We start from the raw sequence: 72,089 nt of genomic DNA on the forward strand, positions 1-72,089 counted from the left end.
TGGAAAGATAGACCCATGTCAGAGCAGTTTTGGAAGGACTGTTTTCCCATGGGAGGGAATTCACATTGCAGCAGGTGTAGTAAGACTGATGCTTGTATGAGTGGGCCCACACTGGAGAAGTTCACGGAGGACTGTCTCCTGTGGGAGGGACCCCACGGTCTCACAGGGGAAGGACTCCTTTCCCAGAACAGCAGAAGAAAATCTTGGAAATGAACTGATCCTGAAAAAACCCCCATGCCCTGTGTCCCTGCACTGTTGGTGGGAAGGAGAGGATGGGGGGAAAAAGGTGTTTTAAGGGCTTATTTTACGTCTCATATTCCTCCTCTGATTCTGTTAGTAATAAATTCACTTTGCAACCTTAAGTTGAGCCTGTTTTGCCCTTGAAGTGTTTTCTCATGGTCCTTATCTCATGAACTCTTCGTTAAATTTTTTTCTCTCTACCCAGCTGTGGCAGGGGAGGGTGAGCAAGTGACTCTCGTAGATCCCTGGCATTTGGCCAGTGTCAAACCACAACAGAAGGGATTGTCCTGCTCTGCTCTGTACTGGTGCAGCCTCACCTTGAATATTGTGTGCAGTTTTGGGCACTAGAATATAAGAAAGACATTAAGCTATTAGAGAGCATCCAGAGGAGGGAAATAAAGATGGTGAAGGGCCTTGAGGGGTAACCCTTAGGAGGAACAGTTGAGGTTGCTTGGTCTGTTCAGCCTGGAGAAGAAGAGGCTGAGGAGAGACCTGATCACACTCTACAACTTCCTCATGAGGGAAAGAGGAGGGGCAGACACTGATCTCTTCTCTTTGGTTGTCCCAGATTGAGAAGCAAGATGTATTCATTTGCCATCTGTATGGCAGTTTGTTGCCGTGCGAGACCGGCCCGAGCGGGCGCCGGCGGAGCGCGGGGGGAGGAGGGGCAGAGGCGAACGCCGCTTTCCCCTCAAGCTCTGCAAGTTCAGCTTCACCCCGGGGACAGACAGATCACAACATGGGGCTCGGATGCATACATGTGTTTATTGTGGATGCGTGCAGCTGAGACGCTGGGGGCACTCGCGGGGTCGCAGATATAACCCCCAAACTTGGGGAGGGGGGAGAAAATGGAACCGCGGCCAATAAGGATAGGACAGGGGCAGGGAAAACCCCCTGGGAAGGCAGGAGACCCCAGGGACGGGGGCGGGGATGGGAACGGCGGGGAGGGGTGTGGCAGCTGACCACGTGGCAAGGGGGAGGGGTAGGGTCCTGGACAAAAGGGAACGTGCGGGGAGGGGGAGGGGTAGGCATGCGGGGCGAAAAGAAAAATTGCAATTTCCCACAGCAGTTGTCTTCTGTTAAGTGAGCAGTTTTCCTTATCTTTTTCACAACCAGTCCTCTTTCAGGGGAGACATCTGCTGATAATGGGCTATTGAATGTCACTGCATGACTGATAAAATGACAGCCTCCCATTGTGAGATGCTCCACCCAGAGGGAGGAGGCAAGGATTTCTACCTGGATATAATCTTGAGTTTCTGGAACACCAGCACAGCTTTTCTTGCACTGGATTTCCCAGAGGAAACTGTACCCCTTTTTTACAGGATCACTGCTCCAATAGAACCACACTGGACACTCCAAGAGGACTGCAGCCATAATTCCCAATTGGACTGCGGCCAACACCCTAACTAACAGGGTGTCAGGCTGTATTCTGACTCTGTCAGTGTTCTTTTGGTTCACTGCATTGTTTTTTTTTTTTTAATTTTTATTTTCTTCCCTAATAAAGAACTGTTATTCCCGCTCTCATATTTTTGCCTGAGAGCCCCCCTTAATCTCAAATTTATAACAATTCAGAGGGAAGGGGTCTACATTTTTCCATTTCAGGGGAGGCTTCTGCTTTCCTTAGCAGACACCTGTATTTCCAAACCAAGACAGTGGTGCTCAGTGACAGAACCTAGGGGAATGACCTGAAGTTGTGTCAGAAGACTTTTAGGCTGGATAAAGATTCTTCACCCAGAGGATGGTTGGGCACTGGAACAGGCACCCCAGGGAGGTGGTCACAACACCAAACCTGACAGTGTTCAAGAAGTATTTGAACAATACTCTCAGGCACATGGTCTGACTCTTGGGGATGATCCTGTGCATAGCCAGTCATTAGACTAAATAATCCTTGTGGGTCCCTTCCAACTCAGCATATTCTGTGATTCTGTTCAATGCCCCCCTTTTGCTACATCCTATTTCTGTCCTCAAGGGCATCCTTGTGTGAGCAATGTCACTGACATAACTGAATGAAATAGGATTGGCCACTGCAGCAATTATTTTCCCTTCTGTCCCCTCCTTTCCTGTTCTCATATTTCCTGGAATCCCATGAGCACACCAACTTGTTATTCCCTTTTCACTCTGGGCTCACTGCATGTAGCAGGACGTGTCTACCTTCAACTTCAAGGTCAGTTTAACTAACTCCATTGCTTATCTTATTTAAGGTAACTCAAATGGTGGTATTTCAAATACAAGGCTTAGTAAAAATTAATTAAAAGCACCACAGGATGTGGTGTAAGTTTGTTACAATTTATTGATTTGAATATCTACTTAGTGCAGAAAAACATGTCAGCCCACTGTGAAGATGTTTCAAATGTCAACCCTTAAATAACAATTTAAATAAGGGGAAACATAAGTTCCTTTGCAGAGATTCAGAGAAAACATATTTATTTTGGGAAGTTATTGGAGAGTTTATAACTGTCAGCACTGTTTGGATTAGGTTTTCGTATTGTAAGTGGTTGACTAATCCAAAAAGGCAAGCACTACCAACACCTTTCACTGGATTCAGCAAGAGAACTTGGGGCTCTAAATCTCACCAGGTCAAATTTAATGTATTTGATCTTTTTCTGGTAGAAATCAAAAAGAGTGTTGTGACTAAAGAGTAGTTGTGTGACCTATTAAGAGTTACAGTCTTTTCCTTCTCTCCTCCTTTCATAGCAAGTAATTTTGAATTTTTTAGTTTATTCTTTTTAAAAAGATGCTTTGATTTTTATACTGGTTCACTTACCTCTGGAATTACGAGGAGAAAAGAAAACTGAATTTTAGTTTATTTTTCCTAGAGGCATTCCATGCTATGATTAAGACATACTTATCATGATGTCTGCTTTAACATTATTTATGCACTATGGAGATTTTTATATTAAACAGAAATCAGTCAGAAAGAATCATGTCTTGCTCAGGCTGAGATATGAAAAACTGATAAAAACCCTACCAATATTGTTTTCTGAGATTTAATGTTTTGATTTAGATCTTATCCTTTGACCTTGTAAAGTGATATAGCAGACCAAGAGCAATGCAAACTGTTTTTTAGGCATCTAAAAATGACATACCAGGCATTTAGTCACTTATGACATTTCTTGTAGATGTTTCCAAGATGCCCACAACTGCTGTAGAAGGGCAGAGAAAAATTTGCACTCAGTTCTGTGGATTCTAGATCAAGCTAAGGATGACTCAAAGGAATTATTTCTCAAATATAAAAAAACAGTATCTTTTGTAACTCATTTCTCCACCACATGGAAAGTTCTGCTCAGTACAGTATCAACATTAGGCAGCTAAATAGTTTTAAATTTCTAGATATGTTATGTGTCTGTGTGAACTTCAGTCATGACTCTGCTATTTCTCTAAAATGTCACTCAGGATCACATGGTGTGGTATTTAATATACCCATTACATTATTCAAATATTTAAACTAGTTCTATTTCTAGAAATGTCACCAGTCAGTCTGTAACCCTTGTACCTTCTTTCCATCCTTGGCTAAAATAACATGTGCAGTCTAGTATAAAATAAATAATAATCAACATTTATGTTCAACTACATGAATATCCACCTAAGAAAACAGAGCTGATGTGGGAACCCCAGCCTTGTTTTGGGGCCACATGTGGTGGTGAAATTCCTCCTCCAACCCGTGCTTCCAAAGAAAAACTCCGCAGGCTTAGCTGTTCGGTCTCAAGGCAGTTTATTGCTAGTTATCTAACAGATTATGTTCTTGGACTGCAGCTATTTGATCAGTGGCCTGGGTAGAGGCACACACACACACCCTGACATCCTCTCTATCTGCTGTCTTCTTCGTCTCTCCCTCCGCCCAGGGTTGCTGCTATCTTTTATAAGATATATTACGTATAACATGTTTACAATTATTCCCCAATACCTACTACCTACGTTGCCAAGTGTTTTTCTACTCTAAACCAATCTGTGAGTGCCAACATCACCAAGAACATGGAGTTAAGGAAGAAGGAAGAAGGATGGGTTCAGCCCACTTTCCTCCATCTTAGAACTTCTGACCCCCATGTACAAAGTAAAAACCCCCCTGTACATGCACTAAAACCCCCCTGTACAATACTAAAAAAATTTCCCCTCTACTTCGTAACTACTTATACTATACTATCTAACCTTTTGTGATTGCTTGTTCCACCTCCAAAGTTGGTAATTCATTCCATGGCTCAAACTCAAAATCACAGTTGTTTTTCAGCTGTCTGCCAGGGTCTAGAATGCTTCTGACCAAGGCCTGGAACCTCTAAAAATGTCTGAGAGACATTTTGAGTTCCCACAAGCTGACAACTTTCTCTTTAAAATAAATTCAAGAAGTTAAAGGGTTAATTGCAAAAAAAAAAAAAAAAAGTTTATCTTAAAAGTAGTAGTTCTGCAAGTTCCTTAAAGGGTAAAGTAGTTGTTTGTGCATTTATGATGATTCAATCTCTGAAATGGATAGAATGGTTTCACCTCTGTGCAGATCACAGGATCACTGTGTGCAATATGACACTGCTGAAATAGTTTGAACAAGGCTGTAGGCATGAATCAAATGCCCTGAAGCTCAGTTGGTTAAAGCATGGTGCTAATAACACCAAGGCCATGGGTTTGATCCCTGTATGGGCTATTCCCTTAAGAGTCAAACTTGATGATCCTTGTTGGTCCCTTCCAACTTAGAATATTCTGAATAGCAAGGGGAGTTTTGGTTCAATAGAATTTTTATAAGTTATTAATCTAAAAAAGGCATCTTATTTGTGCTGGTAAGGGACATGATCTAAAAAAAATCTATTTATTTTGAAGTCTATATTGACTTTAACAAAGTCTGTAATCTAGATGTATTGTGAAGAGGGAATAGTGGTTTAATGCCCTAAAAGATGCATATTTTTTTTTTCCCATCCTGTGAGTCAGCAGCTCCACCTTAAATGATATTTGGAATCCTTTGGTCTGTTTATGAGCTTGCCCCACAGTTTCTGCAGTGACATTTACTCAATCTTGGGGCTGGCTTTTGTCTCCACATTCTATGTATGGTAGGTTTTAGATATATAAATAGAATTTTAAAATATAATACACTCCTGACAAAATATTAATGTTCTAAAGGCTGGTTACAGGTAGCTGAGCAAATCCTGGGGAGAGAAAAAAGGCTATGACCTCCAAGATCATGACCTTTCAGATTGCTTTTTCTAATTCACTCAAAGTCATTGATTACTGAATATTACTCTAGAAAAGGCAATTCCAGTTTGGCTCTGAATTTGCTTACCCTTTAAAGTGCTGATGTGGTGGGAGATCAGTAATAATTTTGTTCAGCTATGAGGAAAACTTGTTTTTTGCAGACACAATGCTATATTGTTGTATGTCTTAGTGACTTGAAGTCAACATAGCATTTAATCCCCTCATAATTAATCACTTCACACATTAAATGAACAGTCTCTATAAACTTTATCCACAAGATAGCTTTTAAGGAATTCATCAAAATTGTTCACCATAGGAATAAACTTGTTGCATGGAAAATACATAGAAGCTGTTACTGAACCAATTGTTCTGTATTTCTTCACTTCTGTAGAACAATATTTCTGCTTTCTTCAAGTTATAATGCAAGTACAAATGTCCTTTGAAATAAAACTTTAAAGGACTTATTACCAGTGACAAATTCCACTCTCAGAACTATTGAGCTATACTTGAGCCAAAGGAATGCATAGTCCTGGAGGGATACAAAAGATAGATTAACTAGTTATCACGAGGCAAATCCAATAGTCAAGTTGTGAGCAGAATGACATAATAAAGTCAAAATCTATAAGGCTAGTTGTCCAAAGATTTTATAAAACTATAAGTTAGATTCAAATCCCAGGAGTCATCAAAATGTCTTACATCACACTTGGCTAACATAAGAATAATCCCTCCATCTGACCCACAGGAAAGACACCTGACATTGGATACTAGCTGATACATATATATCTTATCTTCCACATTCAGCAATTAATGGATACCCAATTGTGGGTACTGCTGAAGCTTGTATCTGCCATCTACAATGGAAAGAAAAACAGAAATATTATAGGCTCTGGGTGACAACATAGCACAATTGTGTGGTGTATGGGACAATCACCCCAGGCAGTGGTAAGGAAAAACAGAATATCAAACTACTTGATTAAGATCATCACATTATGACCAGTATTCATTGCAAGCCACTTGTATTGGATAGTTGGCGAGTCAAACCTAACAGTGATGCTATGTGCAGTAAACACAGGTGTACCCTCCCAGTTGCAGCACAGACTGGTATAGCAGTGCACAAAGTACATTTTTTGTATCTCTGTGACTTGCTATGGTATTTGAGAAGCTCCTGCTTCTTTCTAGCTGGCATTCTCTTTCTGCTATTCTTCTCATCAGCCTGCAATAACATCAATGATGTCTTAATCTTTGGATCTGAGTTAGCAATCCAATTTATATTTCCACACTGTGAAACAGCAGTTCTTATTTGTTTACTCTGGATATAAACTATATACAGTGCTTTAGATTCAAGTGTTACACTGAAACAGTTCATTTTAGATAATTTCCCTGAATATTTCTAATACAGTGTGCAAAATAGGTTAGGCGCTGAAATCCCTGACATCATCCAATTAATAAATAAAAGCTGTGTGTAATGCTTTAGAAAAACACTCATTACTATGGGAGTATCATCTGAGTGACATATGGTTGTGGTCTCTTGCTACAAATCCTAAATGTGTCCCTTAAATATATAAAATAAAATTACTAAACTTTATACTTAGTTAAGATGCAGTTCAGTTCAGATGGATTCCAAGCATCCCAAAATGTCGAGACATCAATCTTTTCCAGTCTCTGACAGCTGGTCAAACTATAGAGCAAGAAAGAAATGCACAGGCAGTGGAAGCAGGGACAGGTATTCTCGCAAGAGTACAGGAGCTTTTTGCAGTTGTATAGGGATGGGGTCAGGATGGTCAGGGCGCAGCTGAAATTGTCAAGGGACACAAAGAATAATAAGGGCTTCTACAGGTATATCAGCCAGAAAAGGAAGGCCAAAGAAAGTGTACCCCCTCTGACAAACATGATTTTCAAACTGGTCACAATGGACAAGGAAAAGGCTGAGGTACTCAATAAATTTTGCCTCAGCCTTCAATGGTAATGTCTCTTCCCATACCTCTCAAGTGAATGCAGCTCGAGGCAGAGACTGGGGGAATGAAGTCCCTCCGACTGTAAAAGAAGATCAAGTTTGAGACCACCTGAGAAACTTGAACACACACAAGTCCATGGCCCCCAACAAGATGCTTCCCAGAGTTCTGAGGGAACTGGCAGATGTAGTTGCAAAGACACTCTCCATGATATTTTAAAAGTCCTGGCAGTCAGGCGAAGTCCCAGGTGGCTGGTAAAAGGGAAACATTTCACCCATCTTTAAAAAGGTTAAAAAAGAGGACTGGGAACTACAGACCTGTCAGCCTCACCTCTGTGCCTGGGAAGATATTGCAGCAGATCTTCCTGGAAGTTAGGCTGAAGACATATGGAAGTCAGGGAAGTGATTAGAGACAGGCAACATGACTTCACTGAGGGCAAATCATGACTGACTCATCTAGTATCCTTATATGATGGAGTGACTGCACCAACAGACAAGGGAAGAGCTACAGATATCAAATATCTGGACATCTCTAAGGCCTTTGACACAGTCTCCTATCACATTCTTGCCTATGAATTGGAGATTAATTTGAGGGATAGATAGATGGATTGGAGTTTAACCCCGATAGGCACCTAAGCTTCCTAGTTGTCTAGGTTTGGAAAGACAGGTGTCTGCTAAGGAAGGCAGAAGCCTCCCCTGAAATGGAAAAAAAATGTAGACCCCTTCCCTCTGAATTGTTATAAATTTGAAATTAAGGGGGGCTCTCAGGCAAAAATATGGGAGCAGGAATAACAGTTCTTTATTAGGGAAGAAAATAAAAATAAAAAATAAAAAATGCAGTGAACCAAAAGAACACTGACAGAGTCAGAATACAGCCTGACACGCTGTTAGTCAGGGTGTTGGCTGCAGTCCAATTGGGAATTATGGCTGCAGTCCTCTTGGAGTGTCCAGTGTGGTTCTATTGGAGCAGTGATCCAGTAGAAAAGTGTGTAGTCTTCCTCTGAAGAGGCAGTGGAAGAGGCAGCTGTTCCTCTGTGAAATCCAGTGCAGAAAAAGCCGTGTTGGTGTTCCAGAAACTGAAGATTATATCCAGGTAGAAATCCTTGCCTCCTCCCTCTGGGTGGAGCATCTCACAATGGGAGGCTGTCATTTTATCAGTCATGCAGTGACATTCAATAGCCCATTATCAGCAGATGTCTCCCCTGAGAGAGGACTGGTTGTGAAAAAGATAAGGAAAACTGCTCACTTAACAGAAGACAACTGCCATACAGATGGCAAATGGAATACATCTTGCCTTTCAATCTGGGACACTAATGCACCTCCTCAAGTTATGTCACTGAGGAAAAAAGGGTAAAGGTGTAATTGCTGACTGTGGAAAATGAGGTTCACTCTCCTGGTAAAATTTAAAAGTTTAATAAAGCACAATAGGCTACAAAGACACTAAAGCAAAGTTTTTAATGGCTGGGTGTTTGGCATTCTGCCAAGAGCACACCTGCTATTTTGGAAGCATCCTTTATATACCATTTCTATTGCATCAGCCTGTTGAATATTCATAAACAATTATGCATATTTAAACTTTTCCCCAAACTAGTTTACATGTTCTAAGAACTGCTTATCATGGCTTCTCCTCGGTCCGCCTTTTTAGAGCATGCGTATTTCTTGGCTGTGGTTTTATTCCATTCTTATCATCACCTTCAGTTTTGGACTTTGGTCCATACTTTCTACCAACGGTAAGTGTTGATGGTTGGCATATTAGTAGCAGGAGTCCTCTGATACACGGTAATAACTCCACAACCAAGGGTTGTAAAGTAGGTATGTATTTATTCAGCGCTGGACACGGGGGCAAAATCTTCCCAAATCCTGTGTATCACAGCTTCTTCAATTCCCATATTTATTCACAAAAGTCATGCATATTCTATAGCGCCTATACATATTCAGCATCTAACTCCTCCTATTCTCCGCATGGTATGGAAATTAGTTGCGGCTGCATAGTTCGTTCTTTTATTGAGTCAGTGGTCTCAAAAATTAGGCTGGGGTCCAGTGGGACGAAGCTACCATAGTCTTCCTCACTAATGAACTTTCAAACTCAGATGTCTTCGCATCCACAGTTGCCCTTTTGCTTCGCATCTTTAGCAAGCTCAGCAATTTCCATCAGAGGCCCTCCTTCTTTTTGCCATCTCAGCATAAGTTTAATAGGTAGCAGGTTTTCTTCAGAAGATCCTGAGTCGACTTAACATGCACCATATGTTCACATATCATATTTCCTAAATCATTCTAAATTCCCTATTAACCCTTAAATCCCTTGTTTCACCTCATCATATGTTAATTGGATGCTATCCCAACCAAGCAGGCAGTTCAATTGCCACAAGCATAACTATATCATAAATAAAAACTATATCTTTATAGCAAATTTACTTTAACATTATACATATAGCATCCACTTTCATTTTTGTGAAAAGCCAATATTATAATATGTATCTATAATGACTGTCTTCATGAGATGGTGCTTGGAGTACTGAGACAACAGTAATGTAGGGCCCAAATATCAGATGAGCATAATGTCCTAGGTAAACCAAAATGTTATTGTATTCCATATCTATCTGCGCCCCAGAACTGATACTGTTTAAGGCCTGGTGGCTTGGCCAGAACTGGAATTGCGGGGCAGCCGGACAGTGCCAATCCCTTTAAAAGGTCAGGGTGAAACGCGGCTGAAAAATCAAAACCCCACAATTCCTATAAAGATTTGTAGGGACCATATGTTTATTACAGTGCTGGACATATTTGAGGGATCATTCCCCTTCAAAGGAATGCGTGCCCTTGAGGACTCCCTATCCTTTTTAATTACCCTTTACTAATTTACATATGCATAGAATTTCACAATAGGTTCATGCATATTCATTCTGCTGATTTCGCATTACAGTTACAGCTAGTTACACTCTACCCAGTTTTTGTCAGAAAGTACAGAAAAAACTCCTGGGTCATTCTGCCCTGTTTCAATGTCCAAGGAGTCTTTCTTATCTCAATCTCTTTAGCTTGGAAATTCCCATTCTTTCTCCTTAGCTGGGGCAGTTTTACTAGTATTGCAAAGTTACCGGACTAAACAGCATATTTTACTTATCCTAGCAAGCTCAAAGCGGCACATTTCACCTAAATCCAAATGGATTTCTACCTTGTTAAATTTTCACTCTGTCTCAAGGGCACCCAAGCCAACTTCCTCCTTTGCCTGGTGGCTTTTGAAGGCAGATGGTCTGCTTCAGGGGGGGTTGTTTCAGGCGGGTTTCTGGGCTTGCAACAGTAGCAACTCAGAAAAACTGCATTTTGCAATGAGAAACTGTTTCAGAGAGAATTTTGCAAACCCTATTGGCAGTGCAAAGCTTGAGCCAGTCCCTGGGGCCATGTCACCCTGTATCGGTCCCAACAGACCAGTTCTTCTCCCCTCAACACAGCCGTAGAGTGTATGACAACAGCACCAACACCGGCACATCCAGCAGGTGGCAGGAGGAAGCAGTGAGAGGTGGAGCTGACCCCACAGGTGCCAGCAATTCTTCATCTGCCACTAGAACTTCTCTGCAAAGTCCTACCTTCCTGGGAGGGTGTGGGATGAGTAGGCTCCTTTGCACGGTGGGGGTGTAGTGTGGCAGAGATCTCTGATGCTTGCTCTTGGGGAGAGAGGTTTATTCAAAGATTCAGGAGTGCCCGAGCCTTGTGCTCTCAGGCGTAGCACGTGGCTGGGCTTAGGAGGACGGGGGAGGGGAGAGAGAAACGGAGGGTTTAGGAGAGGGGAAGCCCCAGGGAGGGAGGGAGTCCTAGAGGGGAGGAGGGAGGAAGCCCAAGAGAGGGAGGAAGTCCAAGAGCCGCATGGCCCCTCGGAGCCCCCTTTTCAGGGGCTCCCAGGTGGGCTGGGACAAGGCATGGGCCAATGGGGTTACAGACTCTGTTTTAGGGGCAGGTACAGAGGTGCGGGATGAACCACAATCTTTTGCGGGGTGGGATGGAATAGTCCATTTCACTCCAGGATTCATCCAAGGGTAGAAGTGACATTCGGCTAGCTAAGATAACAATCATATCTATCTATCCTCTGCAACAGGAGGGTGTTGGTTTTTTTGTCCACCATCTTTTTCCCTTTGTCTCCTGGACGGTGCAGTGGACTGCAGCACACCATCTTGAGGGAGACAGCTGATGCCATTTTCCCGTTGCTGTTTTGCTTACTAGTAAACTGTTATATTTTCACTCATATATACTTGTATTCTGTTTTTCTGTATTAATAGAAAGAGATTGGTTTCAACTTGAAACAAAGGGGAGGTAACTCATTTTAGTGTCCAACTCTTTAAATTGTCTTAAATCAAGGCACATAGCTAACATTATAGCTTAACACTGCAAGCCAGAACCTGGGCAGAATGGGGGAAGACTACAGAGCCCTGGGAGTGCAAGCAAAAAGTATTGTTGCCTAAGTTACCTTTTCCTCCCTTTTATGATTACAGCCAGAAATAGATGTATAATTCAAATCAACATGTAGCTTTGTGGCTGGTGCTGTTGTGAAAAACAGAGTTCACTCTTTAGAATTTTTAAAAGTTTAATAAAGTATAAAAGAAGGACAAATAAGTAATCCAGAACTAGGGTGCTTTTGGCGAATGGCCAAAGAGCACAGAGGTAGCTTAAAATCATGTTTTCTATGTACGGTTACATTGCTGGTGTAAAAAATGCCATTGACTTCTGTTAAAATTTTTGAAATTTAATAGTAATGAAAATAGTAATGAAAATTAGGACAATAAGAGACAATAAAACGCAAAGAATTACGAATGTCCGGGTGCTTGGCACTCCACCAAAAAGCACATTTTGGTAACAAAGGATTACCCCTTAAAAGCAATAGCCTATTGCATATTCATATATCTCATACATGATTCAAACATTCCTTTCAAACTAGGGGGTTTCTGCTTAATTTTAGCTTCCCTCCTCATCTTGTAAATCAACCTTCTTGGTTCCTCCAAGTCTGAGCTTTCCTGATGAGGCAATTATTCTTCTCTTGAGATCTTGGTGTCTACTGATGTTATCTCTATCCAGAGAGGATAATGCAAAGAATTTCTTGATTATCTTTTCCATTCCTTGCGCTAGTTATAAAAAGTATCTTACATCACATAGTTTCTATTTTAATATTATGCTTTAGCCTAAAAACTATATTTACCACACTACTTAAAAGACATTAATACAGCACTACTTGAAAGAGATTAATACAGCATAACTTTTCAACATAACACATATAGTATTCATTTTAATATTTGTGAAAAGCCAATATAATATGTATCTATAACACTGGGGTTACATGTATATTCATTAGCTTGTACATTATTCAAACATTCTTGACAGCTTTTGATGTTGCAGGGACTTCTTTTAGTTTTGGCTTTACATTTTGACTTATCTGCATGACATCCTTGTCCTGGGTTGTAAGATAAGCTTGTATTCTATTTGCCATCTGTTGAAGGCAAACCTGTTGGGCAGGTTTGTTATCTTTTCCAAGAACCGGTTTTGCTCCTAAGAGGTAATGGTTTGTTAGTGGGCCATTGACTGATTCAATGCAGGGCTGGTAACGTAACACCATCCTATTGTGAGATGTTCCACCCAGAGGGGGAAGCCAAGCACTCTTTTATTGGATATAAGGGGGTATCTTTTGGGGGACAGAGCAACTCTTTACTTTGGGGGATTGCCAGAGAAGCAGCTCTTCTTCAGCGGCACTCGCAGCGAAGCAGCCGGAGCGCGCTGAGGCGACGGCGGCGAAGCTCGGAGGCAACCCCGGCGCACAGGAAGACCGGCCCCACTGCCACCAGATCTTCAGAGGAAAACTATACCCTTCTAAAGATCACCACTGCAGCTGCAATTCATCAACCACTGCAAGGGGACCAATCGTCCCAGCAGGACTGCTACTGGCACCCCGAATCCTCAGGTTCTGGACTTTTTCACTGGTTTTGTTTGTACCGATTGCATTTGCCTTTTTAAATTGTTGTCTAGTTTTCTCCTAGTAAAGAATTGTTACTCCCATTCCCATATCTTTGCCTTAGAGCCTTTTGATTTAAAACTCCTAGTAATTCGGAGGGAGGGGGTTTACCTTCTCCATTGCACAGGAGGCTTTAGCCCTGCTTCGCAGATTCCTGTCTTGTCGAACCTAGACAATCCTGTAGATCAAGTCAATATATTTTATTCCTTCTCTGATAAGAGGAGTTAACGAGCTCTTTAAGTATTCTCTGGTGCTCTGGTTTGTGTCACCGTTATCACTTGGAGAGGTCAATCAGCGGATTGCTTTATACTGTTCTCTTAGTTACACAAAAGTCTATTAACATCTTATGTTTTGCTAAGGTCTACAGTATAATACATTTATCATGCTACTAGTTCTATAAACTATAAATAGATATTATATTCATTACACTACTATTTCTATGAGCTATACAGTTCATACTTAAAGTGATAGATTATGCTATATTAACAAGCAGCTAAAAGGAGTTATAAATTGTACCATATCTAAATACTTACGATCAATAACAACATGCAAAAGCTAGTACATAAATGCAAAAGCCAATATTATATGATCATTTTTAACACCATTGTGAAGGTTTTTACTTTTATGATGGGATATTCTTCGATGACTATAGCCTATTAGGGAGGAATGGGATCCACCTGTCCAGCTGCCTCTCAAGATGAGAACCAGAAGGTCAACCACCTCAAATGTATGTATACCAATGCATGTAGCCTGGGGAAAAAACAGGAGGAGCTGGAGCTCTGCATCCAGTTAGAAAGTTATGATATCATAGGAATAACTGAAACATGGTGGGACAACTCACATGACTGGAGGCTCACAATGGATGGCTATAGGCTGTTTCATAAAACAGGCAGGGAGGAAGAGGAGGAGTTGTGCTCTATATAAGGGAGAACCTTGAATGTATAAAAGTCAACTACAACAACTGTGGAAGCATTGTTGAATGCCTCTGAGTCAAGATCAGAAGAGCTGTCTCTGAAGGGGGATCTTACAGTAGACATCTACTACTGACATTACAGTAGACATCTACTACTGACCTCCAAACCAAGATTCAAAGACCAACAAAGCAATATTTTGGTCACTTAAGCAAGCTTTGGCCCAACAGAACCTCGTTTTTATGGATGACTTCAGCTATCCTGACATTTGTTGAAAGAACAATACAGCAACTCACATGCCATCCATCAAATTCCTGGAATGCATAAAGAACTGCTTCCTCATACAAATGTTAGATGTACCAACCAGGAATGAGGTGATAGCCTTGGCTGCAGTGATCACAATATTATAGAGTTTGGGATCCAGCTGAGCATGCTGAAAGTTAGTACTAAGACAAAGGTTTTAGATTTTAGAAGAGCAATCTTCAGCTCACTTGGAGCTCATTTGGGAGGGATTCTGTGGGAAGCTTCCGTGGAGGATAAAGGAGCCAGCAAGTGCTCAGAGTTTTTCAGGAACACTCTCCTGGAAGCACAAAGACACTTAATCCCCTTTAAAGGTAAGGGAATTAGGTGGAGCAAGAGACTCTCTTAGCTTAACTGTAAGCTTCTGAGTCTGCTGAAAACCAAAAGTGAAGGATTCCAGAGATGGAAAAGCAGGCATATACACATTGAGAATTACAAGATCATTGCCAGGGTGAGTAGAGATGTAGTTAGAATTGAAATCAGTCAGATATGTAAAAAAACACAAGAAAGGGTTCTTCAGGTACGTAACCAACAAGCAGAAACATGGAAAATATTGGTCCACTGTTAAACAGGAGATGTAAATTAATCACCAACAATGCTGAAAAGGCAGAGGTTCTCAACACTTTCTTAATCTCTGTCTTTACCAGCACTGTGTGGCCCCAGGACCTGGTAACAAAAGTCCAGGCTGATGCAAACACAGACTCACCATCAGTGAAGGAAGAGTTGCTGTGTGAACTATTACAGGAGCTTGGCCCCTGCAAATCAATGAGCTCTGAAAATATCCACCCAAGGGTGTTAAAGATTTCTGATGTCATTGTGAGGCCACTCTTCATGATGTTTGAGAACTCATGGAGATCAGGAGATGTGCCAAAAAACTGGAAGAAGGCTAATGTCGCCCTCATCTACAAGAAGGGCTTAAAGGAGGGTCCAGGAAATTATAGGCCCATCAGTCTTACTTCAGTCCCTGGGACAAATCCTCCTGGGGGCTATCACAAGTCAGATAAAGCATGTGATAGGGAAAACTAGCCCAGATTCACCAAGGGCAAATCGTGTTTGACAAACTTGATCATCTTCTATGACAAAGTAACCTGCTTGGTTGATATGGGATGAGCAATCGATGCCACCTACCTGGACTTCTCCGAGGCTTTTGATACAGTTTCACACAGACTCTTTTTAGAGAAATTGATTCATTATGGTCTATACAAGTTATCTGTATGGTTGGTGGGGGACTGGCTGACAGGCCACACCCGAAGGTTGTGGTAAATAGTTCCTTTTCAAATTGGCAACCTGTTACAAGTAGGGTCCCACAGGAATCGATATTGGGCCCAATGCTGTTTAATAACTTCATAAGTGATTTGGATAATGATGAGATCAAGTGTTTGCCAATGATACCAAACTGAGTGGGGAAGTAGGCACCTCGTAAGGGATAGCCACCCTGTAGAAAGACCTGGATAGGCTGAAAGAGTGGACTGACAAGAACCTTATGAAGTTCAACAAGGACAAGTGTAAGGTCTTGCACATGGGAAAACATAATCCAGGAGTGCAGCACAGGCTGGGATCTACCTGGCTGGAGAGCAGCTCTATGGAAAGGGACCTGAGGATCCTGGTGGACAAAAAGCTCTATATGAGTGAACAGTGTGCTGCTGTGGCAAAGAAAGTCAACAGATATCTGTCTTGAATCAACCAGTAGATGATGAAGTCATTATCCCACTCTTCTCAGTGCCATGACAGGAATACTGTGTCCAGTTTTGGTCCCCACTACACAAAAGATATGGACAAGACAGAGTCCACAAAAGGGACACAAAGATGATAAAATGAGTGGGAAACCTGCCATATGAGGAAAGGCTGAGAGAACTGGGTTGGTTCAGCCCTGAGAGGGTTTAGAGGACACCTTATCACCATGTTCCAGTGTTTAAAGGGTGGCTACAAAGAAGATAGACTCTTTTTACAAAGAGTCACATGTAAAAGACAAGGGGTAATGGATACAAGTTACTCCTGGAGAGATTTCGATTGGATACAAGAAGAAATTTGTTTACAGTGAGAACAATCAGCTATTGGAATAATTTCCCCAGGGAAGTGGTGGATTCTCCAACATTGGACACTTTTATAATTTAGCTGGACAGGGTGCTGGGTCATCTGGTCTAGACCTTGCTTTTTCCAAGAAATGTTGGACCAGAAGATCCTTGACATACCTAGTATTATACAACTCTATGAAATCTGAAACACATCTCCTATGTTTCTTATCAGCCATATGTGAGTGAAGTATAAAGTAGATATTGCTTTGCAAGTCAAATTCTGAGGAAGAAAAAAATATGCATTCTTCCGCCTTTTATAGAATGGGCCATTTTCTCTGTTAGACTCCAAGATCTCCTGTACTCTAGACATAATCCCAAAACCATACCTGCACCGGGAACATACTGCTGGGAATAATTAGCAGACCACACAAATTCCTGGTAAGTATCTTCCTGGATTATCTTCCCAGAGCAATGTTGCCCACAATGACTTCCTCTCTCTAAACAGTTTTTTTCTTCCCTAGCTCACTGAAAATACATACTATAGGAATTTTATAGGAACATGTCATGAGGCAGGCTCTACACATTTTCATCTTTAAAAGAGCCCTCTCTCCATCACCCTACTCCTCAAACTAAGAACATTATTGAATTGCAGCTGAAACGCAGATGAAAAATTAAAATCCTACAATTCTTATAAAGATTTGTAGGGATGGTATGTTTATTACACCACTAGATGCATGTGGGGATTGTTCCCCTTTAAAGGACATGCATGCTTTTGAGAACTCTTGATCCCTTTTTATTTATCTTTACTAATTTACATATGCATAGTGTTTCACAATAGGTTTATGTATATTTATTCTACTGATTTTGCATTATACTTACAGCTAGTTACACTTATAGTCAGTTTTTTATTAGAAAGTGCAGAAAGAACTCTTGGGTTATTTTGCATTGTCTGTTTTAAGGTTCGAGGAGCTTTTCTTATTTCTTTAGCTTGGAAATTCGCATTCTTTCTCTTTAGCTGGGGTAGTTTTACTAGTGCTGCAGAGTTACTAGACTAAACAGCATATTTTACTTATGCTAGCAAGCTTAAAGTGGCTCATTTTACCTAAATCTAAATGGATTTCTACCTTGTTAAATTTTTACTCTGTTTCACAGCAAGGCCTCTAAATTTGAAATACTTTATGTTCATTCTTATTTTAAAATGTTGTGTAGTACGTAGTACATGCAGTATAAATGCAAATGAGATTCTCTATCTTGAAAGAAAAATCACCATTTCTTGAGAGACAAACATAATCCTAGTTTGGTACTTCAAGACTGATTGTCACATGAAAAAGGGAGATTTCCTCAATCTGGGGAGAAATCTCCTCAATGTGGGGAAATTTACTTGATCATTAATATTTAATGTCTGTCAGTGCCCCAGGAAAGCTGAGACCCTTGTGCTTGAACAGTCTGTCAGCATCCCCTTATGGGGACCCTTCACTGAGCAGTCCTGCTGGATTGGAGGGCAGTTCAACTGATTTATTCAGGGAAATATGCCAACAGGGTAAGGGAGACCCCTCAGCGGGTCTTCCCAATTTGTGACCCTTCAGTGGGCCTTTCATTGTATTTAAGTATGTTCCCTGCTGCCGGCGATTGCCAGTGCCCATGAAGGACTCACATTAACAGTTCACAGAGAAACACTCTTTATTAATATAAAATTGTGACAGGTTAAAGTTCAATGATTGCCAGTGACAATTTCTGACTGCAAAAACATATTCAAAGCAACATACAGACAAGCTCTAATCCCCAGTAAAAGTATTCAGTGCACACAGAATATGGTTCTTACCCAACAGGCATCCCTATGGGAGAGAGAACAGGTTCAGCCCATCGACTGATCCCAGCAGTTATGATGGAGTCTTCCCTAACTTTTCCCCCATTCTCGACTTTTATACTATTTCTTTGTGTTTAGGTGGAGCTTGAGTGACTCTAGTCATGCATACCTTTGTTACTGATTGAGAGAATTTTACACAAATTCTCTCATTTCACTTTTAAAGATACAGTCAAAAAAATATAGAGCACATTTCCAGTGAGGGGTGGTTGTACCTTGGAGGTGGGTAACTTTGTGATGGAGGTGCTCTCTAACATTATAATTAGGCTATAATGGACCAAGGTAATCTGAGGATAACAATTTCACCACAGTTGTTGGCTTGGCAGCAAGACATCTTCTATTCCCTTGGTCGACAGGTGCTATCTGGTTTATAAGCTGCAAAGTACAATTGAGTTCCCCTCCCTGCAAGGATTTCAATAGAGCCTGGCTGCAGTGTTTCCACTCTGCTCCAGCCTCTGCTCCATCACCCTTAGCAGGTGCTATGGTTGCAGATTGTGGGTGTGGGGAATTATTGTGGAATGGGTCTCGAGCATGCCAACTGCATTCCACCAAGAGAGCAGCAACTGTATTTTACCCTATAATTTCTGTACCATTATAACTTCTGTTAGGATGTGAATATAGCTTCTCATTTTCCTCTAATTTTACACCCAGCCATCTTTCCACACTGATCCAGAAAATGCTACTTATAATTGCTTCTGCTAAGTGACACCTTGTGGCTTGAAGACGTCATCTTACTTTGCTTTCTTTAGTCATATTTGTTGTTCTGAAAGATGATTGTATGCTTCCATAGTAATCTAAATGTCAAGAAAAATAGTACTGATCCAGACCAGGGGTCTTCATAACCTAGTACTCTGTCCAACAATGGCCATAAATTGATGCTCAGAGAAGAGAGCAGAACAAACATGATATTCCTTGATACGCTTATAGCTTTCAGATATTTTCAGATCAGGGAATTCTGATAGCCTGTTTTCATGTGTCTATTTAAAGCCCACAATGCATTTCTTCTATGTACTTGTTCAGTCTCCTGATGAACCCATGTGAATGTCTTGCATATGTGTCATCCTTTGAGAAGGGGAGAGTGTCCAAAGGAGGGCAACAAAAATGGCGAAGAGTCTTGAGGGGAAGCCTTAGGAGGAGCAGCTGAGGCCACTTGGTCTGTTCACCCTGGATAAGAGACTGAGGGGAGACCTTATCACACTCTACAACTTCCTCATGAGGGAAAGAGGAGGGACAGACTGATCTCTTCTCTGTGGTGCTCAGTGACAGGACCCAAAGGAATGGCCTGAAGTTGTGTCAGGAGAGGTTTAGGTTGGATATTATAAAAAGGTTCTTCACCCAGAGGATGGCTGGGCACTGTAACAGGCAGCCCAGGGAGGAGATCACAACACCAAGCCTGACAGCGTTCAAGAAGCATTTGGACAATACTCTCAGGCACATGGTGTGTGACTCTTGGGAATGATCTATTGCACAGCCAGGAGTTGGAATCAATGATCCTTGTAGGTCCCTTCCAATTCAGCATATTCTGTGATTCTGTGAGATTGCATAAAGATTCACCTTCCTTTGTTTTGAATATTTCTCCCACTAATTGCCTTTAATGGACTGTATTCATATATTGGAAAAGGCAATGAAGACTTGATCTCTATCCATGTTTCCCATGCCACTCAGGATTCTTAGGTCCTTACCCTATTCCTCCTCCAAACTCTTTTTCAGGCTGATGAGTTCTTGCCTACTTCAACTTTGTTTATATGGAAAAAAAGCACAAAGTGTTTAACAGGTCAGGCTAGTATGAAAAGGCACATGAGTTTCTGTAGGTGTTAGCACAGAAACTTAGCACCTACCTAATGCCATATCCTGCCACATCTGACCTTTTTGACTGGACAGCCACTTAGAGTCACCTGGAAATATTTTCAATAAAAATATAGAATTCCTGACTTTGCAGGATGCCTTACCCCACTCCATGCCACAAATCCATGTAATCTACAATCAGCATTATAAAATTGATTATATCATGAAATATTCATAACCCCCATATGATTTCAACCTCTTTTCCTCTTATCCCTTTCCCCAAAATACTCCTTCCACTTTATATACTTTTGTCTTTCATTTCTTACTCCAATATAGCACCTTTTTTGTCAGTGGAAAGACACTTCCATGTAACGTATTTTTGCTATGAAGCAAGCTAAAGCATTCAATTATGGCCCTAAATCATTAACACGATTAAAATACTCTGGGTGTTGGGTTTAGAATTGTGTGCTCAATATAGCACTAAAAATCAATTGATTTTATATATATACATATACATATACATATACATATATATATATATATATATATATATATACAGTAAATTCTAACAATTTTTCTTAACGCACTCTTACAGTGCAAACCAATATTTAAATTATTGCTTCATTTATTGGACTACAGTTAAAAGTGAGGGCTTATTTTTCATTTCCATTGCATGACTTCTTCTGTGTTGATTTCAGGTTACCTTCTTTTTTAGAAATTTTATCCTTCCAAGACAAATGGCTAGCACATTCTGTCGTCTCCTGGCTGGCCGTACAACTGCTGCATCCTTTGCAGCAGCAGGCACAGGGATCCTAACTGCTGGGTACCTCTTCAATAAGCAAAATGTTAAAGCTACTGTTCAAGAAAAACGAAAACTCTTCCCTCCAAGGTAAGCTCTTTGGGTTTAATAGTCACCTGAGCATAGGGCCCAGCTAACTGAGCTAGGCATAGCATTTAACTCTTTGGGGAAGGAAGATCTCCATTAAAGCTGCAGAGCACTTATTCCCTCACTCAAACACACCATCTATGTGTCTGCACATGGATTGTTAACTGTCAACCTAAAACCCAACATCCTTTATTAATAACCCCAGTTTTAAATAGCACTGACAATGGCATTCAAGGACAGAAAATTGGGATGTTAGATCATATCAGCATACTTACAAAATCATTGACAAACAATTATAAGCCTGAAAACTGGTTCAATTTTTAGGCAAAGCACCAAATCAGTCCTTATTTTATCTTGTCAGCTCTTGAATGCTTTCAGTGTCTATTGGACTGGCTGATTGCATAGATTCTAATATTAGGAAGCATAAAAGTATTTTAATTATACAAGTAGTAAAGAAATATCTTCTATAACTACTGTACTTGAAATATTCCTAATTCTGTTTTAAACCTAGTTGGTTGATAATTAGAAACTAACTACAAATATGTATGCTGACTTTGCTGGCCATATTTGTGAAAAAACAAAACACCCAAAAAAAGGACCAGGCCTTAACAGACTTTTTCTTCTTTTTTTTTTTTTTTTTTTTTCCCCATGGCAAATAGTATATTAGTTCAAATAAACTCTCATAAAAGTAATGGGGTTGTGCATAAAGCAAAGTGCTATCAAAACAAGATAATGTGATCTGACTCACAAAAATGTTTTCTGAAGGCATATAATCTTCATTTTCTCTGCTTTATTATATTGTACAGCTTTTGGTAAATAAGACCATTAAAACAATCCCAACTATTTTTAAATAGATTCCTAGCTGATATAGATCAGACAGTTACACTGATGTCCACAAAGCTGCAAGAATATCTCAGTTCAGAATGAGAGCTCTTATTCAGTTAAACACAATTAATTTCCTACTTGAACAAAACAATGTTAGAGCACTTTTAATTCTCAGTAAGTGTCTTAGCAGAGATTTAATAGGCTTTAATACACTTTCAAGGATTCATTTGTCTGGTTGCTCCAAGTAACAGAAAACTGCTATTGTCTGTTAGTGGGGTTGCCCAGCAGTGCAGTGTGGAGTACTTTGTGTAACTTCAATATACCTCCCTTCCTAAATTTCAGTGTAATATATTGTGATGGGTTATCTTTGTCTGGCTGCCGTACGCCCACACAGCCACTCTCTTACTCCCCCTCGTCAGCAAAACAGGAGGAGAAAATAAGGTTAAAAACCTTGTGGGTAGAGATAAAGACAAAGAGATTGGTTGCCAATTATCATCATAGGCAAAACAGACTTGACTCGGGGAAGAATAATTTTTAAAATTACCAATCAGTTGTAACAGAGTAGGATATTGAGAAATAGAAACAAAACTAAAATCACCTGTCTCCTACACTCCCCTTCTTCCCAGGCTTGACTTCACTCCTAACTCTTCTACCTCCTCCTCCCGAAGCAGCATAGGCAGGGATGGGGAATGGGGGTTCTGATCAGCTCATAACACTTTGTCTCTGCCACTCCTTCCTCCTCATGCTGTTCCCCTGATCCAGAGTGGGTTTCCTCCCATGGGATACAGTCCTTCATTAATGTGTTGGCTTTGCATGGCCTAGTTTTTGGTAGTAGGGGGGCCACAGAGGCAGTTTCTGTGAGAAGCTGCTAGAAGCTTTCACCATGTCTGGCAGAGTCAATCCCTGATGGCTCTGAAGATGGACATGCCGCTGGCCAAACCTGGGCCAATTAGAGATGTTGGTAACGCCTCTGTAATAACATATTTAAGAAGAAATTCCAAACAAAGTGGGGACACAGTTTTTTTCCTAGCCAGAGAACATGAGGAGGTGAAAACATGTGAGGGAAAACAACATGGTGACACCAAGGTCAGTGGAGAAGGAGAGGGAGAAGGTGTTCCAGATGCTGGAGCTGAGATTGCTCTGCAGGCCATGATGATGACCATGGTGATGCAGACTGTCCCCCTGCAGCCCATGGGGGCTCTGGGGATTCACAGGGGATGCAGAGATCCTCTCAGAGCCTGGGGGGGAGGTGCCCAGGCCAGAGCGGGTGGATGCCTAGAGGAGGCTGTGATCCAGTGGGAGACCCAGTGGAGAGAGGGGGGCCCCTGCTTCCAAGCTGGAACAGCCTGTCCTTGGAGTACTGCACCCCATGGAAGAGTGATCCACGCTGCAACAGTTTCGGGTGGACTGTTTGCCCTTGGAGGGACTCATGTTGCAGCAGGTGCAGTAGGACTGCTGCTCATGAGAGTGGACTCATGCTGGAGAAGTTTATGGAGAACTGTCTCCTATGGGAGAGACCCCATAGCATAGCAGGGGAAGGACTCCTTTCCCTGAGCAGTGGAAGAAAACCTCAGGTGATGAACTGACCAAAACCCATATTCCTTGTCTCCTTGCACTGTCGGTAGGAAGGGGAAAGGGGGCTTGGGGGAAGAAAAGGTGTTCTTAAGGGCTTATTTTACTTCTCATTATCCTCCTCTGGTTTTGTTAGTAATAAATTCACTTTGTACCTCCAAGCCAAGCCTGTTTTGCCCTTGGGGTGTTTTCTCCCAGTCTTTATATCAACTCATTAACCCTTTGTTTATTTTTTTTTTTTCTCTCCTCTGCCCAGTTGTGGCAGGGGAGGCTGAGTGAGCAACTTTCTTAGCTGCCTGGCATTTGGCCAGTGTCAAACCATGACAGTGAACTTCAGTGTGAATCCCTTCGAAGAACAAACTGCAGTTCTTCAAGAACTGCTCCTGCATGGGTCCTCCACAGACCACAGTTCCTGCCAGAAAACCTGCTCCTGCATGGTCTACTCTCCATGGGCCACAGTTCCTGCCAGGAGCCTGCTCTATCATTGGCTCACCATGGGCTGCAGCTTCCCTCAGGGCACATCATTCTCCTCTGGCATGGGATCCTTCATGGGCTGCAGAGGTTTAGCCTGCCTCACCATGGTCTTCACCACAGGCTGCAGGGGAATCTCTGCTCCGGCACCTGAAACACCTCCTCTCCCTCCTTCTTCACTGACCTTGATGTCTGCAGGGTTGTTTTTCTCACATTTTTTCTTGCTTTTCTCTCGCACAACTTCTATGCAGTGTCTTTTACCCTTTCTTAAATATATTATCACAGAAGCACCACCAGCTTCACTGATTGGCACAGCCTTGGCCAGTGGTGGGGTCCATTTTGGAGCCCACTGAAACTGTCTCTGAGCATGGAGGCAGCTCCTGATTTCTTCTCATAGTAGCCATTCCTGCAGCCCCTCCACTAGAAAAATCTTGCCACATAAACTGAATATATGTATAAAACAAGAACTAATTATATTTTTCAGCTATGCTGTGTATTTCATATTTCCTGATTGCTTAAGTAGTTTCTTAAGCTAGCAAGGATTACTGTTTAAAGATATAATATTAAGTGCTTATTATATTTTTTTCTCTTCAGTGCAGATTATCCTGATCTCCGCAAACATAACAACTGCATGGCTGAATGCCTCACACCAGCAATTTATGCCAGGCTAAGGGACAAAATGACTCCAAATGGCTACACCCTAGACCAGTGTATCCAAACCGGGGTTGACAATCCTGGCCATCCTTTCATTAAAACTGTGGGCATGGTTGCAGGTGATGAAGAATCCTATGAGGTAAAGTATTTTCACAATGCTATTATATTTTTTTTCAGTTTGTATGGTATATTTCAAAAGACCTCATTATATGAACGCATATTCTTAGTCAAATATGGACTTCTAAGAAAAACTGTGTCCCAGAGAATATATATGGGGCAGATCATATACATTTTCCCTACTCTTTATGAGGATTTGAGTGCTATTCTACATTAGGAAATGCAGTGAATACAAGGCATTGCTAAAGGAGCCCTCTCTACTGCAATCAAAGCCAATAAAATATGGTTTCTTGGGAGCAATCCTCTATTTCCCTCCAACAGGTGCTCTCTTTCTTAATACTAAACATAGTTTATGGCAAAACAACAGGAGACATCAAAATAAAGGTAATATGGAAATTACACTGTAAAACAACTGTGGCAGAACTGAAAATAAAATGGCTTCTGTGAAGTGCTGGGCATCTTTAAGCCATAACTTCTGGACCCTGACAAAAGCCAAAGACAGTATTAGTATATTAAAAAAAAGAAAATCCTTGTTTTTATTCACCTGTGTGGTCTGCTTCCTTCAGTCTACCATACAATAGTATATTATTATATAATCTCTTAAGAGTATCCCAAACGCAATGCTAGGCTGATCAACATGGAAGAAGACATCTGATATTCTGTGACTGCCAGCTTCTTTGATTGGTTTTACTTATTTAGACATAGTGACTGCCTTGAAAAGCTCTGCTAGAGTTATTGCTGCACAACAGAATGAAGGTGTGATTGTGATCAGTGTTGACATACCTGTGCTAAATCATTCTAAGTAGCACCAGTAGTCAATGGCAGTGAAGACAGGTATTCTCATATAACCTAAGAACAGGGCACAAGCTGCCTGGAGACTGAACATGTATTTTAGTTGCTAATAAATCCTGAAATTTAATCTGGTTGCCATCACATACAGTACCTATCTGTGGTAAGCAGAATAAGCTTGCAACTAAAGTAAGGTGCAATTTTTGTTGTGGAGGTGAGCAACCGCTATAGAGCACTGTTTAGGTCAAAATGACTGAACTCCACCACCAATAATCTCCCAATTTGTTGTTAGGAGACAGAGAGTGAAATTCAATGTTCTGCTTCTAAGATGTACAGGAGAAACTCAGAGCAATTGCAAAACTCATGGCAAACTACTGGCAGTTACCATCTTCTACATAAACAATAGATCTATTGAAATAGATTTTGAGACGTAATTTTTCAGACGCATTTTCAAAGATACAACCCACATATGACCCTTCCCTTTATATTTACCCCAGTCAGCACTTGCTGACAACCATGGCTATCATCCAGGAGCCTGTACCCAGGGATTTCCCTTGTGACTGAAGTTAGTGCATTAAAGTGTTTCTATGATAGTGAAGACTTTTTGTAGATTGTCTTGACTCCGTAGGTATTTGCTGAGATTTTTGACCCTGTCATTAAAGTGAGACATAATGGCTATGATCCATGCACAATGAAGCATCACACAGACCTGGATGCATCCAAGGTAGGATTTAAATAAAATAATGAGGAAATCAAGATTCAGTGCTGCTGCTTACAATGATGATACTTGTTGCAGTGTGCTCGGGCTATGCCTTTCCCCTTTCCCTGGGACCCCTGTGACTCTGATCAGATAAGCCTGGTCTCCTCCTTCCAGCCCCAACAGGGTTGGTGGAGAGCCAAGAAGCCCTCCCTGTTCAGAGCCTAGATAAACCCCTAACCCTTCCTGTTCAGTCTCTTTGCCCTGCTCTTTCCCCTGGGCATCACAGAATAAAGAGAGCTGGACAACTACATCGGGGTAAGAGCCTCTTTTGAAAATCTTTGCCTATCTCCTGATGTTCCTCCCCTCAAAGCCTTGGATCTCAGGGCTAGCCTGATAATTAAGGGGCTGAGAGGGGGTAAACGTCAGATACTGTATGTAATAGTACATTTTTTCCCCTGATCAGACTCCAAAGAAATTAAGGAAACTGGCTAAAGAAACTGGAATGACACAAATTACTGAAATGGCACATCCCACAGGGAGTATGTCTGAATGAAGTGATCTCTGGTTCTGTCCTTATTGTAAGCCTGTTAGTTTACAGCTTAGATTTGCTGGGGTTTTCAGCATCTGACAAACTAGCATCTACATGGCCTTTCTTTCTCTTCCTTATTATTTTCTTCTAATTTCCTCTCTTTACTGGACCACTTTCACCTGACTGCTTCATTCAATTACACCCTGACATTACGCAGAAGTGTCAGAGGTACAAGACTGTGCAAAAGGAACAAGCTAGGAGCCAAGAAAAACAAAACAGTGGATACACCAAAGACACATTTCCACAGTACCCAAGCAAGGAGAGAACAGGTGAACAGGTCTAGTTACAGTAAACAAGTTTGATGCCTAGAGAGGCTGACCTAGAACAGAGACTAGACAGAAGAATAAAGTAGTTATTTATTAAAAGGCCTTAAATGATACACCTTGGGCAGTACAGGAGCCTGGCCAGGGCTACATCCAAGATGAACCCAAGATGGACAAGAGTTACGAGGTTTTACACTTATAAGTTTTGGTCCATTTACATATTGGGGTTTATTGTCCAATTACAGCTTCAGGTTATGAAGTTCCATCCTCCTGGTTGCTTTCTTCAATTTGCTGTTGTTTATGCTTTTGGGCCTGAGGCTGTCCTTGGTTCTCAAGCTGGAAAAGGATTGTTTTGTCTAACTACCCCATGAAGAGAACTTATTAACATTTAATATGAAGTTCAGAGTAACACACTAAAGCAGTATAGAATCTGAAAAATATGAAAGCTAAAACTTAAGGCATCAGGTTCAGCCAACAGGCCAGTGATTGACAGCCCATAGTGACAAGGCAAGTCTGAGGTCAGGTCAGCGAGGCATGGTCAGGATAAACAAGGTACAAGACCAGGCACAGGCATACTTAGAAAGTAGCTCAGATGAGGACTGAAAGGTGCCTTAAATTAATTGCAGCTCAAACCAAGGTTTAAAGACTGCAGATGAAATTTATCAGAAATCTTTTTCAGACAGCTATTTTCAAAGTTGTTGGATCCATGGTTACACAACTGTGCAATATCAGAGCTGGATTAAACCCAGTGGAGAGAGGGTGAAAGAGGTTTGCAGAAATCTTTGGTGCAGTCATGGATCTAACAGCAAACTAGTTGCATTCCTACCTTGTTCTTAACAGAGGTATTGATCCCAGGTGGTACAAAACATTTGGGGCTTTGCCTAATATCACTGTGACCCTGTTCATGAGCTAAAGTTAACCATGTATTTAAGGATCAGAGTGAAAACATTCCCCTTCTCCTGCACACACAGAGTCAAGTCTTAGCCATTGCTTGGTGTTTCCTTCATAGTTCAATAATGGCATTGATTAGTATCATCTTAGACTTTCTTCTTTCAAAAGAACTTCCACACTTGGCTGCATTTTCATGTTCATATCCATGTTTCAAAAAGCCATTCAGATCTTTTCATATTCCATGCCGGAGCTAAGAAAAATCAGCTGGTTACTTTGCCACATTCAGTCAGCAAAAGAACTTTGGAGTTTCTTAAAAAAACCCTTAGTATTTGAAACAGAGGGGTTCCTAATGTTCTGTGATATCTAGATGAGGTCATGATTCCTGGGCAGAAAGGTGGCACATTTTTTATGATGGGATATTTAAATGGTGCTGTACAAAATGGGTGACTGTATGTAAATTAAAAAACATTCTTCCTTCAGATCACCCATGGTCAATTTGATGAGCGATATGTCCTCTCATCACGAGTACGTACTGGTCGTAGCATCCGGGGTCTCAGCCTTCCTCCAGCTTGTACCAGGGCAGAGAGAAGAGAAGTGGAAAATGTTGTAGTCACTGCTCTAGCTGGGCTGAAAGGAGACCTTTCTGGAAAATACTATAGCTTGACAAATATGTCTGAGAAGGATCAGCAGCAGCTTATTGATGTAAGTATAACTCCATGTTACATCTGGTTTTTGCATGTGTCCTCCTTTATTAAATGAGATGTCTTTCATGTCTATTTCTTCTTGTGTATAGGGGTAACTAATACCAGCACAGGTTGGTTCTCTGGTTCAGTGGCAGTGTCTGTCACAGGGGTTGGAGTAACCGTGGGACCTGTCACCAGGGCTCAAGTAGCCACAATGTCTATCATTGGGGTTGTAGAAGCCTCAGTGCCTGTCATTTTGTCATCAGATCCAGAGACCTTCTCTTCCTCCTGAGGGTACTGAGTAGTGTAGAACATGGTTCTGTAGGCATTAGCTAGGCTCCAACAGGTTGCAGTGATTTGTGTCTTTCTGGAATTGCCAGGGTGACAGCATACTTCTTCCTAATATTTTACTAGTTTTTCAGGATTCTGCACATTTTCAGGGGTTCCAAAATGTTGGAGGTGGTCACTGTCCTGGGTACTTGCCCATATTCTCACACACCCTGACATTCATAACTATCCATCCTTGAGATAGATGCCTGGGTGATGTTCTTAAATAACTGTTTAACCTTAAACAAGACCTGAACCATATTCAGCCACATGCTGGCTCCTAGCACAAGGATCAGGTTGGTTTCAAGGGTGTGCAAAGGATATTCAAAATCTTTAAAGTTCTCAAATGCTACTGTAATCAGAGGAAGGAAGGAAGGAAGGAAGGAAGGAAGGAAGGAAGGAAGGAAGGAAGGAAGGAAGGAAGGAAGGAAGGAAGGAAGGAAGGAAGGAAGGAAGGAAGGAAGGAATCTCCCCCATAGGTTGGCTCTCTGGGAGAGAAAATAAAAGATGTAATTATTGACAGTTCCCAGTAGATAGCTGTTTTGACAGTGAGCAGGGTCAGTACCAGAGAGACACCAACTTAAGGATTAGTTTAATTTACTATAATACTAAACTGCAAAGAATTACAAAAGGATAAGATAAGCAATCCATCTAATCATTGCCACAAAATAATGCCTATAGTGATTAAGAAAGATACATCACCAGTTACCCCAATACTTTACCACTTCATCCAGATCTGCACAAAAGCTGGGGGAAGATACTGTCACAGCAAGGGACTGGAGGACCACTCCTGGTAACTGGGAAATCCTACAGGTGCACCCACCTACAGGCAAAGAGGCTTCCAACTTCACTGTGAGAATAGCCCAGCTTTTATGTTGAATAAACAAGCTACTGTTATTTCTAGTATGGAAACATCTGTTTTTATTCTTCTGTTGGGTTTCTACCAAAGCTTGGACAGGCCTCAAGGAGGAACCAAGGGAGTTGTCTTTGTTCCTACACCCCCAGACAAGGCCAGATGTGGTCTTGTCTGGTTTCTAAATATGGAAACATAAATACATGTTTTGCCAATGAACGGGTGCATATATCATATTGCTAATAACACTATTTTAATGAGTGGATACATATAATATTTGGTTGAAAGGTTCATCTAGAGGTCAACTTTGACCCAGGGCCTGTTGTTCAGGCCTTAATACTTTGGTAGCTCCCAAAGTACACAGGTGGTGGCAATGATGAGTGCATGGACCACCTTAGTTTTACCACCAGCAAGTCTACTATATCATAAACACATACTACAAAGTCCACTACAATCATAATCTGAGCCCAGGTCCCAAGGATAATAAATATCCACAGGGAACACATACAGCGAGTAAGGCATTATGTAAAAAAACCTGAGAACAAGCACAACAGCACTGAGAGCAAATGAATCAACACTGTGACCAGCAGCTACTAAACAATACAATGAATGTTGATAAAAAACTTGTTTTAACATGGTCTTTTCCAATCTTCCATGATCTCAACTCAAGAAAAGTCTGTCATAGTTTAACCCCAGCTGGCAAGTAAGTACCATGCAGCCACTCCTCAGCTGCTCCAACTCCCTTCAGTTTATATAATGAGCATGATATTCTATGGTATGGAATAACCCTTTGGCCAGTTCAAGTCAGCTGTTTAGGTCATGCTCCCTCCTAGCTTTTTGTTCACCTCCTCATTGGCAGACCATGTGAAACTGAGAAGTCCTTTAATTAGAGTAAGCACTGCTGAGCAACAACCAAAACATGAGTGTGTTATCAACATTATTCTCATACTTTAAGCCAGGAGAGAATCAGGTTCACAAGCCATGCTATTTCATTTAATTGTATTGACTACCTTAATATTACATGCAGAGGACAGGGTTATACTGCTTCCCTTAATAAACTTCAATTCATTTTGTATCTTTCTCTTTCTCTGTTTTTATTTCTCTTTCTGGTCCTGTTTTTGTGTCCAGGATCATTTTCTCTTTGATAAGCCAGTGTCCCCTTTGCTAACATGTGCTGGGATGGCACGTGACTGGCCAGATGCCAGAGGAATCTGGTATGTTGTGTGATACGTAGAAGCTTGTGTCATGTTTTAAAAAATGTATTACAAGTGTCCTTGCTTCTCCTAACCCCACAGTCACTCTACACTGGTACTCACAGCATGTTCAGTTTGTTTTTAAATATTTTTGTAGTGTTTTAAATGATTAATTGAAGAAAAAATAAAGACCTTTATATTTTTATAGGCAAAGACACAGAAATGATGCAAGTATTGTTGAAGTTTTAGAAACCATAGAAGAACTTGATAACAGTCACAAAGGAATTAGGGCTTCTCCCACAATAAAGGTGGAAGGATCAATACCCCAGCTGAAGTGCATCTACACCAATGCCTGCAGCATGAGCAGCAAACAGGAGGAGCTGGAAGTCATTGAACAGCTGAAAAACTATGATATAATTGCAGTAATGAAAACATGGTGGGATGACTCAGAACTGGAGTGCTTCAATGTATGGCTATAAACTCTTCAGAAGGGATAGGCAAGAAAGGAGAGGCCATGGGGCAGCCATGTATGTTAGGGAGTGTTTTGACTGTTTAGAGCTTGCCAATGGTGATGAAAGGGTTGCATGTTTATAAGCAAGAACCAAGGAAAAGGCTAACAAGGCAGATATCCTTGTGGTCTTCATTTAACCAGGATGAAATGGCGGATGAAATATTCTATGAGCATCTGGGAATAGTGTCACATTCACTAGCCCTTTTTCTCTTGGAGACTTCAACTTACCACTTGTCTGCTGGAAACACAATACAGCAGAGAGGAAACAGTCTAAAAGGTTCCTGGAATCTGCAGAAGAAAACTTCATGACACATCTGGAGAATGAGCCAACTAGGGAAGGCATGCTCGCTGGACTTTTTGTTTGTGAAAAGAGAAAGAACTGTGGGTGATATGATGTTTGGGGGCCATTTTGAGCACAGTGATCATGAAATGTTAAGGGTTTTCAATTCTTGGAGAAGTAAGAAGTATGGTTACCAGAACTGCTACCTTGGACTTCTGGAAGGCAGACTTTGGCCTGTTTAAGGGTCTGGTTGAGAGAGTGCTTTGTGAAGCATTCATGAAGAGCAAAGGAGTCCAGGAAGCACAGCTAGAAGTTAATATGGCAACTTCTATAAAAGGCAATAAAAATAGTTGTATAAATACATTAACAACACAAGGAGGGCTAAGGACAATCTCCATCCTTTATTGGATGGGAGGGGGAAACATGGTGACAAAGGATGAGGAAAGGCTGAGGTACTTAATGCCTTCATTACCTCAATCTTTAATAGTAAGATCAATTGTTCTCAGTGCACCCAGCCCTCTGAGCTGAAAGACAGTCAGGGAGCTGAATGAAGCCCCATTATCCAAGGGGAAATGGTCAGTGACCTGCAACACTACTTAGAAATACAAAAGTCAATGGGGCCCAAGGGGATCCTTCCAAGAGTACTGAGGGAGTGGGAGAAAGCACTCACCAAGCTGCTTTCAATCATTTACCAGCAGTCCTGCCTAACCGAGGAGGTCTCAGTTGACTGGAAATTACCAAATGTGAAGTCCATCTACAAGAAGGGACAGAAGGACAATCTGAGGAACTACAGGCCTGTCAGCATGACATTGGTGTGCAGGAAGGTTATGGAGCAGATCATCATGAGTACCATCAAATGGCATGTACAGGACAAGCAGGGGATCAGACCCAGCCAGCATGGACTTAGGAAAGGCAGATTCTGCTTGACTAACCTGGTCTCCTTCTAAGACAAGGTGATCCACTTAGTAGATGAGGGAAAGGCTGCAGGTGTTGTTTAGCTGGGCTTTGGTAAAGCCTTTGGCACAGTTTCACACAACATTCTCCTGGAGAAACTAACTGCTCATGGCTTGAAAGGGTGTACTCTCGCTCTCTGCTGGGTAAAAAACTGACTGGATGGCTGGATCCAAAGAGATGTAGTGAATGGAGTTAAAAGTAACAAGTGATGTTTCTCAGGGCTCAGTATTGGGTTCAATTCTGTTTAATATCTTTATTGATGATTTGCATGAGGGCATCCAGTGAACCCTTAATATATTTGCAGATGACACCAAGTTAGGCGGGAGTGTTGATCTGCTTGAGGGCAGGAAGGCTCTATAGAGGGATCTGGACAGACTAGATAGATGGGGTGAGGCCAATTGCATGAAGTTCAACCAGGGTAAATGCCAGATCCTGCACTTGGGTCACAACTACCCCATGCAATGCCACAGGCTTGGGGAAGACTGTCTAGAAAGCTGCTCAGTAGAAAAGGACTTGGGGGTATTAGTCAATAGCCATCTTCATATGAGCCTGAGGTGTGCCCAGGTGGCCAAGAAGGCCAATGGCATCCTGGCTTGTATCAGAAATAGTGTGGCCAGCAGGGCGAGGGAAGTGATTGTCCTGTATTTGGCACTGGTGGGGCCACACCTCAAATACTGTGTTCAGTTTTGGGCCCCTCACTACAAGAAAGACATTGAAGTTCTAGAGTGTGTCCAGAGAAGGGCAACAAAGCTGGTGAAGGGTCTAGACCACAAGTCAGATGAGAAGTGGCTGAGGGAACCAGACTGGAGAAAATGAGACTGAGGGGAGACCTTCTCACTCTCTACAACTACCTGAGGTAGGGGTCAGCCTCTTCTCCTGGGTAAGAAGCAATAGGATAAGAAGAAATGTCCTCAAGTTGCACCAGGGGAGGTTTAGATTCGATATTAGGAGAAATTTCTTCACCAAAAGGGTTGTGAAGCATTGGAACAGACTGCCCAGGGATGTGATAGAGACACCATCCCTGGAGGTATTTAAAAGACATGTAGATGAGGCACTTAAGGATATGGTTTAGTGGTGGACTTGGCAGTGTTAGGTTAATGGTTGGACTTGATGATCTTATGTGTCTTTTCCAACCTAAATAATCCCGTTATTCTATGATTCTACATAAACAATCATTAATAACAGCAACACAATGTAGCACCATAAACATGGGTCCTTCTATGGGCTTTTTTATTATGTTTTTTCTATTTCAAGATAAAAGTTTGATTTTAGAAAGAGTCTGTGAATCATCATGACATTATTTCCACAGACTTTCGTCAGGTTTTACAGTGCATGCTCCCTGACAAAGGAGGTTTAACTTATCAGAATAATACTGGATAAGCTTCTGAACATGATGCAGTATTTCCATAGAACTTTTTTTTTTTTTTTTCCTGTGTTGTGGTATCACTCAGCATTCCTTAATGCAATGGAAAGATGCATTTAATTAAAGAAGCTTAGTCAGGACAACATCAGTCTCTGGAAAATCCTACCCTGAATATTTGTATGTGACTGAAAAGGAAATAACTGGACCTCTCTGTAACTATAATGTCAGGCCACAGGATGTTTGCACCTGTTCAGTTTTGCATTGTCAAAGTGTGAAAAGCAAGCTGCAGTAAAAGGCAGACTGCAAGTTAAGCTCTCAGTGAAGTTGCAAATTTAATGTGTTTCAAACCTGGTCATATTCTACTGTTTGTATGCACAAATCTTATCAACCACTTTCTACATTCTGTATAAAAATTGCCGCAAAAGACAGAAAAAATGGAGAAAAGCAAGGAAATTTGACCGCAGGTATGATCTAGCACTTTATAAACCTAGTCATGACTAATCTGTCTGGAACAAGAGTAGATAACTTCTCTGTAGGCATTATCTTAATTGACAAGCCAGCATCTTTAATGCAGTGTCCAGAAGCAACATGTAGCTGTTTTCCTCAGACATATAATTTGACTGATGTGGCAATTCAGTGTTCTAAAGTGATGTGAAGGGCACTGGGATTTGATTTAGAAGACAATACAATTAGGTACAATCATGTGGCTGTGCCCTCAGTTTTTTTTCTAATGGCACAATTTTCTAACAGCAGTAAAAACCATCCCCAGGGACTGAAGATGCAGAATTTTGCTTCTCCATTTACCTGTTCCCTTAGCAGTTGTACATCCCAACTGTGTTAATGTTTGAAGACGTTTTTCATAGCTCAGCTTCAGGGCAGCATGATGTGATCAGAGAAAACTGCTCTTCTCACTGTGACTTGAGAAACCTGCATAATTCCATTGGCATGGGGGAATCAAGATGTGAAAGTAGCTTAACTTCATCCTTAACTGTGCAGAGCAACATTATTTTGCAGTGCTTAACCAACCTCTTCACAGTCCTGAAAGACTGTAATGAAACTAAGGATACTGAGAGTTATTTTTCAGGGCCTATCTTGTGCTTTAAAGCTGTTTTTTTTCTCTCAACCAGGCATAACAATGACAAGACATTTCTTGTCTGGATTAATGAAGAGGACCACACCAGGGTGATCTCCATGGAAAAGGGTGGCAACATGAAACGGGTGTTTGAAAGATTTTGTCATGGTTTAAAAGAGGTAGTGGCTCAGTGAATTTATTATACCTGTTTGTTTATTGTTGGGCTGTTGTCAGCATTACTTAGCATGATTAACACTGAACTGACATCTCCAGAAGCAACAAAATAAAGTAACACTAGTTCAAGTAGCAACCCACATTAATAGCAGTTAAAGAAGGAAACAAATTGTTAGCTGAGTTGTAGAAAAAATAGGTAAAATATCATTTTGGCTTTTATATTACAATCTTCAGCACTGAATGGCTAAAGAAATGGGTTTTTTTTTTAATTTTTCCTTGGAACAATTGCTTTATTCGTTTCACTCTGGAAAAGCAGATTTCACTCCAGCTTCTCTGGATTTCTAGACTCCCCTGTTGTCACTGTTGAGGCAGGACGGGAATGAGAAGACTCTGACCAGAAGGTTGCTGAGAGTAAAACTCCGGTTTATTCAAGATACACCGCTCTTTTATACAGAGCTTCGTGAGGACCAACTTCATTGGTCCTGAAGTGAAAACAACCCAGACCATTGGCGCAAAGTGCTTGACGCACAGTGATAGAACTTAACTATTAACAATGTGAAAAACAAGAGAGATAAAGAATTATTTATAATTTTTTTAGCTCTTTCCCAGGCCTCTGCCTGGCTAGAAATTCTCAGTTTCTTTCTTTGACTGAATTTGAAACCCACACCCTGTCTCAGGAAATCCTCAACTGCTGTATAGCTTATACAGTTGTACACTCCCATATTGCTTCAAAGCCACCAGCATAGGCCTTCACCCGAAAAAAACCCCAAACAAATACCACATGTCAAAGTAGTGAAAGCAGGGAACTATAATGGCTTCTACATGTATATTAACCAGAAAAGGAAAATCAAAGAACATGTACCCCTTCTGATAAACAGTGCTGGTGAACTGGTAACAATGGATGAGAAGGCTGATGTATTCAACAATTTTTTTTTCTCAGTCTTCAATGGCAACCTCTCTTCCCACATTTCTCCTGTGGATAGACAGCAGGATGGGGACTGGGGAGCAAAGTTCTTTCCACCATAAGTAAAGATCAGGTTCATGACCACCTGAAGAAACTGAATGTACAAAAACCTATGGGACCCAATGAGATGCAACCCAGAGTCCTGGAGGAATTGGCTGATGTCATTGTCAAACCACTCTGCATGATATTTGAGGTCTTGGCAGTCAGGTGAAGTCCCAGGTTCCTCGAAAATGGAAAACATTTTCCCTATCTTTAAAAAGGGTAGAAAGCAGGACCCTGGGAACTACTGACCTGTTAGCCTCACCTCTGTGCTTGGGAAGATCATAGAACAGATCCTCCTAGAAGCTATGTTAAGGCACATGGAGGATGGGGAGGTGGTTCAAGGCAGCCAGCACTTCTGTACAAAGGGCACATCCTGCCTGACCCACCTAGTGGCCTTCTATGATGGGGTGACTACATCAGTGGACAAAAAAAGAACTGCAGATATCATTTATCTGGGCTTCTGTAAAGCCTTTGACATGGTCCCCTCCAACATCCTTCTCTCTGAACTGGAGAGAGATGGATTTTATGAGTGGACTGTTAGATATATAAGAAATTAGTTGGACAGTCACATCCAGAGGGTAGTGGTCAGTGGCTCAGTCCCAATGAACATCAGTGGTGAGTGATGTCCCTCAGCAGTCTGTATCTGGGCCAGTGTTATTCAATGTCTTCATCAAGAACATAGACAAAGGGATTGAATGCACCCTCAGCAAGTTTGCAGATGACACCAAGCTGAGTGGTGTGGTTGACATGCCTTGAAGGACAGGATGCCATCCAGAGGGACCTGGACAAGCTCAAGAAGTGGGACCATGGGAATCTCATGAGGTTTAATAAAACCAAGTTCAAGGTTCTGTACCTGAGTAGGGGCAACCCCTGGTATCAATACAGGCTGGGGGATGAACACATCAAAAGCAGCTCTGCTGAGAAGGCCACGGAGGTCCTGGTGGATGAGAGGCTGGACATGAGCTGGAAAAGTGTGCTTTCAGTCCAGAAAGCCAATTGTATCCTGGGCTGCATCAAAATAAATGTGGCCAGCAGGTCAAGGGAGGTGATGCCGCCCTTCTACTATGCTAATGTGAAACCCCACCTGGAGTGCTGCATCCAGCTCTGGGATCCCCAGCACAGGAAGGACATTGACCTGTTGAAGTGAATTCAGAGGAGGCCACCAAAATTATTAGAGAGATGGAACACCTCTGCTATGAGAAAAGGCTGAAATAATTGGTTTTGTTCAGCCTGGAAAAGAGGCGGCTTTGGGGTGACCTAATTGCAGCCTTCTGGTACCTGAAGGGAGTCTACAAGAAAAATTGAAAGACATTGTTTACAAGAGCATATAGTGATAGGACAAGGGGGAATGGGTTTAATTTGAAAGAGAGTAGGTTTAGATTAGATATTAGGAAAAAATTCTTTACTGTGAGGGTGGTGAGGCACTGGCACAGGTTGCCCAGAGAAGTTGTGGATGCCCCACCCCTGGAAGTGTTCAAGGCCAAGTTGGATAAGGCTCTGAGCAACCTGGTCTAGTGAAAGGTGTCCCTGCCCATGGCAGGGGGTTGGAACTAGATGATCTTTAAGGTCCTTTCCAACCCAAGCCATTATATGATTCTATGATTATCTGATTGAGGAAGTAGTCCCTGAAGGTAAGTTCAGAACATCTCTAAGAAATTTTGAGTATTTGGTGAGTTTGGAAACATGGAAAAACAAAAGTGCCTAGTGCATGCTTCATTGGCATCTGGGTGGTTCACTAGGATCTGGTATGCTTTTTAAGCATATCCATGACACTGAATAATGTACAGGATTAGGGTCTAAGTGACAGCTTGTGGATGTTTTTTCCATTTTTTCCTCTGCTACTGTGCTTGTCTCTTGTTCAAGAGAAGTAGGCCTCTGGACATTAACATATGGTCAGATAGCTTTGGGAACTGTGACCAGAGCAAGTGTATGAGGCAGGAAATCAAATCTAGTTTCTTACAAGCAATTTCTGTGTCCTCACGCAATTTTTAAATGTCAGGAGAGTCCATTATTTTGTATTCTTCTGCAGAATGGAAATATTTGCCTATATTTCAGAGGACTTGTGTACCTGAACTGGCATAGGTGTCTGATTATCTTCTGACAGTGGTTTTACTGAACTGAAATTGTATTTGGGTCACAGAATTAAGTCTCAGAAGTGTATCTGAGTGGACAGAATAGTGGCTTATTCAAAGGTCAATAGACCTTTGTGATATTCCTGAGGATAATGATTTTAGTCTCCTTTGTAACTGGATTTTAGAATTACTAATGAAAATCATTACAGAGGACCTATGTAGTCTTTTCATAGTGGAAACATGGCTATGAATTTTAAGCATTTCAAAATCAGGTGTCCTTCACCTAGCATCATGTAATCACCTTGAAAATTATATAAAACTAGGCTTTGGCTCCTTTTGTTTACTCCACAGTATTTGAGATATTTGGTCTTGTGCTTTGCAACCTTGCTTTAAAAGCACCTAGGCTAGAAAATAATTTATACTATAGGTAAAAAATTATTATGTGACCATGTAGTTTCATGGGCTAAGGCCATGTGATAAAGTGCTAAAGAGCCTTCAAGTTAAGGGTAGTTAGAAAATGATGAAGAAATTTTTGTAATATTCACTGTGAAACTTGATGCCTGATGAATACAAAGGCTCATACTAGAGCCAAACCAGATTTTACTTGAGTATATTTATATGCAACTCCATCAGTAAATAGTGGAGTTAATCATCAACATAGGTACAAAGTGAAAAGAATTTAATCTATAAATAACTGTCAGAAGATGATATGTTTATATGCAGTTCTTTCTTTTTCCTCTTTTTTTTTTTTTCCTTCATAGGTTGAAAGATTAATTAAAGAACGAGGCTGGGAGTTCATGTGGAATGAACGTCTTGGATACATTCTGACTTGTCCTTCGAACCTAGGAACTGGTTTACGTGCTGGAGTCCATGTAAAGCTGCCAAAGCTTAGCAAGGTACATAAATTGTTTAAAAGGCCAGTGATATAAATTAGGTCTTCATGTGATTTATAAAGAAACAAATAAAAAATGATTATTTGCAGCAATTGGATGTTTGAAAGATGTTCAACAGCTAGGTCCCAGGCATAATGCATGACTGAGCATACTTGTATTTTGAAAATTATTATATTTGTTATGGAAATTAATCTACTCAGCAGACAAACACCAAGACAGGCTATAATCCAAAGACAGAGGAAATTCACTCTGCCTGTCATTCTGGAGATGGTATTAGATCATGGATAATAACAATAAAAAAGGCAAAAGACAATATGCACAAACCTATTTCTTCTGTTAGGATCCCAGGTTTCCAAAAATCCTGGATAACTTGAGGCTACAGAAGCGTGGCACTGGTGGAGTGGACACAGCAGCTGTAGCAGATGTGTATGATATCTCCAACTTGGACCGCATGGGTCGATCAGAGGTAACTTGTTTGTTTTATTCCTTGCTTTTAAACTCAAATCTGCACTAAGACCGTTTCCCTCCATCTGAGTTCACTAAGAATTCAGTCATTTTTTGCAGTTAGGGCAGTTTTTTCTCCTTGTGAACTTAACCCAATGAAAAGGCTTGCACAATAAAAAATTACTACAGTGCATGCAGTGTTTGCCAAATATGACAAGTTTCTGAGCAAGTTCCATAAATGTGACTGGTTTACATCATGTGCTGAAGCATTTTGTTGAAAGCATGCAGGTACTAGGAACATTTGGTTGTGGTAACAAAGTTCCTCTGGGACAATGTTTCTCAGCATCACAGCATGAACTTTTATACCTGAATACCTCCTGGACTACACAGCTATGAGATAGGTGTACAGGTTGTCTCTCCAGTGCTGGGCATGAGCTAGGTATCTAAGAATCATACGATCATAGAATGGTTTGGGTTGGAAGGGACTTTAAAATCACCTAGTTCCAACCCCTCTTCCTTCAGATGGGATGTCACCAACTAGATCAGGTTGCTCCGGGCCTCATCAAGCTTGGTCTTGAACACTTCCAGGGATGGGGAATCCACAACTTCTCTGGGCAACCTGTGCCAGTGCCTCACCACCCTCACAGTAAAGAATTTCTTCCTAATATTTAATCTACACCTACTCTCTTTCAGTTTGAACGCATTCCCCCTTGTCCTATCACTACACACCCTTGTAAAAAGTCCCTCTCCATTTTTCTGAATGAGGTTCACTGAAGTTTTACACTGGGAACAGAGCTACATACTGTACATTGGACAGGTATCTGCTGTACCCAGTGCAAAATGCTGAGGAAAGAAGCAGGATTTTAGGACTAACCCACACAGGGAATCAAGCACTGACATTATGAGTGGATTTACATGCCGTTTTCCTTTTAGCATTCAGTCATGCACTTTCACTCTATTGAGTTTGGCTGGGATGGCATTAGTTTTCCCCTGTGCATCCCCCCTAGTACTGTGCTTTTCATTGGTAGCCAGAAAGGTGTTGATAACACACCAGTGTTTTGGCTACTGCTGAGCAGTGCTGGTGCAGCATCAGTGCTGTCTCCAGTATTATGCCCCCCTTACCAGTAGGCTGAGGGTGGCCAAGATCTTGAGAGGGCGCATAATGAGGACAGCTAACCCAAATTGACCAAAGGGATATTCCATACCATATCACATCTGTTCAGATATAAAAGCTAAGAAAAGGAGGAGGAAGGAGGGGGAGCATTCGTTCTTTAGTGTTTGCTTTCTGGAGCAACCACTACACATGCTGAAGCCCTGCTTCCTGGGAAGAGGCCATAGATCACTTGCTAATGGGAAGTAGAGAATAAAATCTTTGGGATTTTTTTCCACTGCTTGCATGTATGCCACCTTTGCTTTTTCTTTAGTAAACTGCCTTCATCTTGACCCATGAGGGTTTTTTCCTATATTATGTTCTTCCCCCCCACCTCCCCCCCCCCCCATCCAGCTGAGGAAGGGAGTGATAGAGTGGCTTGGCGGGCAAGTGACATCCAGCCAAGTTCAACCTACCACAGCAAGTTAGTCTGAACAACTGTGGCTAAAAGTCTAGTCCTGCCATCCTACCAAGTCCCAGTCATGTGAAGGAATTCCCACTTCCTTCCTCTACCCCATGCATCCAGAAGCTTTCAGGGCTCATGCTATTACTACACTGGGGAAATGAGTGTGTCTCTTCCCCTCCTTGCACTTCCATTCCAATTAGTTTTCAGTTGACTGTTTTCTCATAGCAGAACATAATTTTTGCTTTTTCAGTCCCTCAAAGAACTATATGGCTTTAAAATTAAATAGCACACAACTATATTAGTATCTTAATATTACAGAATAAGTTTTAGTTTCTATGGTTGATGATGTACAGATTATCCTCCACAATTCACTAGTGTCCATTTAGATGCAGTGCATTCTTTCTTCTACAGTACTGACTGTATATTGAATAAAGCTGTTGTATTTCACAGAATATAGGTAAACAGCAGTCTAAAACATCAAGAAGTAAGCACATATGTACAGATGCTTTAAGCATGCTAAACAGTATAAGGGAGAGCTCTGCATGATTCTGAGTCATTTCAGTATTACTCAGATATCTCATTACTATCCATCAAGAAAATGCAACTATCCTACTTTCTACAGAAGAAAGAAAAAGTGCCAGTAGTCTTCACAGTCATTTACCAAATGTCAGACCAACGTTCCATAGCTTTTAAGCCCAAACACATTTGGATAAAGGCATTAATCCAAGCCTCACAAGATGATGTTGGCAAAACACCAGAACCTCTTTATTTATACAGGCATTTGTTGCTTCAGAGAACTGCCTAGTGACTCTAAACATCCATGGCACTGCCTTTTCACTTTCTTTGTCCTAATATGTAAACTGTGAGAACACAGCAAATGGGAATCCATGGCTTTGACATGCTGTAGTTCTCAGCAGCTTGTATTCTCAGAGTGGTAACATTTGAAACAGGTCTCTAAACTCAAGCCTAAACCTTTTATTTAAGCATTTCTGTTTGTCTATTTATATCGGCATATGTGTAGGAGCAGAATTTGGTGGAAATTAGGGGACTATTTGAAAATTTCTAATGTTAGAAGGCCAAGCTCAGCATGAACAGGAGAAAGGGTAGGGAGAAGGGAATTACTATGGGCTTCCACTTGACCAATGCATGACCTATATTTCCTGTGTCACAGCATGTGTGATCTCTGTGTCCAGGTCATGATTCTCCTTGGGTCTGGCTTTACTTGCAGTCTTTGCCATACAAGCCAATTTTTTCCTTCCTCTATTAACAGTGTTGCCTACATCTTTTGTTATTATTGTTTTTCTTGTTTTTGTAGGTAGAACTAGTTCAGATTGTCATTGATGGAGTCAACTATCTAGTTGACTGTGAGAAGAAACTGGAAAGAGGTCAAGACATTAAAGTACCACCACCATTACCTCAGTTTGGCAGGAAGTGATCTTGTGGCTGATGTCTGTTAATGATAAAAAATATGGCTGACATTTTGACAGAACGGCACCTCTGTATATCTCTATTTAAATACCTTGTTTAATAAAACACTGCCTGATACCCAACGTCTCTCTACATGCCTGGTCACACTAACAGAAAATAGTCTTAGTGCAGCTTTCGTAGGACAACCACTTTGTAGGGACTTCTTCCCTTTTCCCTTTGTCTTCTCAGGAAACTTTACCTAGGCTTTGAACCTTTCTTTCTTGGCTGATGATAAGGAAAGTATTACCTAAATAATGCAAAAGGCACAAATAAACAACTCTAGCTTGTATGTACACTTATGGCTATATTTATGTAGACTTCTGAGCACCTGAGTTTTATTCACAGAAGCACTTGTCTTGAGTGCCTGTCCAGAGTACAAAAATCTCTCAGTCTGAAGGGCAGGTGCTTGCAATATGCTCATTACTTTTTCAGCATTCAACACCATGTTCAAAAGTTAACTAGAACAAGCAGCTGCAAATGGCTTCAGTCTCTGAAGTCTGCCACTTGACCTGTCATCTGGAACTCATTGGTGTCTCAGTATGGGAGATTGCGGGGGTTTGTAATTTTCCCTTCTTCCCCCATTCCCCCTCCCCACTTCTCGCGCGTTCCCCCTCCCTCCCGTGGTCCTTTGTCCCATTCCTGCGCTCCCTTGTCCTTCCCCCTCGCCACGCGGTCCGGTCCCTGCCCCCCCCCACGCCTTTCCCCTCGCCACGCGGTCTGTCCCTGCCCCCCCGCCTTTCCCATTGCTGTCCCCGGGGTTTCCCTGTCCCTGTCCCCTGCCTTCCGTCCCATTGGCCGCAGCTCAGGTTCCCCTCTGCCCCCGGCATGGGGTATAACCGACCCGCAGGGTCGGTGTCCCGGAGTCTCGGGAACACGCTCCCACAATAAACACGTGTCTGCACCCGAGTCCCGTGTCGCCATTTCATCTGTTCCCGCGCTAGAACTGAGCCTCACAGAGTCGAAGGGGAAAAAGCGGCACTGCCTCTCTCCCCCTCCTGCTGTGTCCCACCGGCACCCGCCCGGAGCCGGTAGCGAACAGCAACATATGGTAGCAGAGGATGGTTATTTCCATCGATTTGTGAAAAGGGGGAGAGAGAAAGGAACTCTGCCACCACAAGAGCTCTGAAGACGCTAAGAGGAGTTGACACGCCGGGCAGAAAACAAACCCGAAGCTCTGGGACTCTCTTCGTCCTCGCCGCGTGCTGTCTACCCGCCCGGGAGCGGCCGCGCTGCAGGGGCAGCCAGACTGCAGGGCCCGGGAGCCGGGTAGACTTACCCGAGGACAAAGAGGAGAGTTTGGCAGAGGCTCGATGGACTGAGCTTGAAGAGTGGCCTGTCAGGGGACGGCATTGGAATGGAGACCAGAGGCTGACAGTGGCCGAACCCAGAGATTCAGGGGATGAACTCTGGGTTAACGGGAACACCCAGGTCTCTGGGAGAGCCAAACTACTAAAGAATACATCCTCAGTTTAGCGCGATTTTCCACCACCGAGGAGACAGAGAGAGATTTCACCGCGTGAGCCCGGAGGGTAAGTTGGGTCAGAGCAGGGTGTGGGACCCTGGCGGGCGGCTGAGCTACCTTTTTTTCTTTTGAGTTTTAACCACCGTCTGCGTCCAGATGGGGGCTGTAGCCTTGCATGTCCCTGGCGGCCGGGAGGCCTTTTCTTTTCCGAGGAGGACGCAACCTCGCTCGGCCTTTTCTGGGGTAACTCATACTGGAAAGCTCCTTCTCTTTCTCAGAAAGCTGCCTTTTCTACCCTCTCCTCCCTATTCTGGGCTATGGGGGCAGGGGGGGTCGAAAGGACACCATTGGGACAGAATTGTAAACGGTGACACATCAGCTATGGGAGAATTGTTTACATCCTAAGAGAGGTCCTTCACATCCACACATTTTGTTGGCTTACAGCCGCGTCAGGCCCCTCTCCTGTAGATTTCCCCCTTGGCTTCTGTGAAGCTCACCATACCCTCATCCTCTTGGACTTTCCTAAACCTTTCCCTAACCTCCCTTGGGGATTGCTGTGGCCGAGCCGCCCCAAGTGCCCTGCTGGACACTGTTCAGGCCAAGTGCAGTGTACCTGACACCCCTTTCCAAGATGACGATGGCCACGCCACTTGGAACCCGTTTTCCCACCTTGACCCTTCTTTTCCGCCCCTGGTTTCCCGCCAACCCCATCCCTTTCCCAAGGACCCTGCACCATCTCTGCATGAGGCTAGTCCCTGTTGGGGGAGGCAGGGTTGGATATTCCCCAATCCTTCTTCTGGGTCTTCCTCCGAGGGGAAGGATCGGGAGGGACCTTCTTCCGAGGAAATGGAGTCGAAACCCGGGACTGGGGATCCGTCATTTTGTTTTCCCCCTAAGATGGTGGCATCCTGGTCCACTCCTTACCGATTCCCCTTATTATTCATGACAATCACTAATTAAGTGATTGTCTGATGTTCCTATCCTATTCCTTAATGTACCCTATCTGATGTTCCCTTTTATTTTGCTACAAATTCTTCTTATTGCTTTTGATTATTTTTGGAATAATCTGTTTGTTGAGTTATATCCTATAGAAGGAAAGATCATCGTCTGTAATTACTGCTCACAATTCTATGCCAACTTCGCAACCAAATAATGAAATTGGAGAAACCACATCGCTGTTTGCTGCCTGCTTCTGCTCTGCTAGAATTTGAAAACCACAAGCATCGCATCATGAATCCTGCTTTCATCCTCAATACAGAATGTGTTTATGATAATTTTATACCCTTTATCTTCAGTTGTAATGTAGAAAAGATTTTTTGCCCCATTCATTGTAACTATGATTGGTGTATCACTTTCTGATGTCTCTTTGCAACATTGCTAATTTGTTTTTACCTCAGAACTCCCTTTCCTTTATGTTAATACAAAAGAGTGAGCTGCGGGGGTTTGTAATTTTCCCTTCTTCCCCCATTCCCCCTCTCCCCTTCCCGCGCGTTCCCCCTCCCTCCCGTGGTCCTTTGTCCCATTCCTGCGCTCCCTTGTCCTTCCCCCTCGCCACGCGGTCTGGTCCCTGCCCCCCCCCCCATGCCTTTCCCCTCGTCACGTGGTCTTTCCCTGCGCCCCCCCGCCTTTCCCATTGCTGTCCCTGGGGTTTCCCTGTCCCTCTCCCCTGCCTCCCATCCCATTGGCCACAGCTCAGGTTCCCCCCCACCCCCGGCACGGGGTATAACCGACCCGTGGGGTCGGTGCCCTGGTGTCTCAGGGACACACTCCCACAATAAACACGTGTCTGCACCCGAGTCCCGTGTCGCCATTTCGTCTGTTCCCACGCTAGAACTGAGCCTCGCAGAGTCGAAGGGGGAAAAGCTGCGCCGCCTCTCTCCCCCTCCCGCTGTGTCCCACCGGCGCCTGCCCGGAGCCGGTAGCGAACAGCAACAGGAGATGTCTCTTCTCTGTCCAGGACTGGTTTGCAGACAAACTTATTTACCATGTCATCCAAAACCCTCAGACTTTCTTAGCCCTGGTGGAGAGTTCACCAGTTCACCAGCTTGCTTTCAGGTGTTTTCCTCAGGTACCATCTCTGGCCTTAGACTGCAGCAAGCTGAAGCTAAAATCAGAATTAACAAATATCAGTTTGCTGATATTCTGTATCCAACAGAAACCTGCCCAGCATGACCTCTTCCAGTGTTTTCCTGCAGCTTTCTGGTGATGGGTAATAGGGACCAGGCTCCACCACCAGTCACCCAAGTGCCCAGGATGTACTGGAATACAGTACCCTGAGTAAAAGCTTCTCAGTGCTCACCACTGTTCCATGTGGTGAGCAGCTTGGAAAAACAGCAGACAGTTTGAGTCCCTTTGCTTATCTTTTGCATATGAAACATATTCAGTGTTTCACAGTAACCTTTCAAAACATGCTCTGGTGAATGTGCTGTCTGTGTTGACATTGAGCTGGGAGTAGTATCTGTAAGGCTATGTAGAAGAGGAGGGTATCTGCTCATGTATTGAGTTTGCATGGCAAGATTTTGGTAGTGGGGGGAGATACAGGGATAGCTTCTGTAAGATGTCAGAAACTTCCCCTATGTCTGACAGTCAGTTGTAGCCAGCTTCAAGAAAGACTTGCCACTGGCCAAAGCTGAGCCAATCAGCCCTGGTGGTAGCACTCCTGTAATAACATTTAAGAAGGGGAAAAAGGTTCTGTGCAACAGCAGGCAGAAGAGAGGAGTGAGAATATGTGAGACAAACAACTCTGCGGATACCAAGGTCAGTGAAGAAAGAGGGGGAGGAGGTGCTCCAGGCTCCCCCATTCCCTGTCCCTGTATACTGCTTGGAGGGAGGAGGTAGAAAATTCAGGAAACAAACTGAGCTCAGGAAGAAAAGGTGGGGGGAGGTATTTTAAGATTTTTTTTTTCATTATTTCTTATTATCCTATTCTGACCTTTGATTGGCAATAAATTTAAAATAATTTCCCCAAGTTGAGTCTGTTTTGCCTCTTATGGTAATTGCTGAGTGATCTTCCTGTTCTTATCTTGACCCACAAGTCTTTTTTTCTTCCCCTGCCCATTTGAGGAAGGGGAGTGATAGAATGGTGGGCACCTGGTATCCAGGCAAGGTCAATCCACCACAGCTCCCTTAAGGGTATCCAGTCAAGGATCTTTTTAATGCAAAAGGGGATAAAAAGAAAGGAGGGAAGCAAGGAACAACACATAGAAGATACAAACCTGACCAACAGACAATAAGTGAGGCAATAGCAAGAACCAAACCTGGTCAGTTAAGCTAATTGATAAGAGTATGAGGAAGGTGTGAACACTTATTTTAGTAAGATTATCTGATCAAGAGCCTTGTCAAAATGGGATAAGGAAATGGGTGAGGCAATAAGCAAAACATCTAGACCAGACAAAAAACAAGTGGCCATGACTGAAGGAAAGTCCAAAGGAAAGTCTGGGGGCAGAGACAGAGCTGTACAGGGGAGGTTTCAACATCAGGGACATCCGAGCAGCAGGCCCCAGCCTCGTCAGGACCTGGAAGCCATCAACAGCCAATCAGGTGAGAAGGGGACGATGCCGGGAGCAACCAAGGGAGATTTAAATGGTTCCAAGGAGCTCAGCACATCTATGAGGGCATGGCATGGCAGTTCACACGGTAGGGTGAGCAGGTAGAGCTCCTCTCTGACCATTTCTGAGCAGCCAATAGAGGCAGCAAACAGACTCAGCAGCTGATAAGGAAGAGCAAAGAGATCCTTTTAGCCCCAGGGTTGTTAAGCGTACTAGTTCAAGCTTCCTCAGTTATGGTGTTGCCATGCAATAAAGCTCAATCCCATGTAGCTGCAGGAGTCACTGAACCAGCCATGTCAGCCTTCCAGCCAGCCATGACATGCGGATGAAAAATTAAAACCCCACAATTCCAATAAAGATTTGTAAGCAACAGTAATTTTTATTTTCAGTGCTGGACGCTCACCGGGATTTCCCCTGCAGCAGTGATTTCCCTTCAAAGGGCATGTGCACCCCTTGGGGATTCCCAATAATTTTTATTATCCAGTACTAATTTACATATACATAGAATCTTACAATAGGTTCATGCATATTCATTCTGTTGATTACAATTTACAGTTTGCCCTTTGTACAGAGAACTCTCTAATCCCTTTGTCCATTTTTGCAGACTTCTTCTTTTCTTAGTTTCAGAGTTCAAGGGGCCCCTCTTACCTCTTCACCTTGGAGATTGCATTCTTTTGTCCTTGGCTGGGACAGTTTTGCAAGCACAGTAGAGTTAATAGACTAAACAGCATATTTCAGTCATGTTAGCAATCCACTATGCAGTACACTTCACCTAAATCCAGATGGATTTTCTACCCTGTTAAATTTTACTCTGTTTCAACCAGACCTGCTAATGGTAAATGTAGCTCTCCAGGTCACAGGTTGCCAGGATTGCCTGATGCCTCTTTGCGAGGCTGGGGCTGACAAACAATCCTTTTGCAGAAGGTGAGCCTTGGTTGAGAATCTGTGTTGCCAGATGTCTTGGTTTAAAGCACAGATGTTGGCCAAGGAAGGTGGGAACCTCCCTTGGAATAGAAAATATTACCTCCATCCCTCCAAATTATTATAACTTTGAAATTATGGGGCTTTCAGGCAAAGAGATGGGAAAGAGAATAACAGTTCTTTACTAGAATCTATATAATACTGTCTTAGTTTGACAAGACAGGAGTCTGTGAAGGAGGGCAAAAGCCTCCTGTGCAATGGAGAAGGTAAACCCCCTCCCTCCGAATTACTAGGATTTTTAAATTAAAAGGCTCTCAGGTAAAGATATGGGAATGGGAGTAACAATTCTTTACTAGGAGAAAACTAGATAACAATTTTAAAAAAAAAAAATGCAATCGGTACAAACAAAACTAGTGATAAAGTCCACAACCTGAGGATTCGGGGTGTTGGTAGCAGTCCGGTTGAAATGATAGCTGCTCCTCTTGCAGTGGCTGATGAATTGCAGCTGAAGTGGTGATCTTTAGAAGGGTATAGTTTTTCTCTGAAGATCTGGTGGCAGTTGGGCCGGTCTTCCTCTGCGCCGGGGTTGCCTCCGAGCTCCGCCGCCGCCGCCGCCTCACCACGCTCCAGCCGCTTCTCTGGGAATCCCGCCGAAGGAGCTGCTTCTCTGGGAAATCCCGCAAAGAAAAGAGCTGCTCTATCCCCCAAAAGGTACCCCTTTATCCAATAAAAAAGTGCTTGGCTTCCCCCTCTGGGTGGAACATCTCACAATGGGATGGTGTTACGTTACCAGCCCTGCATTGAGTCAGTCAATGGCCCATTAACAAACCATTACCTCTTCGGAGCAAACCATTGTTCTTGGAAGAGATAACAAACCTGCCCAACCTCCAACAGATGGCAAATAGAATACAAGCTTATCTTACAAACCAGGACAAATACCAAGACAAACAAACAACAACAACAGCAGCAACAACAAACAAAAACAGATACCAAATAACAGCCTTATTTCAGCTGTCAAGCACTTTCCCCTTGGGTGTAGTTATGGTCACAGCCGGCAGGGGTGCTGTGGGCTCCAGGCTGGGCAGAGAAGGTGCAATGATTCTTCCGCGGCTGCAGGGGGCGCTATGGTACCAGCTCAGCCGCATCTCTACACAGGAATGGCTGGTGAGCTGCTGGGGGAGATAGAAAAGGAGCTTCCTTTACAAACCCACAGGGGCAGCCAGTCTCTGAGCCACTCTGGATGGTGAAATGGGATGTAGCAGGAACCTCAGAGTAGCAGGCTGGAACAGCAGCAGCAGGCACACCTGGGTGTGGTGTTATAGATACATGTTATAATACTGGTTTTTCACAAATATTAAAATGGATTTTATATATGTGGTGTTAAAGTAACCTTTTTATAGATATAGTTTGTATTTCTGCTGTTAATTAAGCTAAGACATAGTCATGAAATAGCTGATATAAGTATGCTTGTGTTAAAATGCCTGCTTGGATGGGATAACATCCAATGAACATAGGATGAGGACACCTGCTACAGATATGCCAACTATCAATACTCACCATCTGAAGAATGCATAGACCAAGGTCCAAACTGGAAGTGATAAGGACAAGGAGCCAAAACCACAGCCAAGAAACACGCATGCTCTAAAAAGGCAGATCCCAAGCAGGGGACATGTAAAATAGTTCCGGGAATATTTAAACTACTTTATGGATATACATAAGGGTCTATGATAATGCAACAGGCTGATGTAATAGAAAAGGTATTTAAGGTATATCCCCGAAGGTGATGGTGTAGTCTTGGCTGAGTGCCAAGATGCACCGGGCCATAATAACCTTTGCTCTATGGTCCTTGTCTCCTACTGTCCTTTATTAAACTTTTAAAATTTTCACAGGAGACTGAATGTGTTTTTCACAGTAGGCATCTGGTCAAACCATCAACATATTTTCTTTCCCTTTCTAGGAGAGCTTGTTCTTCTAGATCTTCCCGAAGCCTAGTTCGGCACTGAACAACCTTCAAACAACCATGTGTTAAGGCACCTCCCTGTCCTTCATAAAGAAATTGTATTCAAACTCCTGTCCTCCTCCAGTACCAAGTTATCATTATTCCATATTCCAACATCTTAGAGTCTGTTAACCACCCTTCTTTTTTTCTTTTTCAACCTGTCTTTTTCTTCTTTTTTTTCCCCCCTCTTTTTTTTTCTTTTTTCCTCTGATTTAACACACTTTGCACCGCACAAGGTGTATACACAACTAGTTTATCTCTAGAAGTAAGTCCACAGCCCTCTTTTCTTCTGGTACAACCCCCATTTCCAGTTGCATCTGCAAGTCTCTCAACAAGTTGATGCTTGCCCCAGGAACCAAGAAGACATCTCCTATCCCCATGCCAGTCTCTTTCCTAATTACTCCATCTTCAATGACAGGAATTTTGTACCTTTCTCCTTGTGCCCCTGCCACTTCCACCATGCTACCACCCATATCACATCTCCCTGGAATCTCCACCACACAAGTTTTCTCTGCCCTAGAATCAACCACAAATTCCAATACTTCCCCTTGGGGGCCTACTTCCCAAGTTATCAAAGACTCCAGATGGCATTCATCCCCCAGAAAACAGAGCCCATGATCTTCCCACTCCTTCACAGGGCACTTCCCTGAAGCACCTCCAAGTCTCCCTCTAAGTGAGGGTGCCCTACCCCGCTACAGCAGAATCAGGAATTCCTAGTCCCTTCCCGGGACCCTGACCACACCAGGGCTCTGCCACCCTCCTGAACCCCTCCCATAGATACAGCAGGAGCTGAAATCACCTAGGGAGCAGGGGTTGGCAGTGAGGTTGGAACCAGTAAAGGGACACAATTAGGAGCGGAAGTCAGCAGGAAAGCCAAAATCAACAAGGAAACAGAGGTAGGAGCAGGCAGCTCCAGAGTCATGGTGGGGACGCGAGTGATCACGGTCAGTACGGGTGGGGAGGGCTGAAACTCCTGACACAGTCAGAGAAGCTGATACGGGTAGGGAGACTGGAGCTCCTGGTATGAGCAGGGAAACTGGAGACAGTGAGAGGCAACATTTCCAGGGGGTCCCAGCCCCTTTCTCTGGCTCTGTCTCATTTCCCTATGAGAAATGCATTCCCTTGACATCCGATCCATTCCCCTGACAACTTGAACAACTCCCAATCTTCACAGCACAGAAAAATACAATCCACCTTCTTCTAGAAAACTTACACTTTAAATAAACAATCCATATCACAGATACTTTGATTCATTCATACTCACACCTTTTTATTTCTTTAATATGTCTCACTCACTCATACTCACAACAGGACAAAACAAAATAATGTACCTTTGTTCTCAAGTAATTTGTTAATATCCACCCAGTAGTATTATAAAATCTCAAAATGTTATTGGCCAACCCTGGATGCTCTTGGGTATCCCTCAATCCAGCTGCGTTGTTCAATCCTGGATGTTCTTGGGCATATCCTCAATCCGGCTATTCTGGTTTGAAAGCAAAACCAGTGAGACACTCCAAGTCAGAAATACAATTTATTGGGAAAAGGGAAAAGAAACAAAATACATTCAATAATACAAAAGGAAGACCACCGACAAAGTCAGAATACAACCTGACACCCCTTTGGCCAGCGTGTTGGTAGCAGTCCAAATTGGAGTGGCTGCAGTCCTCCTGGAGTGGCAGATGTGGCTCTGTTGGAGCAGTGGTCCTGTAGAAGGGTGTCGTCTTCCTCTGAAGGTCCAGTGGAAAACCCCAACTGTTCCTCTTGGGAATCTGTGGGAAGGCTGACTGCTCTGTCCCAAACCCCAGAATATATCTAGGTGCGGATGCTCCTGGGTGGAGCATCTGACAATGGGCTGATGCAATTCTGAGTCATGCGGTGGGTCCTTGATTACCCGTTAAACAGAAATGGCTCCTGGAGGGAGTTATCTCTCAGTCATGTGGCAAGACATTGATGGGCCCATTAACAGGAGATTAATTCGATTTCCATCTACATCACGATTAAACCTTACACATTGTTCTCACTTAAGACTAAGTTTCCCTGTGGTACACAATGGGTTTCCCCATCTTTCTGCATTACCCACCAAGTGTAACCGGGTCCTTGAGCAAAAACAATCCCACAGATGCGTTTGTCTTTGCCTGAGGTGGCATTAATCCAAACAGTCTTTCCTAAAATACCTTTCATATGTACCACAGGGACTTTATCTCCATCCACTGTGTGCAAGGGTTCAGACTGGGCGGGACCAGCTCAATTGATGGACCTTCGGGTGTTGACCAACCAGGTGGCTTTTGCTAAGTTTGATTCCCAATTCCTGAAGGTTCCCCCAGCAAGTGCCTTCAGGGTAGTCTAAGTAGTCCTTTGCACCATTCAACTTTGCCGGCAGCTGGAGCATGATAGGGAATATGATATATCCATTCAATACCATGTTCTCTGGCCCAGGTGTTGATAAGGCCGTTCTTGAAATGGGTACAATTGTCAGACTCAATTCTCTCAGGTGTGCCATGTCTCCACAGGACTTGATTTTCTAGGCCCAAGATGGTGTTCCAGGCAGTAGCATGAGGCACAAGGTAGGTTTCCAACCAGCCTGTGGTTGCTTCCACCATGGTCAGTACGTAACGCTTGCCTTGGTGGGTTTGGAGAAGCGTGATGTAGTCAATTTGTGAGGCTTCCCCATACCTGTACTTCAACCATCGCCCACCATACCACAGAGGCTTCACCCGCTTGGCTTGTTTGATTGCAGTGCAGGTCTCGCAGTTGTGGATGACCTGTGAGATATTGTCCATAGTAAGGTCCACCCCTCGGTCACGGGCCCATCGGTATTTTGCGTCTCTCCCCTGATGACCAGAAGCATCATGGGCCCAACGAGCTAGGAATAATTCTCCCTTATGCTGCCAGTCTAGATCCACCTGTGATGTTTTCACCTTGGCAGCTTGGTCCACCTGCTCATTGTTGTGATGCTCTTCATTAGCCCAACTCCTGGGTGTGTGCGCATCCACGTATCAAATCTTCACGGTCAGCTTCTCTACTCAGGTGGCAATGTCCTGCCAAATTGTGGGGGCCCAGATGGGTTTCCCTCTGCTCTTCCAGTTGGCCTTTTTCCAGCTACTCAGCCATCCCCACAGAGCATTAGCTATCATCCATGAGTTGGTGTAGAGATAGAGCCTCGGCCACTTCTCTCATTCAGCAATATCTAAAGCCAGATGGATGGCTTTAACCTCTGCAACATGACTCAATCCACCTTGTCCCTTGGGTAGCTTGTGCAACTCGTCGTGTGGGGCTCCATACTGCAGCTTGCCATTTCCGGCTAGGGTCTATAATTCATCAGGAACCATCAGTGAAAAGGGCATATTGTCTTTCAGTCTCTGGTAGCTCATTACATGGTGGGGCCTCCTTGGCACATGCCACTTGCTCCTCTTCTTCAGAAGATAATCCAAAAGTCTCCCCTTCAGGCCAGGTTGTTAAAATTTCCAGAATCCCAGGGTGATTCGGATTTCCAATATGGGCATGCTGGGTGATGAGGGCAATCCATTTGCTCCATGTGGTGTTGGTGGCATGATCTGTGGAAGGAGCCTTTCCTTTAAACATCCACCCCAGCACTGGTAGCCAGGGTGCCAGAAGCAGCTCTGTTTCAGTGCCAATTACTTCTGAAGCAGCTTGAACTCCTTCATAGGTAGCCAAGATTTCCTTCTCTGTGGGAATGTAGTTTGCATTAGAGCCTTTGTAGCTCTGGCTTCAGAATCCCAGTGGTAGACCCTGAGTCTCCCCAGGCACCTTCTGCCAAAGGCTCCAGGACAACCCATGGTTCCCGGCTGCAGAGTAGAGCACATTCTTCACCTCTGGTCCTGTCCTGACTGGACCAAGGGCTACCTCATGAGCGATTTCCTGCTTTATCTGGGTGAAGTCTTGTTGCTGTTCAGGGCCCCAGTGGAAATCATTCTTCTTGCGGGTGACCAGGTAAAGAGGGCTCACAATCTGGCTGTACTCGGGAATGTGCATTCTCCAAAAGCCTATGGCACCTAGGAAAGCTTGTGTTTCCTTTTTGCTCGTTGGGATCTGACGACATCCATCTTGCCACTTGACTCCTAGAAACTGAATTTCTTGAGCTGGTCCCTTAACCTTACTTCGCTTAATGGCAAAACCAACTTTCAGCAGAATCTGGATAATCTTCTCTCCTTTTTTTAAGACTTCCCCTGCTGTGCTCCCCCATACAATGATGTAATCAATATACTGTAGATGTCTGGGAGCCTCACTCTTTTCCAGTGCAGCCTGGATCAGTCCATGGCAGATGGTGGGACAGTGCTTCCACCCCTGGAGCAGTCGGTTCCAGGTGTACTGCACTCCCTTCCAGGTGAAGGCAAACTGAGGTCTGCATTCTGCTGCCAAAGGAATGGAGAAGAAGGCATTGGCAATATCAATGGTCACGTACCACTTTGCTGCCTTGGACTCCAGCTCGTACTGAAGCTCTAACATGTCTGGCACAGCAGCGCTCAGTGGTGGTGTGACCACATTCAGGCCACAGTAATCTGCCGTCAGTCTCCGTTCTCCACTGGATTTACGCACTGGCCATATAGGGCTGTTGAAAGGTGAATGAGTCTTGCTGACTACCCCTTGGCTCTCCAGTTTATGGATCTGTCATTGTTTGACACTGGCACAATGCCAGTGCCCCCATGAAAATGTGATCCCTCCCTTGAATGCTGTGAAGTGGAATCTAGAACAGAGCAAAGCAGGCCCAAGCTTAATAACAGGAAAAAAAAAAAACTTTATTAAGCTACTACTACAAAAGGAAAAAGAAAGGAAAAAATAAAAAAAAAAACCACACAAAGATCAAATGAAAACCTTGCAAAGCATTCCTCCCCCCACCACCCAACTCCAACAAACCACGGTGAGATACAATCTGGACCCCAATCAGGTTTCCACCCTCCAGACAATCGATACTCAGGCCTTCGAGGGAACAGAGTCTCTCCTGTGCCACAGACCCCCCCAAGAAAACACAGCTCCACATCCTGTGTTTCCATGTCACACATGGCACCGCCCAGAGAAAAGTTTGCCATGGTGACCCTTCTCCTTTCCATGCACAGTGCTCTCATCACCAATGCATGGATGGACAGACTGCTTTTAGGATTTTTCCTTTCAAGGATGCCCTGCCAAGAGGGGAGAAAACAACAGTTCAGTTTTTCATTGTTTGGGACCACAGTCCCCCCCATTTTTCCATTTCCCCTGGGGCCGAGGGTTCAAGAACAGAGATCTTCTCTTTCCTTTGAGGACAAAGGGGTGCCACCACAAACCCCCTAACCTTTTCTCCGTTCACTCCACTTTTGTCTTTTCCCAGCTGAAGCAGGTCTCTTGACTCACTGGCATCCTCCCAAAACACAGTCTCTCTTGGAGGAGAACATTGGTTCAGGTTGTGGCTAACACGGAAAAGTCCAGCCAAAAGCCACTCCTTGTCCCCCTCCCATCTAGAATTTCTCCTTCTAACATCCCAGGGTCCAAGGTGTCCCTCTTCCTCTCTTTCAAACCAAGGAGGGGAAAGGAAAATTCACAAAGCTTTCATTTCTCAAGGAAGGGTTAAAAGTCTGAACTCCCAGGGATGGCTCGATGCCCAGACATCCATCAACTCCCACGCACTGGGCACCTTGCAGTTCCCCCCCCCCCCCCCCCCCCGCTCCTCCTTCCTCGCGGTGGAATTGCTGACAAAACTGCTGCTGTCTCTTTCTCTCTCTCTTGGGAAAGAAACTCTGGGGGGGGGGGGGAACAGAGAAATCCTAGATTTCTTACACCCTTCCATCTGCAGGGGCCAGCCCGGTTCCCCTCCTTCCACCACCCTTGGGCCTACCTTTGTCAGACCATAGGCCTTCCCCTCCCCCACCCAGCTCGTCGCTGGGCAGGGGAGAGCACAGCACTGCGCGCTGACCGGAACCAGAGAGAGTGAGTTCCCCTGGGAATTCTGCTTTTAACCCCTCTGTGTTCTCAGAGGCGTGTCCACCTTCAATTGGTCAATATCCAAATTGACCTCTTCCTTCCGGAAAAAATTCTCTTTCTGTGTCAAACCACGACAGGATCATTTAATGGATGGGGATCAAAGAGTCTCTGCTGGTACGATACTGCCGACGGTGTACTTTTGCTGTGGCAACTGGTACCTGTTCTTCAACTCTCAGCAGTCCTACAGCAGAGGGGTCATCCGAGAGACCAGGTAAGGTATTCAGTTTTCTGATGTCTTCTGTCTCTACAGCAGCTATCTTGAAAGTCCAACGATGTCCTTTTGAGTCTTTGAAATATCTGTTTCTGAGATAGTCTATGCCAAGGATGCATTGGGCCAGTCATGATGGGGTGTTTCTGTCACCCCTTCGCAGGCCTCTGAATGTAGCAGCAGCTCCAAGCAGAACTCCAAATCTTATCACAGCTCCATGGTTCCCCTCTCTTTTACCTGGGGGAGGGGATGGGGGAGGGGATAGGGAGCCCACCAACCAGGTACGGGAGAGTATGTCTCAAGGGACAAAGGACACTTGGATGGCCCAATGCCCCCTGGGGGTGGAGGGAATCTTTTGAACCTGCCCAATCACTTGACACACTTCTGGAATGCCAGGAGTGACAGACAGTGCTCAGCAGGGGTCAGGGTGGGGAAAGGAGGAGTGATTGACACACCTGGGAGGACACCTTCAGGGGAGAAACCTAGGGTTCTGGGGTAAACCATAAAATCACGCCGCAACACCACACAGTCCAATAGATCTGATCATCCCTGTTCTCTACCTGGCTAGAGGCAGGGCCCCTCTATTCCTGGTTATGGTACTGTCCTGGCTTGTAAGATAAGCATGTATTCTATTTACCATCTCTTGGAGTTTGGGCAGTTTTCTTATCTCTTCCAAGAACAATGTCTCCCTCTGGGGAGATATCTTCTGTTAATAGACCATTAAATGACTCACTGCATGACTGGCAAAGTTACATCATCCCATTGTGAGATGCTCCACCCAGAGGGAAGAGCCAAGCATCCTTACCTGCATAAAATCAGCATTTTTTGGGACACCAGAGCAGCCCTTTGCTGGATTCCCAGAGGAGCAGCTTTCTTCTCTGCTGGATTCCCAGAAGAAGATCAGGCCCAACTACTCCATCACCAGACCTTCAGAGAAAACTACACCCTTCTACAGATCACCGCTTCAGCAGCATTTCATCTGCCACTCCAGGAGGAACAGACACCATTTAACTGGACTCAGGGTGTCAGGTTTCTGACTCTATCACTAGTTTTGTTTGTACTAATTACATTTTTTTTAAATTTTATTTTGTTTTTTCTTAGTAAAGAACTGTTATTCCCATTCCCATATCTTTGCCTGAGACCCTTTTAATTTTGAAATTGTGGTAATTCAGAGGGAGGGGGTTTGCCTTTTCCATTTCACAGGAGGCTTTTGCCTTCCTTCACAAACTCCTGTCTTTTCAAACCAAGACAGGTACACGTTGCTCTCTTCCTGTAAATAGGTTCTTGAGGTTCCTTCAAGAACATCAGTCATATCATCATTCCTATATGGTCTGGTATTCTGTGTGTGAGAGACTGGAGCAGTATTGACACTAGATGAGCTTCTTGTGTTAGGTGTTCCTCTTTTTAGTTCACATACTCAGGCTGCTAAGGAGAAAGTGGGTTTTTCATCCCACTTCCTCATGTCTTCTCCATGCTCCTGAAGAAAAAAACAGAAGTTACTTTGTGGAGTGTATCCTCTCTCCTTGGCTGGGGAATGCCGGCTCCTAATGGCAGAGACTCTTGTTGGTTCTGGTGAAATATGGTCGACTTCTTCCTTAAGTTCCTTTTTTAGTTTCTGATGGCTCTCTTCAATCAAGCTCCAGACTTGCTCAGCTAACCTTGTTTCCACGGACAAGACATGGGTATGAAATGGGGCAGTAACAGTATCCTCATAAATTCTTAGTTTATTGACCAAGACGCCTACCCAGTCCTCGTCTTCCCTCCATTGCAGTGTTGCCAGGTAACGGAAGTACATCTCTGCTCCAAGCCATGCAAATCTCAACCACATTTGCAATGTGCACTGGACACAATCTGGACTCTTAGGAAATCTCTTGTCTTCTGAAAAAATTATCTCCAGCACAGCAAATTTCCTCAGGCATCGGATACCTTGTTCTATTGTGTTCCATTTTCCTTGGTGCACCTGGAGGTCTTCTTTACAAAGGTATCTGTCCCTTACACTTGTCACCGGTCGCTGCCAGAGGCTGAGAGTCTCTTGGGTTCTCCCAGTCCCCTGGTCAATGACCACATCCCGGGACAGCGATCCCAGTTGCATGGGCTCACTTCCATCCAGAATGGTGTAATTGGCTGCAGCATCCCAGATGCGGAGCAGCCAGGTCAGGACGGACTCGTTCGTCTGGCGGGTGAATTCCTTCCACAGGTCACGCAGCTCACCCAGGGATAGAGAGTGAGTGATGATCTCTGTCTCTGTCTCTTCCGCTGGGTGCGAATGTCCTGCCACGTCCTTGTCAGTCACTATGTGGATCGATTTAAATATATTTTCCCTTATATCAACCGGTTGCTTATTCATAGACTCTTATGTGTCGGAATTCAAGGTGTTGATGATTCCAAGATTGTAGAAAGTCTCTGTCTTTCTGCCCCGTTGCCAAAGAAGAAGCCATAATTCGTCTGTGCTTTTTTCAAGGCTTGTTTATTCTTGCTTATCTATAGCATGTTCTGCTGCCCTGCCGCAGGTCTGTCCTGCAGGGCAGCGTACGGCGCTCTGCCCCTCAGTGGGATGTTACAAACATTATATACCAGAAACTACGTGTGCTATATTTACAATAACGTGCCAATATCTATCATCTATTTTGAACAGTGTGTCCCCAGCCTAAACCAATTGAAAAATGCCAACACTACAGTGAAACATGGAGGGCATGAAGAAGGAGAAAAAGGACAAGACACACCCAATTTCCTCCATCTTGTCCCCTTTGAACCCCTAATCTAGAAACTTAAAATTTTACTTTTGCACCAGTGCCACACTTAATTATTACTTATACCAAACCCTCAGAGCTTGTAATTCATCCTGTAAGATTGAAAACTCTTTTCCATGGACAGAGATCAGAGGCAGTGTCTCTCGGGGCTCTGTACAGGGGGGTTCCTGACCCCCTGCCAGGGTTCCAGGCCCTCCAGGGCAGCCAGAGGGAAGCCCTGGATTCCCACACCTATGAATATCCATAAACTAGTTTACATATTCCAGGAACTATTTTACATGGCCCCTGCTTGTGATCCACCTTTTTTGAGCATGTGTGTTTCTTGGATGTGGTTTTGGCTCCTTCTCTTTATCACTTCCAGTTTGGGCCTTGGTCCACACTGTCTTCTGACGGTGAGTGTTGATAGTTGGCATATCTGTAGCAGGTGTCCTCATCCTATGTTCATTGGATGTTATCCCATCCAAGCAGGCATTTTAACACAAGCATAGCTATTTCACGACTATGTCTAAGCTTAATTAACAACAGAAATAAAAACTATATCTTTATAATATATAAAATCCATTTTAATATTTGTGAAAAGCCAGTATTATAACATCTATCTATTACATCACATTACTCGAAAACTCTTCAGTCTAGTAATGCGCTCTGATTACTATTCACTATTGGTTGTTCAAATTGGCAGCGATGAAATAACAAAGAGAAGTCCAAGGGCAATCAAAAGAGACTTCAAGGCCCTGGGACAACTGGTAGAAAGATCAGGAGCACAGGTAGTGGTTTCCTTGTGAGGGGGACTGGCAGGGGCCCGAAGGGAGTGAGGAGGTGGAGAGGAGGCGCCATTTTGTCCCTCGGTGGCGGGCTGCTCGGCCATGTGGCCGGCGCCATTTTGTGAGGTGTGGTGACAGAGATCAGGAATCGAATAACATGGTTTTAAACTGGGTACAGGGGTTTGAGGGCTTTGGGGAGAGGAAAGAGTCGCACTGGGATGGCCAGTCCCAGGACGAGGAGAGGACAGAGTGGGGCGGGGAGCAGCAGGGAGACGGCAGCAGCCCTGTGCCTGGTTATGGCAGGATCTGCTGCCCGACCCACCCTTAGGGGAAACCGAGTTAGGAGTGGGGGGGGCGGAATGAGGGTTAGGAGAACCGGGAACCCAACTCTCACCCTTTTGTTTAAATAAAGTGTAAATAGAATGAAAAAGTGGAAAAAAATGCCCCACAGAAAAATTCCCCTTTACTTGTAATGCGTATAACAGTTTCCCAATATTTCCCCAGAAAATAAGAGAAGAAAAATCATCCCTGGAGGTGTCAGGGAAGTTATCGAAAATAAGATTAACAAAAGCCTTAAGGTCCCTCTTTTTAAAAGAAATGTTACCCAAAACAAGGGAGGATTTAACGTGGAGGTAAAAATCCCGCCGGGCAGGAGACAAGCGATTGCCCATTCTCACTGCAGAAAAAAGGAAATCCCCAAAGAGACAAAGAGAGAAACGAAAAGGAAAAGAGACAGGGTCGGGTGCCAGACAGGGCACCAGGAACTCACCAGAAAAAAGACCGCTGTCAAAACGAAAAAGCCTCTGAGGGGGAGAGGAAGCGCTGCAGGTCTCGTCCCGTTCGGAGTCTGCTCCCAAACTCGAAGTCGAACCAGGACGAGGTGTCTGCAGCCCGCGAGGTAGGCGATCTTCTTCAACGAAGAGCAGCCGCTCGTGGAACTGGCGGCGAACGGCGCTTTTCGTCCTCGGGCAGCCGGATCACAGAGCCGATGCAGCCGAGGAGACGCTCTGCGGCTGACTCGTGAGAGGGGCCAGTCTGTTCGGGCGCCAGTTGCGGCTTCTGGGTCTCTGACCACTCTGCTTGTCAGAGAGCCGAGTCCTCGAAAGCCGGATAGCGTAATGAAATCTTCCTCTATGAAGGCGGGACGGCTCACAGGCGGCTTTTTTCCAGGAGCGTTTATTGAGGAACAGCAATTCAGGGAGCGAAGGGAAAACAACCACTCCGGGAGGGAGCTCGCTCTGAGAGCCTCGAACAGGGGGCGGAATCGGGATTATAACTGGGACAAGAGAGGGAGGGTCCAGGCATGAAGCGTTCAGTGAGGGAAGGCTTCGGGGGCAGAGTCAGGGTCGAGTGGCAGGGTTATAACCAATGAGGGTAAGGGGAAAGAGCGGCTTCAGGGAAGGAACCAATGGAGGTATAAAGAACAAAGAATTTTCTAGCACCAAGGGATGACAGACATACTGATTGATAACAGGGGAGGCGGGGAACTACACACCTGTCACCTCCCAGGGTAATTCGGGGGGACAGTTTCCCAAGTCCCCTCCCACATCCTTGATTCTTCCAGTAACAAAGAATAATATTGATAGGAATAGGCAGATCCATCAGGTCTATGCATGGCTCTGAGGTTCGTGCTCTGAATTTTGTTTTTGTTGACCATGGGAGGAACTACCTGGTCTGCTGTCACTTGACAGTATGCACCTATCTCAGAGAGGAAAAATAATTCTAGTACAGGAGCTAGCAGGGCTCATTGACAGGGCTTTATACCAGCTTGGAAGGGGGAAAGGGACAAAAACAGGCTGGCCAATGATGAGCAGTGAAACAATGTGGCAAAACTTGAGGAAAAAAGCACTAATGGGATCCTTCAATCTGCTTCACAAGTTGTTGGCTACAATGAACCACACTTGAAATCTTTCTATACCAACGGACATAGCATGAGGAACCAACAAGAGGAGCTCAAGGCTTTGGCCCAGTCAAAGAGATTTGACATCATTGGCATAAGTGAAATCTGGTGGGATGAGTCCTGCAACTGGAGTGCCCTGTTGGACAGTTACAGGCTGTTCAGGAGGGATTGGCAGGGCAGAAGAGGCGGAGGGGTGGCACTGTATGAAAGTTTAGAATCTATGAAGCTCACAGTTGGCAGTGATACAGTTGAAAGCCTCTGGATAAGAATCAAGAGGCAAAGAAATAATGCATATGTCATTGTGAGAGTCTACTATATACCTCCTAGCCAGAACGATGATACCAATGAATTATTCTTTGAGGAAATCTGTTGGTTTTGGCAACTAATGGGGAACCTAAATTGTGTCAGGAAGGAAGGGACAATAAATGAAAGATGATGAGTTAAAAGCACAATTTACTAAAGACACAAAGCAATGGAATAAGACAAACACAATTAAAAGAAAATTGCACAGAGGTGTAGGGAGTGCTGTGCTCCAGGACAGCTTGGATGGATGGAGACAAGAGATCTCTGAAGGCTGCTCTTAGAATATAAAGTTTATTATGGATGGTGGAAGGTCTTGCTTGGAGCTGCCAGACGCAGCACATGGCAAGTCCTGAGGGGATGGGGGAGGGGAAAGACAAGGGGTAGAGAGGATGCTCTAGGAGAGGGTGGAAGTTCCAAGAGGGGGGAAGTTGCAAGAGGACGTCTGGCCCCTCAGAGACCCCTTATCAGAGGGCTTCAAGGTGGACTGGAACAAGACTTAGGCCAATGGGGATACAGACACTTGATGCCTCAGGGTAGGGTTACAGGTGTGGGATGAACCATACATTTTGGGGGTTTAGACAGAACAGTCCATTTGACTTTTGGACCTATCTGTAGGTAAGGGCATTGTCCAACCAGTAGGGGGGGATTGTTTTCATCCTGTCTGTACTATTGTGAATATTTTGCCAGGCAATTATATTTATTCATCCTTCCCAACAAGGAGGGAAATGTTATAATCAACAAAATGCAAGGTGTTACGTAGCTCCCCTGGAACAGACAGAATAGCTCCTGCTTCCTGGGCAGCCCATGTGGACCTCCTAGAACAAAGACATGAGGTCTGCTGCTCCCAAGCAGTTCCTTGTTTTATAAATACATATTATGTTGCTGGCTTTTCACAAACATTAGGATGAATTTTTTACGTATAATGCTAAAAGAATTTTGCTTTTATTTCTGCTATTAACAAAAACTTAGACATAGTAGTAGAGGTAGCTGATATAGTTAGGAGTGAACTGTCTGTTTGGTCGGGATAACATCCAGTGAACATGCAATGAAGACCCTGCAATTGATAGGCCAACTATCAGCATCTGCCGTCTGAAGAAAGTATGGACCAAGGCCCAAACTGGAAGTGATAAGAAAAAGGAGCCAAAACCACAGCCAAGAAACATGCATGATCGAAAAAGGCAGACCCAAGGAGGGGCCATGTAAAATAGTTCCTGGAAAATGTCAACTAGTTTATGCATATGTATAAGGGTCTATGAATATGCAATGGGCTGATGTAATGGAAAAGGTATTTAAGGGATATCCCCGGGTGTGGTCTTGGGTGAGTGTCAAGATGCACCTGGCCATAATCTTTGCTTTACTGTCTTTTATCTCCTATTGTTCTTTATTAAACTTTTAACATTTTCACAGGAGACTGAACGTGTTTTTCAACTCACCTGGGATTAACAGCTCGCCTCTGAGACCCCAGGGTATGCAGAGCGGGGGGTGCACCCTGCCTCACTTTGGCGGCCTCACTCGCTTCTTCTGGCGTGGATCAGCGGTTGCAAGTAAAACACCTGGTGGACAAAAGGAGACAAATAAGGGGAAAAGGCTCCCTAAACCGCGGTAGTCCCATAAATGTTTGTGCATGAAGACTTGAAGAAGAAAAGAGGATTGGTAAGTATTCCTTCGAGCGGGCAGGTATGGGGGGATGAATGTTTGTGTGAATGAGAGGTGGGCTGGTTATTCCAGACCTGTGAAGTGAGTGAGGAGTCTCCCTCACTGCGGTTTCATTCTTTTGCGAGAAAAACAGCCAGTAAAGAGATTAAGCAAGAGGTAAAAGGAGTGAGGGAATCCCCTGGGGCAACTGGGATTGGGTCTCAGGGAAGGGGTAGGACCCCTTGGAGAGAGGGATCCAAGGGTTTTCCTGGTACAATCCACTAGGAAAACAGAATAAAAAGTGGAGGGAGCCCCTAGGAATTCTGCTGGATTGAGGGCTCTCATAAATGAATGCTCCATTTTAATAATTAAAGAAATTTATTAAATGATCAAAGTATAAATTTGGAAAAATAAACCCACAAGCGATTAGAGTCTGAGCCAGGCAATCAGTGTCGGGGACACTTAGGACTTGGCCTCTATCGCACCAAAGTCCCCATGGGTCTCCAAGGGTCAGTTCTAAGGGGTCCATTTTTATACAGTCTCTCAGGCTTTGGAAGGGGGTCATCTTTAGCATATTATCACGTTTTCCCGAAACTGGTGGAAAATTGCTGGAATCCCGTCAGGTGAACATTTCCAGGATAAGCTTCTGATGATGCCTATCAAAATGCCTCCTGCTGGGGTCTAGTCAGACGAGAGAAATCCCTTAGAACATACCTTTCTGGAGACAGTGTCTTCTTGGTTGTTATGTGTAGTAAATATAATTCACACCATTCCTTGTATGAAATATGTAATATTAAATACTTGTTAGATTATGCCCGTTGTATTAGTTCCCCCCCCCCCCCCCCCCCCCCCCCTTGCAGGCGAGACTGGGTGTATATTGGAAACTGATTTACAAGTAAAAGGATGTGGCTTGGCCAGGAGATGGGCCATGTCTGGGCTCCAGGTGTTGATCATCGGGTGCTGATCATCGCATGAATGGCCCGAGATGGATATCATGGGAATCCTCAGACAGATCCATGTGAATGCAGCCTTCCCGTAAAATCTCATCAAGAATTCAACAGCTCCGGACATTGAATTATTTCTCCTCATCACCAAAAAAAGAAAATCTTATTAACCTATGGACTCTGAATAGAAGAAAAGACTGATTGCTAAAATCTTGGCCTCAGGCGGAATTTTCCCTATAAAAACCGCTTGGGCCAGGATGGAAGTGTGTGGGCATAGGAGAAAATCTCTGCTGAGGCTGACTCCTTGTTGCACACCCAGGGCCGACCCCGGGCTCGGCTCTGTTCTTTCCTTGTGGCTGGCTAGATAGAATTTGACCGCTAATAAAATTATATTTATTTTTAATCTGGCTGAATAAATTCTCATTTATAACATTGGTGTTTGAATCTTTATCACTTAGTCTGTTGCTGCTGCTCCTGCCTATCAAAAATGACTCCAGCTGGGGTCTTGTCAGATGAAAAATCCTTTGGAATATACATCTCTGGCGACAGTGTCTTCCTGGTGTTTTGAATTTCTATCACTTAGCTTGCTTGTTGCCCGACACTGGTTTTAGTACACAAAATGCTGTGGTTTTTAATTTCATTAAGCACTAATTATTTTATAACATATATTACATATTACAATCCTTCCCCTTTTATATTAATTTATTTATTCATGCTTGTTATGACAAGTTTGACCTAGTTTGTTCATTACACATTTTCAAAATTCATTTCCAACATTTATAAAATCTGGGAACTACATTTATTAGATTAACAATCTTTGATGTAATAGATTATTCTAATTCTCATCATTTTAAATTTCTATTACTATGTGTATCTTAGGATGTTAGTTTTATTACGAGGTAGCTTAAGGTTTACACTGGCTCCTTCTCAAGCAAAATATTGGTAAAAGACTCTACTTGTTTTCTATGTCTGCTAAAACTCATCCTTTGTCGGAGTCCAGAGCATCCCTCTGACTGCCCTGGATGACTCAAGCCCCTGGCAAAAAGCCCAGGAACCTTGGCAGCAAATCAAAAACACCCGTGGCTTCAATTTTAGCCCATGGGAGAGGCTGCCGACCTTATATGAGGAATTACAAGCAAAAAGAGTTTGAATAGTGTAATAGAGAAATTGACACAGGGTGGAAAAGTAGAATTTTGGGATTTTTTAGAATGAAATTCAAGGGTACAAGATGGAGGAACTTGGGCATGCCCTAGCTTCTTCCTTCTTCTTGTCCTCCATGTCTTGTTGTGATGGTGACATTTTTCTATTGGTTTAGGATAGGGACACATTGTATAATGTAGATTTTAGGTATTGGTATAGGAACTGTAAACATGGTACACGTAATTTTGGGTATATAATGTGGAAGCCGCCTGGGGCTGGAAGGAGACTGCCTTGGCTTCTGTGCTAGCTGGACCTCAGCAGGTCAGAAAGAAACTATTATAGATAAGAAAAAATAAACAACCTTGAAAACTTGGCTTCACACATTCCAGACCTCTTCTTTAGCGGCCGGGCTAGAGAAAAAAAGGACTTTCACACTGTTGGGGTCTTGCCAAGTGACCGTGAAAATCCTTGTAGCTATCCCACGGCATCTGTGTTTTGTATATTTTGTAATGATCTCTGAGTTGACTCATCTTGTCTTCAAACTTAGCTAAAGTTTTTGCGGGTCTACTTTTCCTATCTTCTTATCTTAGTTTCATTATTCTAAATGCCTTGGGTGCTTTTGCTAGTTCAGGATCTACTGGTGTTGTTGCTATCTGAATACTTTGGACAACAGACTGGATTAACCAGATAAAACACGGTATTAAACAAGGTAGAAACAGTAATCCAGCTATTTAACATAATATTAAAAACTCTGTCTTCTTCCACCAAACTGCTCCTCTAAACAATTGATTCTACCACAAAGCTTGGAGGATGGAATTCCACTGTTGGACTGGTACATGTGCTATTTTCTTAATCTCTGCAGCAAGGTTGTTTATAGCCTCCCCATAATCATCAATTTCTACGCAGCATTCTGATTCATTAAATTTTCCACAAACCCCTCCTTCTTCGGTTAACAAATAGTCTAGAGCTATTCAGTTCTGGTATACAAAGGCACACATTTGAGAGTGCTGTTTGGCCAATAGTCATAAAGCTTCCGAAGTATGACTTGACACCACTTCTACTACAGCCTGGAGACTTATTAGTCGATTAAGTAGATAAATTGGGGTTCTATATCCCCAGCTCCCATCTTGAACCCAAGTGGCCAGGCTATAATATGCTATTATGCTTTCTGCCGTCCATTTGTCTTCTCCCCATTTTTGGTCTCCTCTTGCTTTTGGGAATTTTAGTTTCAACTGTCTCTTTATCTAGAGTCTCATATAGGGGTAGTCCCAGTAAATTGCTCTCTGACTTAGGTAGCACAAAGAAGGAGGGTCTTATCATGCCTAAAGTACAGGACCCTTTCTATTTAGGGGGTAGTTCACTGTATGCCTTTTCCCTGCCTAGTACGCATTCTAATTTTGCTGGGATCGTAGCACATCAGACTAGCCTGAGCATGTGCCATAAAGGTGGATTCTATCTTTTCCCCAATCCTATCTTTTCCCCAATCCATACTGTATGGTTACATTGATCACATATGGGGATATTAGGTTTTAACCCAGCAGCCCTCTTATGTAATACGTGTTAATGTTTTCATATTCCCTTTCATAGGTCGCGCTGCTAACCACCGATTCTTAGGTGTCGCTCTGGGGTCATGACAAACTATTCTTCCTTCTGATTGACATGCTTTATAGTGAGTGCTATTATACATGCAGCTTCCCCTTTTGTTGCCATTCTTGTAGTCAAAGTTAGTCTGGTATGCCATGATTTTTGTAGCTACCTGTCCATTTAGGGTGATCTTAAGGCATTGCTCACAGTCTTGGGCTGGACTCTGCCCCTCAACATTGAGGTGTTTTTCAATGATCAGGCTGACCATCCTGCCCATCATTAGGCTCTGAACTATCAGAGTTCCCCACAGGCGTACCCCTCTGCCTTTGCTTACGCCCACTGGGTTGCCACCAGTGGCGAGGTAATCTATCTTCACGGCAGTAGGGGTATTCTTTAAGGGACTCATAAATGGAACGAGCTGCCCACCTCCACTTAAAGGTGTCCCCCTTTGACAGTTTGACTGCATCGGCACTACAAGGTACTTTGTTTAACCTGTGACACTCAATTGTAATGGCTTGTGCTCTGGAGTTCAATTTACTTCTCACTCCCTCCTAGAACAACTTGTACTGCTCTATAGAGTCTAATTCTAATATGCTTGCATTAGCGGTGACCACAAAGGCAAGGGTGGTTATAGCGTCTTCCTCCTCCAAGCACAGTGGACAAAGTCCGTGAAGTCTATATACTCTCTTTCAATGTGCAACTCAAATTTCTTGACAATAATAACATTTCAAATGAATGAATGGATAGCATTCACACCCATGTACCAAACATCTTATCCCCTTCAGTCATTAGTATGCTGGTGCAATTTTATCTTCAAATCTCCTGGAGGAGAAGTCACTTTCCATTTCAGTGTCCTCTCCTGATGTTTGATCCTTTTTACTTGGGAAGCATTGCATCCAAACCTTCTCAGCCATTTGTATTGCTGTGTCTGTGGTTAGAAGCACAATGAAAGGACCCACCCAATGAGAAGTTAGGGAGATTTCTTTCCAAGCTTTAATCAATACCTCATCTATTGGTTGTATTTTATGTATTGCAAACCCCAAAGGGGTGCTTTGCATTATTAATCCCTTCTTTCTTAGCTCTTGCAGATTCTTATTTATTGCTATTAAATATGGCTGAATTTGGCTGTCCTCCAGCTCTAACTGGCATCCCATGTTCATATGGCATTCTATAAAGAATTTCAAAGGGTGATAATCTACTTTTTGAGTGAGGCATAGTTCTTATATTTAGTAGGGCTAAATGAAAGCACTTGATCCATGACATTTTAGTTTCTAACATTAATTTTGACAACTGGGCTTTTAGTGTTTGATTTATCCATTCTACTTGTCCTGAACTCTGAGGGTGTGTCCAAGATTTAAAAAAAAAAACAAAAAAAAACACGTTTTCCAATTACCATCTGAGTAGGAGTTGCCTTAGGGCAGTTTTCCTTATCTGCTGTTAATGGCCCCATCAATGCCTGACCACATGACTCAGAGATAACACTGTCCAGGAGGAGGAGGTGATTAAGGACACACCTTGTGACTCATAATAACCCATTGTGAGATGCTCTGCCCAAGGGGAGGAGCTAGGCATTCCCACCTGGATAAAAGTGGAGATTTCTAGACAGAGGGGAGCCTTTTCACAGGTTCTCCGAGAAGACACAGCAACTACATCTGCCATCCCAAGAGGACTGCAGCTACTCCAATTCAGACTGCTACCAGCACGCTGGCCAGGTTGTATTCTGACTTTGTCAGTAGCCTTTCCCTTTGTATTATTGCATGTATTTTTGTCCTTTTCCCCTTTTCCCAATAAATTGTATTTCTGACTTGGAGTCTCTCACTGGTTTTACTTTCAAACCAGAACAGGGTGCCATTGAGTATGATATTCCCAGAGGATTCCTAGAGTTTCTGCCAACTGCTTGATAATTTTTTATGTAAAATGCATTCCCTGATCTGAATCTATAGAATCTACTATACCATATTGAGGTATAATATCTTCTAACAGTCTCCTAGACACTGTCTGAGCTGTAGCCTTGGTACTTGGAAAGGCCTCTACCCAATGTGTTAATTGATCTACGATTGCCAACAGGTATTTATACCATCCCACTTTAGGTAGTTCAGTGAAATCTACCTGAATCTTTTCAAATGGACGATATGCCAATGGCCGGCCTCAGAACTGAGTTTGCTGTGACCTGGCCTTATTTATCTCTTGACAGGTCATGCATCCTTGCACCTCCTGTTTAGCTAACTCATAAATCCCTCTGGACCCAAAGAATTTGAAAAATTGTTCTGCAAGTGCTTGTGCCCCCCAGTGGGTCTGCTGGTGAAGCCTATTTAGAATTTTCCTTGCATACTCTTTGGATAATAATTCTCGTCCATCAGGCAGTTTCCATTTACCTTCCTCCTACTTGCCTCCTATTTTCTCATACCATTCAATTTCCTTCGAGGAGGGACAGGAGGGATAGTCCTGGGTTTTATCCCCTCTAACTTCCAGAATATTCATTACTAATAATGCTGCCTTTTTAGCTTCCTTGTCTGCCAGATTGTTTCCTTGAGTCCAAAATTGCATCCCCAGTTGGTGTCTCTTAACATGTACTATGGAAATTGCTTCTGGTCCTGTAATAGCCTCTAGGATGTGTCTTATTAATTCTTCATGAACCAACCCTCTTCTATGAGTGCTGATCAAACTTCTTTCTTCCCAAATTTTTCCAAAGGTGTGGACTACCCCAAAGGCATATTTGGAATCAGTAAAAATCGTCCCTCTCTTCCATTTTAACCTTTTGAGTGCTTTTAAGACTGCATACAGTTCACAAGCCTGTGCCAACCAACTGCCACCTAGAGGTCCTGACTCTACTACTTTTCCTGACTTCCCATCCACTATTACATACTTGAATTCCTTTTTCCTTCTATAAGCTTTGCTGATCTATCTACAAACCATTTTCCCCCATCCTCTAACTCGTCTTCTTCCAAGTCCTCTCTTATCTTTGTTGGTAATTCCAACACTTCTGCACAAATATGTTTACACTCTTCCAGTGTTTCTCCAAATAAGAATCATGCTGGATTTTGAGCAGCAGTTGTCCGTAACTAAATCAGGTGACTGCAACAATATAGCCTCATACTTCAAAAGTCTAGCATCTGGCAGCTATTTGTCTGCTTTCTGTTGCAAAATGCTTCTTACATTTTGTGTAATATAGACCACTAGTGATGCTCCGAAAGTGACCTTTTTAGCTTCTTCTACTAGTAGTGCTACTGCCACTATTGCCTGAAGACAAGGGGGCCAGCCTCTGCTTTTGGGATCTAAGAGTTTTGACATATATCTCACAGGTTTGTTGGCTTCAGCCTAATCCTGTGTTAGTAGTCTATGGGCAGTGTGATTACTAACATCTGCAAACAACTGAAACTGCTTCTTTACATCAGGAAGGCTCAGCACTGGAGCGGTTATGAGCATCTCCTTTAATATTCTAAATCTCTCGTCATCTTGATCCTTCCATTGTACTCTATTAGTAGTCAATTTTTCATATAGAAATTTCACCTTCTCACTATACCCTTCAATCTACTGTCTGCAGTACCCCAAAAGTCCCAATAGCTGCCTTACCTCCTTTTTTGATTGTGGAGGACATAATACAGTAATTCCTGCAACTCTTTTGTGGTCTAATTTCTTTTTGCCTCTCATGTTCCAGTGCCTTAGATACTTGACTTCTGTCTCAGTAAACTGCAGCTTTGATTTTGATACTTTTAATCCCTTTTTTCCTAAAAACTTCAATAAAGCTATTGTGCTTGCCCTCACTTCTTCCTCTTTAGGACCTGCTATGAGTAAATAGTTAACATACTGCAATAGTTTGATTCTTTCTGTGGGCACAAACTGAATTAAAGATTTCTTGACAGCTTATCCAAACAGGTTGGGAGAATCGACAAACCCCTGTGGCAGAGATGTCCACCTGAACTGTTGTTTTCTATTTGTTTCAGGATCCTCCCACTGAAAGGCAAAGTAACCCCGGCTCTCTTTGGCTAAAGGACAGCTCCAAAAGGCATCTTTTAAGTCTACTACGCTGTACCAAGTGTCTTCAGGGGAAATTCAGTTCAAAAGAGTATATGGATTTGCTACTACAGGAAAACATGTCCTTGTTCGCTCATTTACAGCCCTT

General features: G+C 43.3%; 1 protein-coding gene across 3 annotated transcripts; it reads left to right on the forward strand.

The window, feature by feature from the left end:
• The first annotated feature begins 2,322 nt into the window (after positions 1–2,322).
• Positions 2,323–42,915, forward strand: LOC146763042 (creatine kinase S-type, mitochondrial). Of its 3 annotated transcripts, none has more exons than XM_085571192.1 (10): positions 2,323–2,404; positions 20,926–21,116; positions 24,576–24,774; positions 26,170–26,265; positions 28,465–28,686; positions 30,976–31,061; positions 35,276–35,399; positions 39,234–39,368; positions 39,706–39,831; positions 42,681–42,915. In XM_085571192.1, the coding sequence occupies exons 2-10, from the start codon at positions 20,965–20,967 to the stop codon at positions 42,798–42,800; spliced, it is 1,260 nt and encodes a 419-aa protein (XP_085427318.1). In that variant the 5' UTR covers positions 2,323–2,404; positions 20,926–20,964; the 3' UTR covers positions 42,801–42,915. The 3 variants fall into 3 exon arrangements, with proteins under 3 accessions (XP_085427318.1, XP_085427320.1, XP_085427319.1); XM_085571193.1 differs by having other exon boundaries at positions 2,331–2,404; positions 20,943–21,116; XM_085571194.1 differs by lacking the exon at positions 26,170–26,265.
• The last annotated feature ends 29,174 nt before the right edge of the window (positions 42,916–72,089 follow it).

The sequence above is a fragment of the Lonchura striata genome, chromosome W (assembly GCF_050655825.1).
Source record: "Lonchura striata isolate lonStrDom1 chromosome W, ASM5065582v1, whole genome shotgun sequence".
In the NCBI taxonomy this organism is placed as follows: domain Eukaryota; kingdom Metazoa; phylum Chordata; class Aves; order Passeriformes; family Estrildidae; genus Lonchura; species Lonchura striata.

Bases quoted from the DNA above. Each gene is read 5' to 3' on its own strand.
- LOC146763042 (XM_085571192.1), top strand. From the start codon at position 20,965: ATGGCTAGCACATTCTGTCGTCTCCTGGCTGGCCGTACAACTGCTGCA. The intron at 35,400-39,233 runs GTAGTGGCTCAG...TTTCCTTCATAG, and splicing joins TTTGTCATGGTTTAAAAGAG to GTTGAAAGATTAATTAAAGA. The intron at 39,369-39,705 runs GTACATAAATTG...TTCTTCTGTTAG, and splicing joins AGCTGCCAAAGCTTAGCAAG to GATCCCAGGTTTCCAAAAAT.